A 72,089-nucleotide genomic window follows, 5' to 3' on the forward strand; every position below is an offset into this window, starting at 1 on the left:
CAAGGAAGAACTACATAAGTGGGAGGATATTGCATGTTCATGGATTGGAAGACAATATCATTAAAATGTCAATTCTACTGAAATTGATTTACAGATTCAATGCAATAGCAATAAAAAATATCAGGGCTACTTTGAAGAAAAAGAAAACCAATCATCATATTTATTTGGAAGGAAAAGGAGCCCCAAATGGCCAAAAACATCTTGAAAAAGAAGAACAAAGTTGATGGACTCACACTGCCTGATTTTAAAGCATGATACAAAGCTAGAGTGATAAAAAAAAAAAAAAAAACACAGTTTGTACAGACATAAAGATAGACATTTTGCTCAATGGAATTGAGAGCTCAGAAATAGACCTGCATATTTATGGTCAATTGATTTTCAACAAGGCAACCAAGTCCACTCAACTGGAACAGAACAAAAAGTGGTGCTGGAATTACTGTATATCTGCATCCAAAAGAATGAAAGAAGATCCCTATCTCACACCATATTCAAATAACTTCAAATAGGTCAAATAGGTCCAATCAAACAGGGACCGAAAGAGTGTACACACACACACACACACATGATTGATCTCATTACTATATGAAAATAATACTTTGTAGGAATTAAATTCCCTTCATTAAAATGTGAACCTTTTTATTCATGCTTTTTGTAAAACTAGCACTGTTGACAATTCATGGTTTACATTTAAACAATCAAAGATTTTTGCGAACACTATCTCCTAATTTAAAAATCTCTCCTTTAGGCTAATTAAAGCATGAAATTCTTCAAATTAGTTATTTCTTAAGTAACCACATATTCTTGGCCAGAAAACATTTGCAAGAAAAGACAAAAAAAGAAAATCCTCCTTTGGGCCAACAGTATGTCATTGAGACAGCATCCAATCCTGGGTTAACTCATAGCTCAGATCTCTCAGCGATGTCTTATTCACTTTCCTCCTCATCATATCCTAATATATCAACTCCAAATGTGCAGAAATAAAGGGCAGTTCTAAGCTTCTTTACAGAGCAAAACACTCAATTTTAGGGTAAGATTTGATAAAGCAGGGCCCTTTAACAAACATGATGTGATCCTCTTCTGTGGGCTATTATTAGAGGAATCACTAAGGAAATACCAAGGTGAGCTGCATGCTTGTGAAGAATAGCTTCTTAATGATATGCTGTTGTTATTTGGCATAGAGATCATTATTTCTGTAGGTGAGCATCACTGCCTGACTGTGTGGGATTGGGAGCAAACATTGGCAAAGTTGCCGATTGCTTTTATCCTGGATTAGACAGAGGGGTAAGATCATAAATGTCCAACAGACTCTGTATTGAACCACCTGGAAGCATGTGGTCAATAATAGAAAGAGCCAATCTTGAACAACCTTGAGGTTGTTAAGGATAGATATTCACCAGCACATTCACCAAGTTAAGAGTCTAGTTGAAAAAGATGGTAACAACTCCAGGAGTATGGTTCAAGGTGATTTGCTATAAGGAATGTGCTGTGTCAAAAAGATGGTGCAGCATCTGAGTCTATGAATCCTTACAAACTAGTAGCCCCAGTAAAATAAGGGTTCTCATTGCAGATTCTTGACTACAAAGTCTATCCTTAATCATATTATCTATTCTGATTTATTGTAATTAATTTGGCATCAATTTTAAGGAGGAATTTGTTGATTTTACAAAATCATTTGAATTAAAAATGCAGGAAGAGTTAGTATTTTATTTCCATCAAGAAAACTCTGACTCAAAAATTCAAAGCACCTAATCTGGTTGTAACTCCAAGTCATAGAACTGGGTGATACCTTTGATTTAGCTTTATTTTCATTATAAATAGAACTAGAAAATTTATGCACTGTTCCTAAACTTAATTCATTATATTGTGCTGCTATGTGGAACACATATCTCTTTATTCTGCTAAAGGGCTAGCTTATTATCTAATGTTCAAAATTATGGTATCACATGAAATGTAGTGAAATTAAAATTAAATTGGTAGCTTTTATTTACTAATTTTGGGTATTGACTAATGTCCTTCACAAAAGACATGTCCAATTCTAACCCTTGTTCCTTTGAGCATGAACCCATTTGTGGATAGCGTCTTTGAATATGTTATTAAAGTATTGCCAAGTTGAATGAGGTTGGGCCTTAACCCAATATGACTGACATCTTTATAAGCAAAGGAAACTAGAGGAGAGACACAAGGAGACAGATTGCCGTAAAAAAAAAAAAAAAAAAAAAAAAAATAGGTCAAAGACCTAACTTTAAGAGATAGTACCCTAAAACTCCTAGAAGAGTTATCAAGATCTTGTGGTAGGTAGAGATTTCTTAGACTTGGCACCGAAGAATTAGCAACAAAAGACAAAATAGATAAATGGGACCTCCTCAAAACTGAATCATTTTTTTGTACCAAAGGACTTTCTCACAAAGGAGAAAAGGCGACCTATTCAATAGGAGAAAATATTTGGAAATCATATACCCATTAAGGGTTTAATATCCAGAATATACAAATAAATCTTACAACTCAACCACAAAAAGGCAAACATCCCAATTAACAAAGGTGCAAAAGACTTGAATAAACATTTCTCCAAAAAAGAAATACAAATTGCAAAATAGCATATGAAAAGATGCTCAATATCACTCGCTATGAGAGAAATGCAAGTCAAAACCAGGTGAGAAATCATTTCTCATCTAATAGTTTGGTCATTTTTCTGTAAACAGAAAAACAGTTTTCTGTAAACAGAAAACTACAAATGTGGGAGAGGATATGGAGAAATAAGAACACTCATTCACTTTTGGGGAATGTAGTATAGTACAATCACTGTGGAAGACAGGCTGTTCCTCAGGAAGCTAAGTATAGAACTTCCACACGATCCAGAAATCATGCTAACAGGTGTATACTCAGAAGAACTGAAAGCAGGAGCAGAAAATTGTACAACAATGTTCTTATCAGCATTACTCACAATTGCCAAAAGATGGAAACAGTCTAAGTGCCAATCAACTGATAAATGGTTAAATGAAGTGTGGTATATAGATACGATGGAATACCATTCAGCTATAAGAAGAAATGAAATCCTGATGCATGCAACTACATGGATAAATCTTGAAGATATCATGGTAAGTGAAATAAGCCAGACACAAAAGGACAAATATTGTACAATCTCACTAATATGAATTAATCATAGTACATAGGCTCATAGAATTAAAATCTAGAATACAGATTACCAGGAGATAGAATGAGGGTACAGAATGGGGAGCAGATGCCTAACATGTGCAGAATTTTTAAGTAGGTTGTATTTAAATGCTCAGAAATGGATAGAGGAGATGACAGCACATTACCATGAGCTTATGTAATTAACAGTGCAAAGTTATGCATGTGATTGTGCTTGAAAGGAGAAGTTTAGAGTCATTTATGCCCCTAGAAGGGAAGCTAGAGGCAAAAACATGGGAATGTATAACACAGTAATCCCCCTGGTAGACAACGACTGTGATTAATAGTACAAATATAAAAATGCTCTTTTATGAAGAAGAACAAATATACCTCAATATTGCAAGGAAATCAGTAATAGAATGAGTGGTATATGGGGGAAAATGTACCTATTGCAAGCTGTGGACTATAGTTAAAAGCATTTTAATATTCCTTTATCAATAGTAACAAGTGTACCACAACAATGCTAAAGGTCAATAATAGGGGAACAGTTGAGGGGTAAGGGCTGTTTGGGTTTTTTGGGGGGTAATGAAAATGCTCTAGAATTGATTGGTGATGAATGCAAAAGTATGTAATGATACGGTGAACCACTGATTCTACATTTTGGATGGATTATGAATCTATCTCAATAAAACTACTTTTAAAAAACAAACAGTCATTATTTCACAGATTCCAGGGTTCAGAAGTCTGGATACTGCACAACTGTGTCTTCTGCCCAGGGTCTCATAAGACTGTTGGAAGGGGCTGAAATTTGGGGTTCTTTTACAACTTCCTTCTTTTTGGATGAATTCAGGTGCCTCTAGTTATAGGGCTGGGGGCCTCAGCAACTAGAGGCTGCCCATAGTTCCCTGTCATTTGGCCCTCTGTACAACATAACAATTAGCTTCTTCAAGGCCAATTGTCTAGTATCTGCTGCTGCTGTGAGTATCTTTTAAAGGGCTGTTCTGGGGGTTGACCTGAGATGATAACCGTTTTCATTAAATTCAAGTCAACTGACAGGGGAATTTGGTGACATCTGAAAAATACTTGACCTCTGCCACATAACATAACCCAGTTCATAATTTTTACATATCCTGCCCTCACTCAAGGGCAGGGCATTGAAATGACCTGGTGTCACTTGTCTGCCACAAATCAGCTCTGTGGCTCTAAGGCACTCAGAACATTTCTTAGCCCAAGTACCCAGACTCTGTCAGTGCTCAAGAGCCTTTGATCATTTCAGAGAAGACTTCCTGGTGTGCTGTCTTTCCCAACGTGCTGTGTCTGTGGGTCTTTCTCAGTGGGCTACCCTCAGGCTGCCAAAGAGAGCTCACTTTGGCTGTAGGAACAGTCTGGGTGTTTATGGCTCCTTATGCTGAGACCTGAATCAATGAGCAACAGCTGTGGTGGGTAGAAGATATACCACAATAACTTACTTGTCCCTTAATGGGATAACTATAATGTGCAAGCTTTTCTGCGATATTGACTGTGTGATTGGGTATGATATTGGAACTTTGCTTTGGTCTCCTTTTTTCCCCATCTCATCCACCCCAGACCCATAACTCTTGCTAATAAACTATTTTCACATAAATTCTCATCTTTGGTTTGGTTTCTGGGAAGTTCAACTTAAAACAAAATCTTTTAAGGGCCCTTTAAACTTTAAATTCAGCCATCCTTATACAATGCGTGTGAAAGTATTAGAGACTGGTAATAGGTTATTGCTGTCAGATAAGTTATTTGCACTTTTACAGTGGCATTCTGGAAACTGAACCTTGATACAAAAGAAATTGGTAGTTATTTCAGGGACCCATGGCAAGCAGGCCAATTAGAAAAACTATTTATAATGGTTGGTTTCTTAAAAATATATCTCACAGGACAGAGTTGCCTTTCCTATGTACTTTTCATTATTTGCTCTTAACTCTTCATCAACCCCTTTCTGACTGCCACTGTGTCAGAGAATAGCTGTTTTCACATCATTAAAACAAGTTTCAGATGAATACTAAAGAGCAGTTTCAGCCTAGGTATGGAGTTATAGAGGATGTGGAAGAAATAATAGAATCCTATTACAATGCTTTGTTCTGGTCCTCATGATCTAAAGTGGAATACCAATCTCCTCTCTGGTTTTAATCTTCATTCACTGGATGATGCAAGTTGATTCCAAAGCTTTAAAAAAATACAACTGAAAGTCAATGATTCCCAAATTTATGTTTCTAGCCCTGACTGTCTGCTGAGCTCCAGACTTGACCCAGATGTCTAATAGGTATTTCACATGTAATGTGACAAAATGGAACCCTTGATTATGTCCCCTTATACCTCCCAATCCAGTTTATTTTCTAGTCTTCCCCATCTCAGGAAATATCAAGGCCATATACAGAGATGATGAGACCCAAAAGTCTGGAAGATCCCATGAGCTTTCTATAACTCTCATCACATATTTCTGTTTACTAGTCCAGTTGGCATTACCTCCAAAATACATCCCAAACCATCCAGTTTATGCCATCTCTTTACCTGTCATGCTAAAACAAGCCAGCAGACCTTTTAAATAGCTTCCGAACTGATCTTTATGTTTCATTTATTAAAACTTGCATACTATTTTCTACATAACAACCTGGGCAAACTGTTTAAGGTATAAATCAGATTATATATTTCCCAGCTGAATTCCTGACAGTGGCTTATTATTGTAGTTAGAACTATCCTTTTTAAAATTTTTTTTTAAGCCATGGTCTGCAAAGTTCCACACCAGCCCTTATCAAACTTCAGTGCTAACATGCTCAAAGCAACACCTTCCACCCACACTAAACTACTGCAATTCCCTCATTCCTAACCTAGGTCATTCTCTGCCCAGTGTTCTGTCCTCAGCTCACCACATAGCTGGGCCCCTCATAGTCAATCTATTTCCATTTCCAATGAAGTGAACTCCACTGAGTGGACTTAATACCCAAGATAAAACAGTCCTCCACGTCTAAACCCATTACTTTCTGTCACAACATCTGGTTTTATTGTCTACATAGCACAACTCACTATATGAAATTATCTCATTCATTTAGTTCTTTACTTGTTTACTGCCTGTGAACCCTCCCCACTGACTTAGTTTCCTCGGACTACTGTAATGAAGTACCACAAATTGGATGACTTAAAAAAAAGAAAAAAATGAATTTGTTGTCTCACAGTCCTAGAGGATAGAAGTTCAAAATCAAGGCTTCCTCTTAAACCTATAGGGGAGAATCTATTCCATGTCCCTCTCTTCACTTCTGTTCATGGTTTGTTGGCAAGAAAATCTGTGGTGTTTTCTTCTTCAGTCACATGGCATGTTCTCCTCTACCTTTCTCTGTCTCTGTCCAAATTTTTCCTTCTTCTAAAGCCATCAGTCTTACTGGATTAAAGGGACACTCTATTCCAATATTATCTCATTTTAATTTGCCTACTTCTATCTGTGACAACCCTATTTCTAAATAAAATCACATCTTAATATACTGAGAGAAGACTTTTATATAAGTTCCCACATAAGCACATCATAAAAGACTAAGAATGAGACCAGAGACTTCAGCAAGTTTTGTTCATTGCTGTATACCCTGCCTCTTATCGATACCAAAAAGTCTGCAAGAACTGAAAAATAAGTGGATGAGTGAAGGTAAGAATAAATGAATGGAGTATTATCATGCACTTCCTGAAACTTTTAACTTTCTAACAGTTTGTGTCATGATTTGACCAGGTTAAATCCATACTGAGACATACTTTTCCTTTAAACTGATCAGAAAAGATGAAATGAAGTCCTATTACCAATATACAGGAAGACTGGCAAAAATAGGCACTTGGAGAATAATAATTTGGCTAAGCATACGTGCCCAGTTTGAATCTAGTATGTACACAGAAAAGCCATGTTTTAATCCTGAGGCAATCTTGTGGAGGCAGCCATTTCTTTTAATCCAGACCCTAAAATGAAATCTTTGATGAGATTATCTCCATGGAGATGTGACATGCCCAATTGTGGGTGTGGCCTTTTGATTAGATCAAGATATGAGTCCACCCATTCTGAATGGGTTTTGATTAATTTCCTGGGGTCCTTCAAAAAAGGAAACATGTTGGAGAAAGCTCAGAGCTGACAGGGAGAGCAGAGGCATTGATGTTTGGAGATACTTGGAGCCTAGCAGACATTGCCATATGCCTTCCCATGAGATGTCAAGCAAATTAGAACTTGGAGAGAGCCAAGGGAAGCCAAGAGATGAAAGCCAGCCCCAGAGAAGCAAAGTGAGGAACCCCCACAGGACAGAGGCTGAAAGCAACAGAGCCAAGAATAAGGGACCAGCAGATGCCAGCCACGTGGCTTCTAAGCAGACGGAAGTGTTCTAGTTCCATCAGCCTTTCTTGGATTAAGGTATCTTTCCCTGGATGCCTTACTTAATATTTTCAAAGGCTTAACTCTAAACTGGTAACTTATTAAATTCCCTTTTAAAAGCTGTTCCTTTTCTGATATATTGCATTCTAGCTGTTTTTACAAACTAAAACAGCATATTAAAACAATGATTTTTTAAATAAAAATGACATACCTTGACAAAGAAATTCTCTAAGATAGCCTCATAAAATGTGCCAAATTCCAAAGTTTAGCATTAAAGCACTGAATTAGTATAGAAACAAGCAGAGAGATACTTCATCGATTAAAATAACATGAAAGGTGAATGTTTATTAAGATGAAAGACAGGACTTTCGAATATGATGTTAAAGTCAAGAAGATTACAATAAAGTGAGTAATATTTTTTCAATTTTTATAAAATATATATCTGTGGGCATACATGAACCATACAAAAAAATCTGAAAAATTGTATAGAATACCTTAATAGTGGTTATCTCTAACAGGTCATTTCTGAATTTCCTTCCTTCATTGGTCTCTTAAAAAAAACAATAAAAATGTTTAAATAATTTTAAAATCTGGTCATAAATATTCCGATAATAAATCCTCTGTGTAGTAAACAGAATAATGCTTTCCCCAAAGGTGTCTATGTCCTAATCCCAGGACCTGGGGGCATGTCAGTTAAAGGAACATTGCAGGTGTGGTTAAATTAAGAATTTTGAGATGGAAAGATTATCATTGATGATCTGGGTGGTCCCAATGTGATCACAAGATAATAGGAAAGAGGAAATTAGAGTAGGAAATGTGATAATGGAAGCAGAAGTTAAAGTGATGGAGCTATGAGCCAAGAAATACATGGACCCATTCAAAGTTGCTAAAAGCAAGGAAATAGATTCTTCCCTAGAGCCTCCAGAAAGAACTCAGCCTTGCATACCATTTTAGATTTATGAACTCCAGAAGTGTAAAGATAATACATATGCAGGTTTTTTTTAACCACTAGATTTGTGGTGATTTGTTATAGCAGAATTAGTAAACCAATACCCTCCCATCAAATGAAAATTAAAATTGAAGCAAGAGGCTATTTAGCACTACATACAGTTCATAGAAATCCCCAAAGACAAGACTATTAAACTCAACATTCCATTATGTTTAAGTACAAATTCTTGAGCCTCTTCATTTTTCAGGATTCTGATATTCATTCCAAGATTTATAAAAGATTTTTGGAAACAGTATTGAATAACTCCAACAAAAATATTGCATCACTCATACATTTATATAAACACACCCCCCACCTATTCAAAGCAAGATTTTTCTTCCCTTCTAATCTTTTTCTTTCTAGTTTGCCTTAGTAGCTCATTTTAATCATTATTTTTTAACTTGAACAAAAATAATCAGGGGAGTGAATGAGGGTAATTTACTCCCAAACCTGCCACGTACAAAATGTGGTTTATTACCTATATTTCAAAAAATACAAAGACATGAGTTTGTGATTTGGTAACACTTGTTTCTTCCAAGATAAGTAAATCTACTGGTAAGTAAGTGGAAATATTTTCAGTCTATTTTAGAAATGTAGTTATTTGGAAGCATTCTTCTCCAAAACCTATGATCATAGAAAGCTTACAGCTTTTTTCTTTCCACTGGCTTTGAGCTGACAGAGTGCAGAAACAGCATGTTGGCTTGTTGAAGTGGGAGGAAGTGTATATTTTTTACATTTTTTTTCCAAAAATTGTTCAACTGATTGCACTTCTATGGCATAAAAGAAATACTACCTTTGGGCTGAAGTTCAGCATTTTAAACTTAAGAAGATTAATTTTTTACTAGAAACGTTTTGCATTAAATGCCTTTTAAGAATTAACTACTGTTTGGTTGCTATTATTGTTTGCCTTTGTATGATCATCTGTGCTGTCATTCTTTATTCATAGACAGGATAGCTGATGGGAATGTTGCCAAACCCGCTGAGTCATGCAAAGTAACAAATGACAAAGTCTGAGAGAGAGCCCTGGACCAAATTATGAAGTTGATAAATTTGTTTTGGTTCCTCCTTATGTCTCTTTTATCTGGCTAGCTCTAATCAGTCCATAGACTTGAGCTGTCACATCTCTGCCCCTTGGTTCCAACACCCATGTTATTTGCCCCAAAGGCCTTTCTTTCTGTCCATGAAAGGAATATGCCTTCTTCCCGCTTCACTTTGGAAATTGACATTGGTTTGTCTAAAAACACTGCTGAAATTTCAGTCAAGATGGTTTTGTGAGGTCATACTCTATGATTCCCCTTCCACTCCAAACTAAAGATCTAAAAGTAAAAATCAAATGAATTAGCACTGCTCAGTAGCAAGAAAGCATCTCAGTGGATTTGAGGAATAGAGGTCCAGAGCAGTAAGCTGGGAATGAAGAGATAGTACTTTCAATTAGGTCCAGCATCAGGTAGGGAAGCTGGGAGCTCGATACCAATATTTTGGTGAAATGTAGCCTTGATAGGGTAAAAGAAACTTGAGTAAAGAGACCTTTAGTGTGAGGTTCTGCTTGGTTGGTTGGACGTTAGGCTGTGTTAACCCTTTGCTGTACTGTAAATACCAGAGGCTAGAATTTCTTTTGCGTCCTTATTTTTGTCTCTGTTGTTGTCTTAGGGTTTTCCTAGAGACTCCATCTTAAGTAGTCTGAGCCTTGCAGTTCTTTTAATTCTAATCCACTGTTACTATGCAGAGGCCTGGTTGATGTAGTGGTAAGATGTAGGGAAAGGGCAAGCATTCTATGATCCTATGATTAGTTCTCAGCATTTTAGTGAGCTTCTTTCCTTGGCTTGTGACATTCACTAGTGCTTCTCACATTTTCCCCACCCATAGGTAAAAAGAGAGTCTTACAGGGGACTAGAATTGAGTATTTTCCTTCTCACAAGTCAGTCATTCTCTGGTAAAACTCACGTTGGTTAGACTCTAATAAAACAGTTTCCTTTGAGAGCGGGTCTTTGTTAGGAATAGAGTAACTTGGACATATCTCAATAGTTATTTTTCTCTCCATTCCATGCTGGAAACAGTCTTCTCCCTGAGAATCTAATCGGACTCCTGCAGGTAGAACTCAGAAAAGTGTGGGGGTCTCCTTAACGCTGGGCCCCCAGGAGTTTTATCTCTCAAGCTGGTCCTTGTTCAGTCTCCATCAATTAATCAATGGCCCTTTCAGTGTTCCTACCAGTTTCTGGCCCCTCTGTCAGCTTCTGCTCCAGGCAAGCTGTATACTTCTATATTCATTAATCTCTCTAGTTTTGGGGGTGGCAAGCGGCCTGTAACTGCAATTCTCTGATAGATCTAAGAAAAGTTGTTGATTTTTGGTTTGCTCAGCTTTTTTCTTATTCTAAGGGCAGAAGTGATGATTTCCAAACTCTTTATGTGTTACACCAGAAACAAGAAGTATTACTCCTTAAACTTTTATAAAATTCATCTGTGAGGTCATCTTGGGCTGGAGTTTTCTTTCTGAGAAGGTTTTGTTAGTAATTTCAATTCTATATCAGACTTTTAGATATGTTCAAATTTTCTCTTTCTTCTTGAATCAGATTTAGCAAGTTGTATTATTTAAAGTTTTTTTAAAACATAGCTAAGTGTTAACTCTAAGAAGCTCAGAAAACTACATGCACAGATATACTGAAATTAAGTAATTAAAAATAATATTTCAGGCAAAATATCTCATGAAGTTATATTAATGTCAGAGAGTAAAATAGAATTAAAGCACAAAGTATGAACGAAGATTAGAAGATTCAGTTCAATTTACTAGAAAAAGTTACCAATGTCAAAATTATTTGCTGTAATAATAAAGTTCAAAATATATAAAACAAATATTAACAGAATAACAATGAGAAAATGACACATTTGTCATCATAGTTGATTTTGGACACACCTCTCTCAGAAGCTGAAATATCAATTAAACAAACCAAAAAGTAGAGAGAATTTGAACAAAACTTGAGCACATCTAATAAATATATGAAGAATTTGTTCCCAAAAAAATAGAATGGAAAAAATACCTCCATCGTGTTTTTCATAAATCATCAAAATCTTGCTTCCATATTCAGATCCTAAAATTACAAAATAATGTTCTTTTATATCTTAGCCATAATATGCAGTTTATCAGCAGTCACTATTTTATGCTCTCTACCTCTTTAGAAGCAATAAAACCATCACTGCTGTATAAATTTATATACCATATTTATAAGCATAAATGGAACATTAATGTAAAAAAGAGTACTCAGACCTTAAAATTTCATAGTTCATCAAGATTTTGATAAAGTTATTACCTTCAAAAATATATTTTCCTGAAAAATCACATAAAGCTCTAATGCAGCTCAACATCAATGTGTAAAAATAAACTGGAGCAAAGTGTATGCCATGGTGCCGGAGTTATCCAAATTTAGTTAAGAAAGGAACAATTTTTATTTTATAGTAACATTATGTTTGGACGGAAATAATTTTCAAAGCACTAAAAGGCAGTGCATTCTTTTACTAGACAGTATGTTCCCTTTATTTTAACACAGTTTCAAATGTTGTTAGGAGAGATTGCTTTATATTGATGAAATATCATCCCTATTGCTCTATTAAAAGCAAATCTTCTTTAATGCCCTAAATGATGCACAAGACAGCATATTTATTGGTAGTAAAAGTATGTTTGTGGGATTAACCTTACACATGTAATGAGGCAATAATTTAGAGGTTGCTAAAACCTGAAGAATAATTCATGGTTTGAACAAATTAAAGCAAAAATTGATACTGATATTGAGAGTTACTGAAAGATTTTCCAAGCCTACTGTTTGAAGATCTTGAATGGACTCTACCAATACTTGTTAAAAAAGAATGTGTGTGTGTGTGTGTGTGTTGTGTTTGTGTTATGCTTCATTTTCATTTTGTAATGCCTGTTCATTGAAAAAAAGTGTTTGGAAACATTTTAAGTGTTAAGAGCATATTAGCGGGTGGGCCACGGTGGCTCCGTGGCAGAGTTCTCACCTGCCTTGCCAGAGACCCGGGTTCAATTCCCAGTGCCTGCCCATGTTAAAAGAAAAAAAAGAAAAAAAAAAACATATTAGCCCACAGCTTGAGCTGTAAGATGTAATTACTAAAACATACCATAGCCAAATCCTTATGATTCCGATGTGTTACTCATTTAACGCTAGTTCCTCTACTTACATAGTATGAGATGCTACCTGGCTCTAAAGAGTTTTTGACTATATATTTATTTCTTTATTGACCCATCAGTTTCTCTCAAATTCTCAAGCCTTGTAGAGGTAAACTGATCTAACTCTGAAACAATAAGCTTGAGCTGTTCTGCTATCCTGCCTTTGTTTACTGTCTATTGGACCTGAAGGATAAAGTCATCTTGCATTTGGGTCTCCTGTGTCAAGGCTGTGCTTCATGGCCAGCCCTCACTGGAAGGGAGGAAAGGAAAGGGTTGCTTTTATGTTTTTCTTTCCTTTTTTTTTTCCCATGTGTGCACATGGCCTTCCCAAACAATAGTCAGTTTCTGTCAGTAAAGAGAACAGAAAATGGGCATTGGGTAGGCATCTAGCAGAGTGTGCTTCAATGATCACTATCGATCATCATTAATATTTGATTTATTGTTTTCTTTATGTTTCACAACAAAAGCTCCAAAAGGCAAAAATGGCTGGGGCTCTTTAACATGAGTGGGAGCCATGCTGTGAAGACATATCAAGAAGAGGTAAGTGGAGAGACAACCTTGACATCCTGGGCAGCAATATCAAAGGGCTTCTTCTTTTCACGGACTCAAACAGTTTGCAAAAGCAGTCTTAGAAACCCGTCTGCACATTATATAAATAACTATTTAAAGAAGCTCTATAAAACAGTTTGTGATTTTCTCTGGATTTTTTCAAGCTAGTAAGTAGTTTTATTGTTATTATGCCATTGTAATGTAAAACTCAAATCCGCATCTTTAAAATAGATCTGGCTTCTCTTAAGAAGCATGGCTATATTGGCATTCAAATTCTCTATTTTGTTTGCTTTATTTATGTATTGGTTTTATCATGCTTTTTGTTTAGTTTTTTCTCTTGCTTTCAGATATTTAAGAAATCAAACTTTATAGATAATTTGAAGCTTCTTTTGTACTCTACCCCAGTTCCTTCTGTCTTCCTTATATACACAAATGTCAATTTGGAGAATCTAGTGATAAACTGCTTTGACTGTTGGAACTTTGAGTGTTTGAACACCTTTCACAAGTTTGTAGAAAAATCTTAGGTTATGGCTTCATCACTTTTCCAAGTGAACTGAGAAGAAACTCACTTCCACTGACTTCCTTTTCTCTAGATTCTGTCAATGTGAAACCACTGTGTAAGGCTTGGTTCTGGAAACTTGATGAACTGGGTGCTGTGGGGAATCCATTCTAGCAAGAGTGCTTAGTAAGTCATAAGATTTTAGTGACTACAGCAGGAGAGAGTCTGGCAAGAATTTCAAATTCCCAGCATCCACAGGTCAGAAAGAGTCAACTTTGAAGTGGAAGTAGGGTATTGTTGCATTGTCATGGTTAGTGATATTGGCCCTAGGTCTGGTAGCCAAGTGTGATAAGCTGAACAATCTGAGTATCAAGTGTGCTCCCTCATTGTCCAAACTTGTAAGCTTTTGTGCTTGAATACAGCAGGCATAATTAAACTGTATCCCAGGAAATTTATGTAAATTGATATATGACATCCCTCTATACAGAAAGTAATTGTGAATAAAGTGATGTATCAAAACTGAGAGATTTTTGAGAGTGATTTTCATAATCATGGTAATTGAGGATTAGGAGTAAGTTGAAGAAATAGTTAAAAATAAAATAACTAAAATTAAATGGAAAAAAAATTGATAAGAGTACACAAAGAATTAAATGTGGCTGTGGAATAAAAGTATGACAAAAATGTTTCCGCAAAGGGCTACAGGTAAAAACAGCAGTTAGATTCATTCATAAAATGGACAATTTAGTGATCAAATGAAGCCATTGGAAATGACATGTTGTTTGACAATGATTTCATTGTATAAGTACATGTCCAGGAATTTAATTTAAATTTTGGAAAGTGATTATGTTAACACTATTTGTTATTAAAATTATGGTTATTTATTCTAGTTCTTCACATTGTCTTATGCCACAAAATTGGAGGACAAAAGAAGTAACTAAGATATCAGATAAAAAATCTGATTGTTTTGAAAAAATCAATAGAAAAAAATGTTTCCAGAAATAATACTAGTCATGAGTATAGAGTTAACACTGTCTCATAATGTTATGATTATCATGACATTATCAAAAAAAGCTAACTGTGTAAAGAAATCCATTTCCCTTCTTAGGTTCTCTACAGAAACAGAACCAACAGAGATATCTGTAAACTTAAGATTTTATAAAAATGTTTTCATGCAACTGCAGAGTTCCATGAGTCAAAATTCTGTATGGCAGTTTGCTAGGTGGCAACTCCAATGAAGGCTATCAATGAACTCTCTGGGAAAAGACTGGCAGGCTGAAGAAAAAGTGAAAATTCCTTTTTCTTTAAAAAGTCATCAACTGATTGGATTAAATATTCCTGTTTGGATACTCTCTTTGCCGAAGACACTTCCTTAGTTGATCATAGATGGAATCAACCATAGGTGCTATCAATTGACTGATGATTTAATGAACCAGGCTTCTGATTTATTAACAAGCCATGAAATGTCCTTGCTATAATAGTTGCTTGACTGGACAATTGGGTACCATTGCCTGCCCAAGATGACACATAACCCTAACCATCACAACTTCTAAATAAACTATGGTCATGGAAAGGAAAGAGATGGCTATAAATGATTCCTTAAAAAGTAAAATGTTTGTCAGAGAGTGCCAGTGTGCTGGTTTGAAACTATTATGTGCCCCAGAAAAAGCCATGTTCTTTTAATCCCAATCCAATCTTGTAGGGACAGACCTATTGTAGGGTAGGATCTTTTGACTAGGTTGTTTCCATGGATATATGACCCACCCAGTTGTGGGTGTAACCATTAATTAGATGGAGATGTGACCCAGCCCATTCAAGGTGGGCCTTCATTACTTTCTTGGAGTCCTTAAAAGACCTCATGGAGGAAGAGAGGTAATAACTGACATCAAGAGTATAAAAATGTCCAAATTAAGACAGCAACAAGAGGTTAAGAAAGGCTGATGAAGTTTGAAGTTCATTTCAACTGGAAAAGCACATGGTGAACATGGCAATGTTTGCTAGCTTTCTCTCCAGGCTTCTTGTTTCATGAAGCAAACCTGGGGGAGTTTTCCTTCTTCCTCTCCAAAAGTCTCTGCATGCATGGGCTTTATGGCTCTGAAGCTTTTTCCAAAATGTTTCCTTTTTTAAAGGATTCCAGTAAACTAATCAAGACCCACCTACAATGGATGAAGTCAAATTTCCCTCTAATCAAAGGTTAATACCCACAATTGGGTGTGCCACATCTCTGTGGAGATAATCTAGTCAAGTTTCCACCCTACAGTGCTGAATAGGGATTAAAAGAAATGGCTGCCTCCTCAAGATGGATCAGGATTAAGACACAGCTTTTCTAGGGTGCATAATCCTTTAAAGTGGCACAGCATCTTTCTCAAAATTCCAGAAAACAAAAGTTTGCAGTATCTGAGTAAGGGTTGAATGAAGAAAATACAGCTTCAAAAATAGTAGAAGAAGCTTTTGGTGCCTTTACTGGCAAGTCTCCTATCCTCTCCCTGACAAAGGAAGTAATTAAAATATAAAATGCATTGAGAAAACTTGTGAATCCAGATTTTACTCCTATTTTGGTTACATGGCTCTATAATGGAAGGAGTAGAATATACCAGTATATGCATGTACATACAGGGGAGCCTGTATGTACATTCCAGTCTATTGGGTGGCGGCCTATGACTAATCAGGATACTCATCTCTAGCTTGTTGTGCCAGAATTTATTTTGAAGGTGAATCATCTTATAGATCCTACTACAGTTTAAGAAACAATCAAACTGATTCAGCATAGGGCAAAAATTACCAGCTTCAAGATAGGCAACAGAGACCCCATGAGGGGTATAATCTATTTCAATAAGAGTAGAGGGGGCATTTCTACCCCTGTGATTAGGAAATTCCTTAACTACAGGAGTACATGCCCAGAAAACACAGAAAGGAACCCATGCTTTCTTCTAGGACTGATCTACTTGATAGGAGGGCAAAACTCTGAAAAAAGAGCACTGGTCAAAACAGTCAGTTTTCAAAGACAGTGTAAAGCATTTTTGCTTTGGAGTTTTGTCTTTTTTATTTCATATCACCACTGGATATAAACATAAGGAACAGACAGCACACATACTAAATTAAAAATAACACATTAAAGTATTAAAATGTCAGTATTTAACAAAAGTTTACAAGACAAACACAAGAAATGATGTTCCATAAAAGGCATAAGACTTTTGACATGCCATTAAGACACTTTTAGAAAATGCTCTTTAATATGATTTGTTCTAGTTTGCTAGCTGCCTGAATACAATATGCCAGAAACAGAAAGGCTTTTAAAAAAGGGAATTTAATAAGTTGCTAGTTTATAGTTCTAAGACTGAGAAAATGTCCCAATCAAAACAAATCTATAGAAATGTCCAATTTAAGGCACCCAGGGAAAGATACCTTGGTTCAAAAAGGCCGATGACATTCAACGTTTCTATCTGAGCTGGAAGGGCACATGGCAAGCATGGCAGTATCTGCTGGCTTTCTCGTGGCTCTACCAAAAAAAGGGACTCTCTCCGAAATGTTTCCTCTTTTAAAGGATTCCAGTAAGCAACTCCACCTTCAATGGGTGGAGACACACCTCCATGGAAATTATCTAATCAAAAGTTACCACCCACAATTGGGTGGGTCACATCTCCATGGGAACAATCAAAATGCTCCCACCCAGCAATATTGAATGAGGATTAAAGGGCATGGCTTTTCTGGGGTCCACCACAGATTCAAACCAGCACATGCTCTAACAGCTAAAGGGAAACAGAAATAACTAAAAGATATCAGGAAAATGACAAATGAACAAATACCAATCTCAATAAAGAAATAGGAATTTTAAAATGAAGCAAACAGAAATAACGCTGTTGAAGAACACAATCACTGAAATAAAACATTCCTTAGAAAGTTTCACTGAAAGATCAGAGCTGGTGGAAGAAAGAATCAGTAAACTAAAACTAAGGCATTGAAATTATTCAGGATGAAGAGCAGAAAGAAAAAATAATGTATAAAAGTGAGCAGAGTTTAAAAGACCCTAAGAGACTTTGGGGACTCCGTCAAGTATATGAATATATGCATTATGAGACTCTCAGAAGGAAAAGCTAGTAAGGAAGGGGAAGAAGAGCTATTCAAGTAAATAATGGCAATCTGTCCAAATTTAAATAAACACATAAATATACACATTTAAGAATCCCACTGGATCCCCAAATAGGATACAAAGAGAACCATGCAATACAAATAGGAGTTGTCAAAAGCCAAGGACAAGGACAAGGAAACAGTTTTGAGACCTGTAAGATTAAAGCAATGCCTCATGAACAAGGAAGCCTCAATAAGATTAAGTACTAATTTCTCATCAGAAACCATAAAGGCAAGGAGGTAGTAGGTCAAAATATTTAAAATGCTGAAAGAAAACAGTTGTCAATCAAGAGTTTTGTTTTGTTTTTAGTACATTGATGTACTTTTATTTTATAATCATGCAAATAATAGAAGACAAATATGCAAATAATATACTTCTAAAATGACAAAGCAACCTCACCAATATTTATACAACTTAAGAACAGAGACACATCAATCACTAAGTTGTTGCTGAGACAAATTATCGAGTAAATAATAAGAGCCACAAAAGTATTTGTAGGTTATTTTTCCAGCAAGACCACAATTTTCAAAGTTTTCAGTCTGACAAGACCAAGTTACCCAAATTAAAGACACAGTTTGAAGAGAAACAAGGACAAGTCAAAAACTCTTATGAATACTCACATAAGTCTCTATGTATTTTGTACAAGAAAGTAAGATTAGTAAGCTTCCAAAAGTTCCCAACTGGAAGCAAAAAGCCTGTGAAGCTTAGTATTTCTAATAAGCAAAAACACAGAAGGCAATAGAATTTTACTAAATGTTGGTGATAGAGCACAGTATTAATATTCCACAAAAACAAGATCTCATAAAAACAAGAGAAAAATATACAAAGTTGCATTGTTTGTGTTTCCTTAAAGATCCCCCTCTAGGCAACATATCTGACATTTGAACCCCTTCAGTTCTCCCATCCTAGTCTTGAGAAAAGTATTTCTCCTACCATGAACGCTGACTGAGAAAGTATCCCTTCCTTGCAGACTCTCAATACTGCCTTATTTCTAGACTCCATTTCCGTATAGCTCACTTTGGCCTCTGACCTTCTGTTCAGTTTTATCTGCTTATGGCACCCACCACAGTCTCTCTAGTCTTTCATCCCTCCTGAATTAGAAAACACCTTTCATTCCATCTAGAGCTATCTCCCTTTGAACCTTCTAGGTGTTGCTAGAGCAGGAGGGTAGAAAAGAGTAGGATAAGTATTCTGGTGGTCTTAAATAGACTGACTACCTGTCTTTGGAAATGACAAAGTGAACCAAATTAAACGAAAAAGACTGCTTGTGTAGATGATCCAGAATTAACACTTTATTTTAAAGAGAGATGGGGGCTGGGGAGTGGGCAGTGTGCAGAGAAAAAAGAAAGAAAGTAGGGGGGTGGGGGAGGATGGGAAAGTGGGAAATACCACCTTGGTACTAATCGTGTTCAGGGTGAGGAAGGGAGGCAAAGATACCCAGGGGTTATGTGAATTCTGTGGCAGAGTACCTTTCCTGGTACTTAGAAAGAACATCATTCTTACTATTCCCATGAGGACAGGGTCGCACTTCTTGCCTTAACCACTTGCCTGTTAGTGCAGTTTCTAGGTGTGAAAAAGTAAGGAATTAAAAGGTATTTAGGGGAAGAACTGGAAGGGAGAGTTGGCAGGAAACATAGGTCCACCACCAGTTCTGAAGATCATGTTTACCAGAAACAGAATGTGTAGCTGACAAGTCTCAGAGACGGTGCATCCAAAAGACAACAACTGAGTGGGTGGTGATGCAGAGCAGCAGAAAGAACAGGAGAATTGTGGAGTCCACAGAAACAAATCACCCTATGTATGCTCTCTCTTGATATCATTATTGCCCAGCAATTGTTTACAGTCTATCTGCCTGTACCGCAAAATGGAAACTAGGGCAGGAAAAACAGGCTTCTAGCTAAAGCTAGAAATCCAGGTGGTTGCAGCCATACCAGAGGCCCTGGGAATAAACAGGGTCCAGCATTGAAGAGAAAGGCAATGCAACCTACAACATCAGTTTTCTGGCTTAGAAGTAGCGTGAAGTACAGTCATGCAACAGGTGATGTAATATAGAACAGCATAAAGGTCATATAGAAGGGGAAGAGCATGGACACCAAGGTTTCAATCCTGAGTTTGAGAGGACTGAATGTCCAGAGGAGGGAGGGTTCAGAAAGTTAAGTAAAAAAAAAGTTGCTGTTGATCAAGCACAGGTCCAGCAGGAGATTGTAGGGGACCTTGGGCAGGAGTATTTCTAAGGGCAGAGATAACCAGACTGGAACCCAAACGGCCTGGGGATCTCCACTGGCTCCCGTAATGTGGACAACTGGCTCTTCAGACCCCTTCATGTAATAGTTTGTATTGCAATGGATTTGGCCACAGATCCTCTTGCTGATCTCAGCAATCCGGTCAGACTCTGGAAGGCTGTGGTCTGAAAACCAGGTGAAGAAGCTGCAGATGATGTCTTGGTCCCTGTGAAAGAAGGACTGGCATTCATGGCCCCTGTGCCACATAATCAGAGTGGAAAGAGATACCACTTGGCCGGAGGATCTGACTTCATACTCCTTGACAATCTAATTGCTTCTGAAGTATGGTTTCTTTGAAAAAAGAACTTGAACTTGCAGCTCATCCTCGGGTGTCTAAGCTCCTTCACCTCCAAACTGCATATTCTCCCCAATCTTGGGAGATAGCTGGGGGTGGTTCCAAAAGGCAGTGACCCCGAAGCCCAGGATATTCTGAATGATGAAGTTCCTCTGCTCCACCTAGTGTCCATGAATTCACCCAGACTTGTGTTCCAGCTGGAGCAAGGCCTTGTCAGTTTGAGCATTCACAGTGTCCAGTTCCTGCTGGATGGGGTCCAAGGGGTTCATGTGGAGTCGAGGTTCAGGGGTCAGGGCACCGCCTCTTCTTTCACTTTCTGTGCTGCTCTATTTTCCTCCACAACTTCCATTTCTTCACCTGCTAGTTTCTCCCCCATCTCCTCCTCCTCTGTGCCTCCCTACTCCAACTTCTCTACCACCTCAGCCCTTTGACTTCCTTCATTGCGTCTGAGAAGATAGCCCACTTTTTCTTCCTTAAATTCCTGGGCCATGGCCCCAGTCATCTCCTCAGACCCTGATAACTCTTTGCCATGGGTTTCTAGAGTCTTCTTCCATCAGGACCACACAGCTCTCCATTCTGAAAGCCATGTTTCAGACTGCTGTCAGTTGCCACAGAAGCAGAGGCTGGTTCCAGGCCCGCTGTGGGAAGCGGAGTCTGTTTCGGCTCTGCTTTGGTCTATGAGACCTCAACCTCTGTGTACTCCCATCTGGGGAGCAGAACCACAGCCCATGGGATCCCCAGGTATGCCTCCAAACTACCCTCGCCCCTCTCCTCCATAAGCTGTGTCCTCTCGATTTTCTCTTGGAACTCCTATGAGGAAAGCCAACCAAGAATTGTATATACAGGAAGAGATTAAGACATTCCCAAATAAAGAAAAGCTGAGGAAGTTCACCACCACTAGACCTGTCATTCAGCAATGTACAAAATAGTTCAGAGTGAAAGGAAAGGCAGTAATCAGTGACCCAAAGCAGCACAAAGAAAAATCTCCACTAAGTATAACCAAATGTAGGTACTATTGCATTGTATTTTATATATATATAATTCCATTTCTTTAACAGATTCTAAAATGCAACTGCATAAAAGTAATGATAAATCTATGGATTCAGACATACTATATTTAAACACATAAATTGCAACCAGTACACAAAAATGTGGGGGAATGGAGGGAGGATAAGAATAGTGTTTGTATATATCAAAGTTAAGTTGATATCAAATCACATGCTATTGATATAGATTTGTAAACATGGTAACCACATAGGAAATAAATGAAAAATAAGCACATAAGGAAATTAGAGAGGATTCAAAATGGTACCCTACCAAAAAATCAAATAAATATGAAAGTAGGTATTAATGGAGGAATTGTGGGGACAAAAAAGATATATGAAGACAAAATGGCAAAACTGAAGGAGAAAATCTTTCTTATCAATAATTACCTTAAATGCAAATGGATTAAACTCTCCAGTCAAATGCAAATGAATTCAACTCTCTGCCAGAGGTTGGTAGAATGGATTAAGAAAAAAAAATTGTGTCACTATATTGTACTCAAAAATTTTACATTAAATCCAAAAACACAAGTAGATTGAAAGAGAAAAGATGGAAAATATGCCATACAAATAGTAATCAAATGAATGCTGGAGTAACTAAACTAATATCAGAAAAAAAACTGGGACTTTAAGGTAAAAAATTCTACAAGAGTCAAAAAGAGTCACTATGTGCTGATAAAGGCATCGCTTTGACAGGAAGAACTATTGTAAATATATATGCAACTAACATCCAAGTGCAAAAATATATGAAGCAAATGTTAATAGATTAGAAGGGAGAAACAGATGACACTACATTAAGATAGAAGACTACAATACATTATTGTTGATAATGGATAGAATTTCTAGAGAGAAGAGTAAGAAAGAAAACAGAAGACGAGAATGATACTATTAAGCAACTAGACTAGACAGACGTATATAAACTACTTCACCAAACAGAAGCAAAACGAATTTTTTATTGATGCACATGTGTTGTTTTCCAGAATAGACAATATGTTAGGTCACAAAACAAGTCTCAATATATTTAATTTATGTTCTATGGCCACAAAGAATGAGGCTAGAAATCAATAATGGAGGGAGAAATAGAAAATTCACAAAAATGTGGAAATTAAGCCACATGCTCTTAAACACCTTTAACTCTTAAACAATGGGTCAAAGAAGAATTCACAAGGGAAATTAGGAAATCTCTTAAGGCAAATAAAAATGAAAACACAATGTACCAAAGCTTATGGAATAAAGCAAAAACTGTGCTTTCAATAAAAAAGAAAAAAGGATTCCAAATCAAGAACCTAACTTCGTAATTGGAGGATCTAGAAAAAAGAAGAGCAAACTAAACCTAAACTTAGTAGAAGGAAGGAAATATAATGATTAGAATGGAGATAAATGAAACAGAGAATTAAAAAAAATAGAATCAATAAAACCAAAAGTTGGTTCTTTAAAAAAGGTCAATAAAAGTGGCTAATCTTTAGCTGGACTGACAAATCAAAAAGAGCTATGATGCAATAACTAAAATCAGATATGAGAGGGTGGACATTACTACCAATCACTCAGAAATATTAATGGCTGTAGGAGGACACAATGAACAGTTGTATGTCAACAAATTAAATAACTTAGATGCAAAGGATAAATTCTTAGAAACAAAAACTACAATGTACAATGATTCAAGAAGACAATATCTCAACAGACCAGTAACAAGTAAAGAGATTGAGTCAGTAATTAAAACACTCCTAACAAAGAAAACCACAGGACCAGACAGCTTCACTGGTGAATTTTACCTAACATTCTAAAGAGAAATAACATCAATCATGCTTAAATTCTTCCAAAAACTTGAAGAAAAGGGAACATTGCCTAACTCATTCTGTGAAGCTGACATCACCATAATGTCAAGGCAAGGTAAAGATAACAAGAAAAGAAAATTATAGACTAATATCTCTGTACAAGTTTGAAAGTCTTAAAAGCCATGCTTTAATCCTGATTCAATCAGGTGGGGATAGCCATTCCTTTCAATCCTGATTCAGTATCACAGGATGGAAACTTTTGATTAGATTATACCCATGGAGATAGAGTGTGCCCGATTGTGGGTGTGACCTTTTGATTAAATGAAGATATGACTCCACCTAGTCAAGGTGGATCTTGATTAGTTTGTTGGAGTCCTTTAAAAGGGGAAACATTTTGGTGAGAGTTCAGAGACAACAGAGATGCTTGGAGAATGGTTGCTTCAGAGCCGACAGAGAATGTATGTTTGGAGATGCCTGGAGTGCCAACAGAGAGAGGAGATGCCTAGACACAGGCAGAGAGCCCAGCAGACATTGCCAGGTGCCTTCCTATGAGATGCTAAGCAAGCCAGAACCTGAAAAGAGCCAAGGGAAGTCAAGAGATGAAAGCCAGTCCGGAGAAGCAACGTGAGGAACCCGCAACAGAGTCTAAGAACAAGGGCCCAGCAGACGACAGCCACGTGCCTTCCCAGCTGACAGAGGTGTTTCAGACAACATCAGCCTTTCTTGAGTGAAGGTAGTCTCTTATTGGTGCCTTAGTTTGAACATTTTCTTGGCACTAGAACTATAAACCTGTAACTTATTAAATTCCCTTTTTAAAAGTCAGTCCATTTCTGGTATATTGCTTTCCAGCAACTTCAAAGAATGAATAGGGCAGTGCAGTGGAGACTCAGTGGCAGAATTCTTACCTGTCATGCCAGAGACCTGGGTTCTATTCCTGGAGCCTGTGCATGCAAAAAATAAAGAAAGAAAACAAATACAATCCCTTGCGAATGTAGATGCAAAAATCCTCAACAAAATATTAACAAACAAAATTCAATAGCACATTAAAAGAATTAGACACCATGAATTAGATATTTAGATAAGTGGGATTTATTCCAGTTATGTAAGGATGGGTCAGCATAAGAAAGTCAATCAATGCATTATACAACATCAATAGAAAGTAGAATAAAAGCAACAAGACCAACTCTAATGTGGCAGAAATGAAATGTGATGAAATTCAGCACCCCTTCTTGATAAAAAATACTTAGTAAATTAGCGATAGAAGGAAATTTCCTCAAAATGATAAAGAGCATATATGGTAATCCCTGAGATAACATATTTAATGAAGGAAAATTGAGACTTTTCCTGTAAGATCAAAACAAGACACAGGTAGCCACTATTGCCTCTATTATTCAACTTTGTAATAGAAGTTCTAGCTAGTGCAGTTAGGCAGGGAGAAGAAATAAAAGGAATGCAAATTGGAAAGTAAAGAATTCCCTATTGACAGATGACATGATCCCATATATATGGGAAATTCTGAAAAATCCATAAAAAGCTACTTTAGCTAATAAACAAATACAGCAGATTAGCAGGATACAAGGTCAATACCAAAAATTAGTAGTGTTTTTACATCTTACTAGTGAACAACCTAAAAAGGAAATCAAGAAAAACATTCCATTCACAATAGAAACTACTCAGGAATAAATTTAACACAGGATATAAAGTACTTGTACATGAAAAACTACAAAACATTGCTGAAATAAATCAAAGTCCTAAATAAATGGAGGGATATTCTTGGTTCATGGACTGGAAGTCTAAACATTGTTAAGATATCAGTTCTATCCAAAGCAATTTATATATTCAATGCAATCCCAATCCAAATTTCACCAGCCTTCTTTGCAGAAATGGAAAAGCCAATCATCACATTTATATAGAATTTTAAGGGGCCCTGAATAGCCAAAACTATCTTGAAAAAGAGCAAAGTTGGAGGACACACACTTCCTGATTTTAAAACTTATTATAAAACTACAGTAATCAAAACAGAATGGTACTAACTTAAGGATAGATATATAGACCAATGGAATCTATTGAGAGTCCAGAAATAAATCTTCTTATCTTTAACCAATTTATTTTTTACAAGAGTCCCAATTTCATTCAATGGGGAAATAGTAATCTCTTCCACAAATAGTACTGGGAAACTATGTCCATATGAAAAGGAATAAAAATGCACTCCTATCTTCTACCACACACAAAAATGAACTCAAAATGAAAAAAAAAAAAAAAAAGCCTACATATAAGAACACAAGCTATAAACCTCCTAGAAGAAAACTTTGGAAACTTTGGAAAGTATGTTCAGGACCTTGTTTTAAACAATGGTGTTTTAGCTTTATACCCAAAGCATGAATAATAAAAGAAAAAGATAGAGACAATTAAAATTAAAAAACAATAACATTTTTCACATCAAAGCATGTTCTCATGAAAGTAAAATGATAATTTACAGAATGGGTGAAGATATTTGGAATCCACCTATCAATAAGGGTTTAATATCCAGCATATATAAAGAACTGCTACAACACAACAACAAAGAGACAGATAATTTAAATTTAAAAAGCAAATTTAAATTTGCCAATTTAAAAATGGGCAAATAACTTGAATAAACACTTCTCTAAAGAAGACATACAATTGGCCAATAAGCACATGGGAAGATGCTCAGCATAATTAGCCATTAGAGAAATGTAATTCAAAACCACAGTGTGATACCATTTCATATCCACATGAGTGTCTAGTATTTAAGAAGCAGAAAACAGATGTTGGAGAGGATGTGGAAAATTCACTGTCAGTAAGAATGTCCAATGTTGCAGCCACTATTGAAAACACTTTGTTGTTGTTTCAAAAAGTTGTGAAGAAATACCATATTATCTGGCACTCCCACTTCTAGGGACTTTTACAGATATCTGCACTCCGGTGTTCATAAGGCATTATTCATAATTGCTGAAAGATAGGAGCAACCTAAGTGTCCATTAACAATTAACTAGATAAATGTGGCTATACATACGATGGAACATTATTCATATTTAAATAGAAATGAAGTACTGAAACATGTGACAACAAAGCTGGGTCTTGATGGCGTAATGTTCAGGACATAAGCCAGACACAAAAGGACAAATGTTATGTGATTTCACTGATATGAAACAATTAGAATAAGCAAATTCATAGAGTGAGATACTTGAACACAGGTTACCAGAGGCCAGGTGGGGGTCATGAATGGGAGCTAATGTTTAATTGATATTAATAAGTAAAATGGTATGAGATATATGGGAACTTACTGAGTTTCTGATTGGGAAGATGGAAAAGTTTGGTAATGGCTGGTCATAGTTGTAGCACAAAATTGTGACTGTAATTAACACACTGAATTATACATTTCAATGTGGTTAAAAGAGGGAAATTTTATGTTTAAATATGCTACTAGAACAAAAAAACAGAGGACTCTACAACACAGTCAACTGTAAACTATGGGCTATAATTAATATTATAATTTTTCTGCAGTTTTTCTGCAATAATACACCTTCTCTAATAAAAATAAATTAATTTTAAAAAGGCAGTGGGACTGGCACAGGATGTATACAAGTGAGCCTAGAGCTTTTCTCAATGTCAGGAATTAAGGAAGCACTCAAGAAAAAAACCTATATTGATGTAGATATGTCAGAGGAACCTATTGTTCTAAAGCTGGAACAATCTGAGCAGAAAAATAAATGAGATAGTGTTGAATTATAGCCCAGAGTATAAAACATACTCCATATGTTTTATGGAGTTCATACTGATATAAACAAATGATTGAATAAAATAATAAATGGGAGAGAATAGACACAGTTCCTATATTGAAAAATTCCAAATAATGTATGTAGATACTCTCTGCTTCCAAGGAGATGGAACATAACTGTCCACTTCTTAAGTGTGTGCTGCACATAGTGACTTCCAAAGAAAAGGGTATAGGAATGAAGACATAGGATAACTACATACTGGAAAACCCCGATAAACATTGTTAGCCGGGTGATCAAAGTCAACATCAACAGTCATATATCAGGTTGCTAGTGATGTAATGAAAATCGCACTTTATCTCCGTGTTCTTCTTCCAAAATCCCATGACCCCAATTTAATCATAAAAGTAAATAGATATTTTCTAATTAAGGGCATCCTGCAATATACCTGACCAATACTCCTCAAAATTGTCAAAGTCATCAAAAACAAAGTAACACCTGAGAAACTGTCACAGCCAAGAATTGCTTAAGAAGATGTCACAATAAAATGTAATGTGGTCACCTGAATGGGATCATGGACAGAAAAGGTACATCAAGAATGAAGTATTAACTTTGTAAGTTAATAATAGATCAATATTGGATTTTTTAAATTATAACAAATATCCCACACTAACATGATATTAATAAGTAAAATTGTGGGAGATATATGGGAACTTGCAGTATTAGCTTTGAAACTTTTTGAAATCCAAAACTGTTCTGAGATTAAGAGTATTTTTTTTTTTTAAAGACAGTGGGAATGAGAAGTTCTGCACCCACAAAAAGTGACTGAAGGACTGAAGATACAGGACCCTCACTGGGTCAAAGTATAGATTTGAAAAAAAAAAAAAAAAACTGCCTCCCAGCCATGAGGAACTGTATGGAAATATATTCATTTCAACCACAGCTCTGGATGAGGGAGAAAATGTTCTTTTATGTTTCAAATCCCATTTAAGGCCAACTGTTAAAAGTTAACTAATAACAATGGGTATATACCCAAAAGAATTGAGAGCAGGAACTCAAATGAATATTTGTGTACCAGCGTTCATAGCAATATTATTTACAATAGCCAAAAGGTGGAAGCAATCCAAGTGTCCATCAACATATGAATGGATAAATAAAGTATGTTATATCCATACCATGGAATATTCAGTCATAAAAATAATGAAATTCTGATATATAGTACTACACGGATGAACTTTTTTTGGGGGGGGGCACATTTGACTCTTTATTTACAGTCAGTCCATCAGGCATGAAAGAGTAGTACTAGTGAAAAGGGAAAAATACAAGTCTTCATCCTTAAGTTCTGCCAATATCAGAAGAACAGCATACTCCTGCGTCCATAAATGACCTGCGTTAACACCTCTCAAAGACGTTATATAGATCAGGTAGGTTAGCAAGTTGCAGGATATTTCCATCTTCTGTGAAATGTTTAGGAGGCAGAAGGTGTGAGCGGAAGGCTTTGTAGACAACGTGTTCCACGGTCCACTTCCAGGGGTTTGGTGCAGAACTAGGCACATCACTCTGCTGGCCTGAGAGGGTAGACTCCTCACATATATACTGCTTTCAGATGGAGTAGAACATCGCACATTCTTTACTGAGACTTTCAAAGCACTCTTTTTCTTCATCCCAGTTCACCTCAGTGGCTAGTCGAAGTATGAAGATAGGCAGTCCCTCCAAAGGTGGCACAGAGTTGTCAATCAGAAGGCGTAATCCAATCAAATTTCCTCCCTCATCAATTTCCAAAGAGAAATAGTCAGCAAGCATCTCAGCCTTCTTCTTCAGAAACTCAACAATGTATTCAGCAAGACCCTCTTTGGGACCATCTTCCTCTGTCCAGCCACTCTCAGGACTTTCTAAGGCGAGCATTGCAAGGTCGAAGAGTGGTGCAGGCTCCGATAGCCTCAGAACCCCAAAACTGGCAAAATCGTAAATGAGTATCTGATAGAATAGTTCTTCACTGAGTTTGGTGGTATTAAGAAGGTATAACTTGGTCTGATACTGTGCCAAAACCCACTGAGGATTTACACAGCCCACAAAGGAGTGGTTATACAGCATCTCCCGGAGAGTCTCATATCCCCGCTCATTAATTTCTTCCTGGAGATTCAAAACACTGGTGAGGTTAATAATCCTTCTCCGGGGAGTACAAGCTGCTGTCATGTCCTTTTGGGAGTCATCTTCCACCATTTCTACATCAGAATCTTCCCGATGTCTCTTTCTGGGGTTGCCTGGACTGGAACTGAGCCCTCTCTCTTCTGACATTTCTGAAGTCCTCTTTATTACATCTCCTTCTAAGTCCTGATTCTTTGCAGACACTTCAACAGGAGCTGGGAATTCGGGCATCTCCTCATCTTGCTGTCTGGCCTTGTCACTAGAATCATCTATCTTATCTTCCAGGACCACAGCTTTGGACCCACTGGACAGGTGCTTGCTCACAGGCTGCAAAAAGGCATCAAGTTTCTGTTCCCGGGAATCTGTACGGACCATCTGGTGGGCATAAACCTTGTTGCTACCTCCAGAAGTGGATGAAGTTGTAACACCTGTTGTGTTAACCACTTCCCCAGAGGGACCAGCAAGTCCTGGTTGCAAAGTCTGGGTGAAATACATCCTGGAGGAGTTGGAGCCCAGGAGCTTGCTCTCAATGTGCTGCTGTACCCGCTCCAGGATGCTGTCCTCATGCAGGAAGTGAACCTCATGCTTTGTAGGGTGCACATTGACATCCACGTTCTGGGGACTGATTTCCAAACTGAGGTACAGGAATGGGTGTGTATTTTTGGGCAAATATGCTGCATACACCGTTTCTATTGCTTTTCTCAAGGAAGTCGATTCTACCAGACGATGATTGATGAAGAGTAAGAAGATGCACTTCTTCACTGAATAATTTGCATTGGATATGTAGCCATTCATTTTGAAGGCTAGGGTTTTATCCTCACACCCAACTTCAATTAATTCTCGACTAACAGCATTTCCAAAGATGGAGCGAATATTGTCTACAGTTGTGGCATTAGGCAATGTTCTAACATCAGCCACTGTCTCACCTTGTTTTTTAACTGAGAAACTAATGCCTGAATTGTGTATCGAATACCTGCTGACAACTTCCAAAATTTTCCCATACTCTTCACCTGGATTTTTTAAAGCTTTTCTCCTCGTGGCTATGTTGTAAAAAAGGTCCTCCACCGTGATCTGGGTCCCCTGATTGCCAGCACATGGCTTAGGAGGAGCTTTTGGCTTTCCATCTGTGTAATTTGCTCTGTATGCGCACTTTCCATCAGCTGTTTTGGTTGCAATAGTAACATGAGCTACATGGTTTATGCCGGCCAAAGCCTCACCCCGAAAGCCATATGTAGAAATTCTGGCTAAATCCTCAAAGGACTGCAGTTTACTTGTAGTGAACCTCTCACACACAATGTCCAGATCTTCTTTCCTGATCCCAGTGCCATTGTCTTGGATTTGAATCAACTTCAGGCCTCCCTCTTTAACAACCACTTGAATACTTGTGGATTTTGCATCAGTTCTCAATCATTTCCTTGATAGCATTAGCCGGCCGCTGAATAACTTCTCCCGCCGCGATGCGGTTCACTACCGTCTCGTCTAACCAGCGGATCACTCCCGCCACGAGAGACATTTTGGCACTCGGATGAACTTTTGAAGACATAATCTTGAGTGAAATAAATGAGCATAAAAAGACAGATGTTGTATGATTTCACATACATGAAATAACTAGAATATGCAAACTTATAGAGACAAAAAGTTGATCATATGCTGCCAGGGGTAGGAGGTGGTGGTGGGGATCGGAGTGTTTTATCATAATGGGTGCAGGGTTACTGTTTGGGTGATAGAGAAGTTTGGTAATGGATGGTGAGCACAGCATCGTGAATGTAATTTATATGACTGAATTGTACACTTGAAAGTTCAAATGAGAAATTTTGTGTTTTATATATGGTACCACAATTATTTTTAATTGAATGACAGAAACTGCCATTTTTTTTCATATTGCAAGAGGGAAAACCAAGGGTCCTAAAGAATGAAGTTAAGACAAAATCCACAAGATGACATCTCCTTACGGTTTGTCACGTCACCCTTCCTAGGTGAGAGAAAGTCAAGTGGGGGAAAGAGCAGCTGTTATTTTTTACAGCTTTAAAAGATCTGATAAACACTTCTCACTGCCATTCTCTTTTCAAATAATAAATGTTTCACCTTTGTGAACTACAATGCATGTTTGAGGAATTAGATGTCCAGGAAAAACCATCTACATGACAGGATGAAATTCTAGTGCATGGCCAATGAATGTATAACATGTAATTTAGCGTTATTGTACTGCACCCATCAAAATTAAGCACTTTCATAAGATTTTGATTTTTTTTTAATTTTTCAATCTCAAATTACTGGAGGCAGGGAGGAGAGGAATTTATAACCTCACATGTGAACTAACAGTCAAGCTATAAGGGAATTTTGGAAGACTGGGCTAATATTTGAAATCAAAGCAGGCAAATAAAGCAGATATAGAATCTGTCAACCTCCAGGTAACTTGAAATTGACAGTAATCTATGGGAGAATGCAAAATTTGGGAACCATGCCAAAGTTCAAGATCACTTGCATCTATGCTAGAGCAAATGTAGGACACTCAGTGTCTTCTCATGTCTGTTTACTGAACTTATTTATTATCGGTCTTCTGAAGACTTATTTCTCCTTGTTCATTATACTGACTTCTCAGTTTCTTGAATGACTATTCTTCTTCCTGCTCTAGGAACTTCATACATTTTTCCTCAGTTTGGAATATTCTCCCCATCTCTTACCCCACCATCCTCAGTCTCAAATTCCTTCACCTACCTGATGTCTAACCAATCTCTAGGTTTTAATATGAAATTAATTTAGTCCTCCTATTGCATTTCTCATAGCAAACTGTATATATCCTCCACACCACTTGCAATAAGTGTAATTAATGTTTGTGTGTGACTTTATTGAAAGCCCGATTTCAGTGACTATATCTAAACTCAGATTATAGGAAATGGTTCACCACTATCTTCTGTGCTTAAAGTGTCAGGGTAATAGTAGGCGTGGAACAGAAATTCTTAAAAGTACAAATGTTATGATGCATAATAAGTAAACATCTCTAAAATGATACAAGAAAAGTGGAGGGGGGAGAATTTGATCGATTTGAAATTTCATGATGTTCTTAAGCCTTGCTAAATTTCTTGCTATCAAAGCCAGCATTGAGTGAAAACATTATTAACTAAAGCCCTCTATTTAAGATTGGGTAATGACCAAGCTAATTAGGTCAAACTTAATTAGAAGACTTAAGTTTTAGCTTTACCATTCAAGGGTCTCATAGTCTAGAGCAAATCATATAACTTCTATTAATCTCACAACTCCTATCTGCAAACTGGAGATATCTTCTCTACAAACCAATTATTCTGAAGGCCAGTCATTGTGAATGTCTAGCATTCTTTAATGCTAGACATTATATCAACATGAAAAACTATTACCACAATAGGTTAGATACAAAATTAATACACATATATAGAAGGAAACTATATGTACTTCTGAACTATTTCTAATTTTGTCATATATGTTGCATGCAATATAAAGATATTGCCTATTAAAATGTTGTTATAATTTTATGTTTATGTTCATATAAAACCATAGTTGTTCTTGCACTGTAAGGGAACATTCACACTGTCCTGAAGAGAAGCCACACTCCAGATTAATACCTGTCTCTCTGACAAGAGTTTGTGACTAACTAGCTGTATAAATTTCACTACATTTGAAGTTTTCAAGCATAATAAGTATATATGCATATATGATTCAGACATACTGCATTAATCAAGTCAATTAGAGGTGAAGTAAACTTCTGCTGATTGAGAAAAAATTGCTGTCAAAGGTCTTACTAGTGCCATTTTGCAAGTTTTTAAAGTTTATTACAGTGGCAATGTGCTTATTTGTTTTCTGAAGTGAAACCTATTGCTGGCTGCAAAAGCCTGCCAATTGAATTTTATTGGTTCATTAACTGAAAAGAAAATAAATTTGAATATCTTATATAAGAGTAATGAAATGCACTGATAATATGGAAATACATTTTGTTGAGTAAAATCGGAATAATTCAACATGAACATTCATTTTATATTTTATTTTATAATTACTGCCCCTTTGCAATGATAAATTTGATTCTTCCTCATTACAGAATTTCAATAAGAATATGAAAGGCTATATTTAAAAGTCCATACATATTTGTCATTTTTGTAAACAAAAATCAATATTTCTCTTTCTATGAATTATCCCTGTGCTATGACTACTTTTCTATTGGGGTTGCTACAGTTTTCTTGTTGGCATGTAAATACATTTTATTTATTGAGAGTTTTAGTCCTTGGTTTGGCTTATGTCTGCAGATATTTTTCTTGCTGTGGTGTTTGACTTTCTATCTTATTTTTATGATGACTATTGAACTTTTTATAGTTTAAGTCATACCTACCTTTTTGTTGTGATTGAAGTTCTGTGTGCTTTCTTTCATTGCTTTCATGTTTGGAAAGGCTTTGCATAGACCCAGACGATAAAAAGATGATAAAAATTTTAACCTAGAACTTCTATGTTTCCAAATTATACATTTAAATTTTAAAGTTTCTGCAGTTTACATCTGCAAGTGGACTGAGCTATGACTCTCATTTGATTTTTTTCAATATTTAGCACAATTCCAAGTATCAGTTACTTACTAATCCTTCTGTCTTAGTTTGCTGCTATGACAAATACCACAAAACTTGTTGACTTAAACAACAGGAATTTATTGTCTCATGGTTTTGGAGTTCAAAAGTCCAACATTAAGGTACTGACAGGCCTTGCTTTCTCCTAGGGTCTGTAGCATTCTGCAGTCCTCTATCATGTGGCAAGGCTATTTTCTTCGTGACTACTCCTCTGATTTCCACTGAATTCTGGTTTCTACTTCTGAGTCCATTTTTCAGATCCATCAGCCATATGGATTTAAGTCCACCTTGATTTAAATTGGCCTCATTTAAATAGGATCTTTAAAGATCTTATTTAAAGATGAACCCACACATTAACTAATAATATATTGAAAGGTTATATTTACAAATGTGTCCACACCCATAGGAATGCTGAGTAATATGTGAATATGTCTTTTATGGAGTACATGATTCAATCCACTGCATTCTCTATGCCCACCTTCAACATGTACTCAATGAAAAGGCACACATGGACATATGCAGATGTGTATGCATGTGTGTGATATGGCATTTATTTCATTGAACTTTTGATCAATTCTTGTTCTTTGTTATATTCTTGAGACTATTGTAACTTCATAAATAAATTTGGTCTTTAGTATAAGTACCCTAAATACATTTAAAGTTTACCTTGACTACCCAAGTCTATTTATATTTTCAAGTTAATTAATGAATTACTTTATTAAAATTTGTGCCAAATCTCCTGGGGCTTACGATTTGAACTTAGTTAAATTTCTAAATCAACCCAAGAAGATTTGAAATATTTGTAATATTCCATATTTCCATTTATGAAAGTCTATTTCTCTATCAATTCATCATTTAAATAATTAAATTAAATAAATGAGTTGTCCTCTCCTTGTAGATCTCACATATTTATTCTTGTTAAACATCTTTCATAGATTTTTTTTCATTTGGAAGCAATAAACAATTGGATTTTCACTCATATAATCCATAATGTCCAGATTGCTATTGATTAAAATCATGAATATTTGTTTAGTGCCTGGCCTCTGTGTTGAACAATTTATAGTAGATAAAATATTTATATTTATTTCCTCAGACTCCTTTGGTAAAATTAATTTTCATATATTGCCTCTGAATTTAGTATTGTCCTCCCATCTTTATGAAACTCAAGTCTAATTTTCTGTACAGTTTTAAAATTCTCATTTGAGATATTTCCTCTTAAAAAAAAACTTCTGCCAAATGAAATACAAATAAAGAGTTTGGAAAAATAAACTGTTTAACTGATTAATCTATTCTTGTTATGTAGTCTGTGTCTTATAAAACTGTCTATTACTATATTAATGCCTAATATTATGTCCTCCTCAAAGAAGTTATATTGACTAGATTAGTTTCCTAGTAGTAGTAAAGAATTTAAGTTCTTCCAACATAATCTTTTACTCAGATATAAAGAGTTAGATCAATATATGCGTCCAAACCCTCAGATCTTAGATCTTGGTTTCATTAGTCTTTCTTCTAATCAACAGAGTTTGTGAGTAAGTTAAATGTTGTTAGAACAAGAGTCAGACCTAATAGCCCTCTAATTGTAGGAATAGTCTTCTTAATCCCAACCTCTACTTCCAGCTTTCCAACAAACAGAATTCCTGCCACAGTAAGTGAATAGTTGGAATATATATCTTTAGTTAAATGTTTTTGGGTGGGAATTGGACTCCCATTTCCTTTGCCTTTGCCTCTGTTCCTCAAGTTGCAGACTTCACTGGGATTTTGAAAAGAAATGTGAAGACTCTTTTCCTTTATTTTTCATGTCAGTGCTTCATAGCATTCTGATTATACTCAGCATCAACCATTAAACTAGCAAAAAACCTGTAAGAACAATCACCAAAATGTTTAATGAGTTGAAAATGGAAATCCCAACATTTCAATCCTTTTCAGGTGCTTTGAGGGGTTGGTATTATGCAAATAAAAAGTGCAATTTAAACACATCAAGTCAAAAGTTTTTTTTTTTAAGGAAGTTTCTCTTTCAAATCTTTATCTTATCTTTTTCAACTCACCATGATATTCTTAAGTAATAAATGATAAAAAATGATACCTTTGTGGAAGTTAAAACACTTTCTAAAGAATTTAAACTCTATCCAGGAAACATTTTGTCATTAACTCTGATGCATTGCTGCTTAAATGTGTAAGAGCAGAGTGTACTAGAGCTATTAAAGAATTGTATCAGATGATTCTTTATTGGAGTCATTACAAGTTTAACAATAATATTTTTAAAATACCATATACATGGTATTGAAATTGTGAGATATTATTCATTTGAGAAGTGTATACTGAGGATTAATCTGCCAATGTTCGGAATCAGGTCCTGAAATCCACCACAAACATATCAGAGTTCTTACCCAGTAACAAGTTTTATTAGTAATTTCAAGGATTCAAGCAATCAAAGAGCAAAGATGAATCAGGGAGATATCAACAAAGGGAATGTAATAGAGGAGGAATCCACAGAGGCTTATGGGACAACTCAAACATTGTGGAGAGTCTAAGTTATCAAATATCTCCAATTCATAGCCCTAAATTGCTTTTTCCTTATATGGCACTTTTCAAGGAAGCCATGCTTTGTGAATGCTTCCAAACCAATTTGTTTATGATTAACTTATAAAAACCAGGAACATTCTGCTGAAGCATTCCATAGATAAATGCTAACCTCCTAGCAAGCATCATTTACTTACTGGGAGGCTCATTAACAACAGGTTTACAAGAAAATAAGCTAGATTACCTGCTTTCTTTCTTTTCCTAAGAGTGATCTCAAGTCACCTTCTTTCATTACTTTTCCCCTAGCTAATAACATTGTATATAACTAAACAAAATTCTTATTAAAAACTATTATAGCTTTTACATTGATCCCTGTGCTTAAAACTTTCAGAAAGGCAAACCCTTTCTGACTGAAGAACAACTAGACATAATCAGTGGCGTAATTAATTTGTTGATCTGCTTGAATGAAGAATGCATAGGTTTGTATGTATATCTTTACTTCCCAATACTAAATTTATTGGGAAGATCAGTGGGATGATGTCTATGTTAATTGACAAAATATGTAAATGAAAATTCTAGTTAATAAACTATTAAATTAGTTGGAGACTCCTATTTATTTGAACAAATTCCTGTGAGTTAGGAAAGCAACAAATATATAGGGTTCTGCAATTCTTGAATATTTTTTCTAAATACACATGTAATGTTTATTTTCTTGGACTGTGGTTGTATGTGGGTATGTGCCAATAGAGAGATATATTTAATCATGACATTTTACTAATCACTAAACTTTGTTCTAAATAGAATCCTTAAATAAATGATAAATTATATATGGAAAAATGAATTATATCTCCCATATCCCTAAATCCCAGAACCTAAATATCATCTATATACTGGATTCAAGTGTCCTGGGAAGTTTTAAAGATTTACTATTTAAAATTACAAACATAAAAAAATAATTTTGTCGAAATTAATAACATATCCATAAAATGTCACAGCTCTTGTAATATGAGATTGGAATTAATAAAACAAGTTTAATATCTATTCTAAATTTGTGTGTCTTCTGCTGGTTTGAAAAGATTATGTACTCGAGAAAAACCATGTTTTAATCCTGATCCATCTCTTGGAGACAACCATTTATTTTAATCCCTTTTCAACAATATAGGTTGAATCATTGATTAGATTATCTTTATGGAGATGTGACACATCTAATTGTGGGTACTAACATTTGATTAGAGGGAGATGTGACTCCACCCATTCCAGGTAGGTCTTGATTAGTTTACTGGAAAGCTTTAAAAGAGGAAGCATTTTGGAAAATTCTTGAGATTCCAAGACAGCAGAGCCACTATAGAGCTCATGCAGCCAGAGATCTTTGGAGATGAAGAAGAAAAATGCTCCTGGGGTATCTTCATGAAACAAGAAGCCTTGAAAGAAAGTTACCAGTTGTTGCCATGCCCACCATGTGCCTTTCCAATTGAGAGAGAAACTCCAAACTTCATTTGCCTTTCTTGAGTGAAGGTAACCTCTGGTTGGTGCCTTAATTTGGACATTTTTTAGACTGCTTTAACTGTGACATTTTCTTGGTCTTAGAACTATAAACTTGCAACTTAAATTCCCCTTTAAAAAAAGTCATTCCATTTTTGGTGTGTTATATTCTATTCTGGCAGCTAGCAAACTAGAACACGTCTCAAGAAGAAATGTCATCCGTCCAGGTCCTCAACATTGGTCTGCACAGGCACATAGGTTTAGATTATGGATAAATAATTAAATTTGATATAAGGGACTTCTCAATCACCCTGTTATAATGAACTTTCATAAATAGTTCCTATGAGGGTTTGAAGCTGTATGTACCCACAGAAAGTCATGTTCTTAAAGCTGCTCTATTTCCACATGTGTGGACCCATTGCAAGTAGAATTATTTGGTATATAGGATCCTAAGATGTGAACCATCTCATTCATTGGCTCTTAATGCAGTCCTTTATAAGAAGATGAAAGCCAGAGAAAAGCTGAGAGAGGAAGCCACTGAAACCAAAAGCTGGATGAATGAAACCCAGGAGATAAGGAGAGGCCAGCAGATGTCACAATGTGACAGAGGAGCTAGAGTTTCCTGGTAACCAGTCTTTGGGGAGAAAGCATCACCTGTTTGTGCCTAGATGTGGACATTTTCCTGGCCTGAGAAATTTAAACTTGTAAATTAATAAATCCCCATTGTGAAAGCCAGCCCATTTCTGATATATTGCATTTCATCAGCTTTAGAAAACTAAAACACTTCCATTATGATAATTGTGTCAATCTAACCTATACTTCCTAAGCAAATATTCTCCAAATTTACATGGGTCAATTCTCCATGTTCTTCATGAAGAAATTAGTCCATAATTTCTCCTTTATTTTTGAAGCTCATAATTCGCATATATCATCTTGTAAAAATGATTTTTTTTTTACTAGGGGCTGAAGAATGTAAACCTTTAAATTAAATGATGGTGGAATATAGTTTACTCAATCTTTCTTATGACTTTACTACTGGAATCTCCAAATGTTTTTTTACATATAGTATTGTATAAGATAAATGCTATATTTTTCTACCTAAGAATTTTGAATCTTGTAGACATAATCCAAATATAGTTTGCTAATGGAATATGAAACTGAATCAGAGCACATGTTCTTAAAAGGTATGACTATAGCATTTATGGGAAAGGAAATTCTTTATTTCAGAAAGTAAGACCATAACGGTATACGGAAACGAAAATCATTTATTTCAAAAAGTCAGAAAAGCTTCAAGTAACAGCAGCACAAGTATTTAAAAAAAGAAAGAGCAACTAAATAAATAAGGTGAAGTTAATGAATCCTCTTTAAGGTAAATGTCACAATGATTTCTGGGCCACCTACATAAAAACCCTATTGTGAAGAAAGCTCCAGATCTATTATCAAGCAGCACATTGTCACTTTTGTGAGTCCAGCCAAAGCCCTGAGGAAATTGGTGCATTCAGTACGTTCTTCTGTGAAATATTCAATTACCTAGTTCTGAAGTGCCATTCTTGAGTTGCAAAGCTATTTCCTAGAAGCATTTCTCAATGTGTCACAGATTGCTTTAAAAAAGAAATTGATGACAATAGAAAAAAACAACAAAAGTATCACTTGTAGCTTTAACAATTCCAGACTAACAAATTCAGAGCTAAGTGAGCAGTAGCTGCTTTAGCACATGCAATGCCATTCAGCTACATATAAGAGTACACATGTGTATGATGAAAGAAAGAAACTTCCTGCCTACTCCATGAGAGTTTATAAACGTGGCAATATCACAGAATGCTTCAAGTGGAATTTCAAGACCTGGTGTTGACTTTGAGCTCTATCATGGTACAAGCTGCATCTGCCTGATCAATTTACATAATCTTGCAAAACCTTGTTTTCTTTATTTTTTAGATACCAATAAAATGAAGGGAGTATCAAATTAAATTACGTAAAAGTATCCTTAGGCACCTAGAATAACTCTATAAACAATAGTGATAGTGATTATTATTTATTAGTTTGCTAAAGCTGTCAGAATGCAATATACCAGAACTGAAATGGCTTTTAAAAGATAAATTTATTAAATAGCAAGTTCACAGTTCTAAGGCTATGAAAATGCACAAATTAAGGCACCAACAAGAGGTTACCTTCACTCAAGAAAGGCTGATGCCCTCCAGACACCTCAGTCAGCTGGGAAGCAATATAGCTGACGTCTGCTGGCCTTTGTTCCTGATTCCATTCCTTCCAGCTTCTGATGTCAGTGATTTTTCTCTTTAAGCATCTATGGGACTTCACTTAGTTTCTCTGAGACACAACTCTGGGTTCTAGTTTACTTAAAACCAGAAAATAGCTGCTTTGAAGAAGCTATTCTCCAATCATCTTCATCTGAGGTTTTGCCAAAATGTTTTCCTTTTTAAAGGACTCTGGTAAACTAATCAAGATTCACCTTGAATGGATGGAGTCACATTTCCATCTAATCCAAGGGCCACACCCACAAGTGGGTGCATCACATGTCCATGGATGTAACCTAATTATAAGGTCACATCCACAACCGGGAATATCACATCTCTGTGAAGATGATCTAATCAAAAAAGTTTTGACACTATAATATTGAATGAGGATTAAAGAATATGACTTTTCTTGGGTACACTACAGCTTCAAACTGTCACAATTATCATGATGATTTTTTTTTCTATAATCTTATTCTTAAGTAGATTTAAATTGAGCAAATAACAATATCCTGGGTGTATACTGTGAAACCACTACTAAACTATTTTACCATTTAATCATTTACTTATTCATCCATTCAACAAGTAGGGAAATGAGCAGCTATTATGTGCAAGAGTAATCCAAGTACTTGAGGTATATCAGTAAATAAAAATGCCATAAATTTCTATTCTTAAGGAGATTAACTTTTACCACACAATAGTAAAAAAAACACCATAAATAAATCAATGTTATAGTCTATTGGAAGGATAGAGATGATATGGGAAAATAAGAAGAGATCAGAGTAAAGGAGATCCAGAGTGGGGAATGAGGCAATTTAAATAAAGTATAGGCATTTTTAAGAAGGTAAATTTTGATGAAAATTTTTATCAATATTTCACGTTAGGAACAGTTGGTTCAAAGACTCTAAGGCAACAAAGAAATGGATACAACCTGAGCAGAGTCATCAAAACAGAGGGTAGTATGAGATCAGAACAGTGAGGTAAGGAGCCCAGATCAGCAACAACTTTGTCACCCACTGCAAAAGCTTTTTCTCTCAGTAAAATGGAGAAGAATTTGAGGTTTCTGAGCTGGGTTTTCATTCTTTTTGTTTTTAAGTGATCGTTCTAGCTGCTGTGTTGAACACAGATTAAGGTAGAAGAGGGTAGATGTGAGATAACAGGAAGCCACTGAAATAATCTAGCAGAAAGTGTTTTAGCAGGGAAGAGAAAATCAGGATCAGAGTCAAGATATATTTTGAATGTAAATTCAGCAGAATTGCCTTAGTATATGGTTTTTGAGAGAAACTGAGGAGTTACAAATGACTCAAAGTTTTTTAACTTGAGCAACTCTAAGCAGTTGCCATAAAATAAGACAGGGTGACTGCAGCTAGAGGATAATTTTTTGTGCAAGGAGGAGGAATTAGAAAAATGGCAATCTGGAGATTCAGAAATTATTGTTTAAGATGGTCAACAGATACACAAGTGAAAATAACAAATAGACTGTTGGTAAAAGAAGTCTAAAAGTCAAGAGAGAAGTCTTAGTTAGATATTTACATTTGGAAGCCATGGACATATAGTTGATATTTAAATCCATGAGACTAGAATATATCACCATGTGACATCATGGGTAAATTGATAGAGTAAGATATAGTCTATGTGGTATTATTCCAAGAATATTGTAACGATTTTATGACTCTAATACCTCATCCTCTACACAATTTCTCACACTGGATAATCCAAGAAGATGCATTCCAACCACAAGAATATTGATAGGGCGGTAGTATTTGAAAATGAAATTGTGGTTATCAGCCAAATAAATTAAGCTGAATTTCAGATTATTTCTAATTAATAGAATCTGATGGAAAGATCGTTTCTATGTAATTGCTTAGTAGAAATGACTTTCAGATTATTCTTTTTAGACAGATATGATTTTAAGAATTCCAAAAGTAATCTGAAGTAACAATGAAATCAAGTATGAGATCACAAAAAATAAATGTGTCTAATTCATAATGTACCCACTCAATGTCAGCTTCAATATTTATACTGGTCTTTTAACTACCTAAATTGTCCTGTTATCCAGTTAGAAGTAAAATTTGTACTGGCCATGCACTGATATCTCCTCTCCTTCAGGTAATCATGGACATGCAGGACTGAAATGTGTGGTGTTTGGTTGCATCAGTTGTCTTAGGGAAAATAAGGAATCAGGGTTAAAATCTATCCACTGCTTTGCTCACCTAACTATACATCCTGGTGCAGTACTATACAAGCCCCAAAGAAGAGGTTGCACATAAATCCTGTTGGATTGTATCTTATACCCCACAAAAATCATATTTAGGTCCAAACCACTAGTCGTGTGGGTATGGGTAAATTGTAAATAAGATTCCTTGAAGATGTTATTCCATTAAGATGTGGCCTAACTAAATCTGGTTGGGCTCTAATCCAGATTACTGGAGTCTTAAATTAAGACAGAAAGAGATAAACCATGAGGAACAGCCATAAACTAGGAGCGAGAAGAACTCAGAAGAGAAAGAAGATACCACTGTATGAATTGCCATGTGATGGAAATGTCAAAGATGGCCTACCAACATGAAGATTCTGACCCTGGAAAAAGTAAGCCTACTAGCGTCTGAAACCATGAACTGCTTTTTGTTAATCCAACCCATGGTATTTGTTTTAGCAACCCAGAAACTAAAAGTACCATCTACGTTAGTATGATTTCTTAGGTTTACTTCTGTGTTAATGAGATTAGAGTGCATTCATTTATTGAACAAATATTTATTGTGCCTACAGTTTCTTAGGAAGATTTCGGTGTTGGGATTCTGACCATGAAGAATACGAAGAGTGCTTGCTTTATAACAGTTTACAGAGTTGTGGGGAAAAAAGGAATAAAAAAATACATTTCCTGGTGTTGTAATAATTACTATTACAGTGATTAGAACAAGGTTCTAGAGGCCTATTTAGAGTATGTAAGAAGTTCAACAAGAGCCAATCTGGTTTTCAAGAGGATAACTTTTTAAGTTAAGAGCTCAGAAATGACTAGAGGCTGAATTTCCAAGGAAGATGGTGGAGAAGAAAGTTCCAAAACTCACTCCTCCTCCAAAACAGCTAGTGAATGGGTAAAGACTTCTGAAGCAACTGCTCTGAGGCTTTGGAAGTCAGAGGAACACTGTACAGGATACAGGGAAGTAAGAGAGGGAAAGTCTAGAAAATTGCAATAAAGAACGTAAGTAGCTCACTCTGTGGTGGCTGCTGGTATCTATACCCCACTCTTGAAATGGACTGCCTCAGAGACCAGTCACTGGCTGGTGACTAAAAAGAGAGGGATATGGAAGTCCTCTTTCCTAAGAGAGGGGGTAGGGGGCCAGGAGGAATGACCAAGCAATGATCATGGCTATTGACTGGTGAATTTGGATCACTGGGTTCCTGCTCTGAACTGCTGCTTTATCTCTCACTGGAAAGGGATGGCCCATGGCCATTGTTACGACACTGCCCCCCCAAAAGACATAGGTGGTGGACATTTAAAATCCTTCCTAGGACTGTGAGGAACAGTTGCTGAAAGGCACCACCAACTGGGCAGATGAGGAAAGTACATCTTTGGGGACATCCTGACCGTTCCTTCCAGGTTCTTTGGAACTGGTCTGTGCCCCTTCATGAGTCACTTGCCCAGTTTTGGCTGGGAAATACGAACTTTGGAAAGTCCTATCAGGGGTGGCCCACATCCCAGAATTACCCACCCAGGCAAGAAAACTAAAGACAATAAAAGGAATATTAATATATGTGTGTGTGTGTGTGTGTGTGTGTGTATACATATATATTATATTAATATTATATATATATATATATGCAAGCAAAACTGGGCAGGCAACAGTGGCTCAGTGGCAGAGTTCTTGCCTGCTGTGCTGGAGACCCAAGTTTGATTCCCAGAGCCTACCCATGCAAAAAAAAAAGCAAAATCAAAACAAAGAGGAGATAGAAATTCCACGAGAAGGAATAGAGAAAGGAAGCTTTGTCCTGGGGGTGAAACAATTGCATAAACAGAGAAATATTAAAAATTGTACTGCATATCCAGGGCAAAAAATAGATGAAAAAGAGCTGAAAAATCTGATTAGTTGGACATGGGCTAAAGGTTTAGAATAGGTAAAACCAAGGAACAGAGAAGAGCCTTAACACAAAGTCAATCAACAATAAAGCCCTAGACAAAAGAGAGAAACTGACTTTCAGAGTAAATTAGTTAAGACAATCAGATGCCTACACACCAAAATTTATATATAAGCCATACTAAGAAACAAAAAGATAAGGATCAGTCAAAAAGAAGACAAATTAAAACTTCAGAGGAGACATAGAATTTGGAGCAACTAATCAAAAATGTTGAAACAAATCTCCTAAATCAACTCAGGGAGAGGAAGGAAAATAGGGCTAAAGAGAAAAAGGATATTAAGACAATGGGTAAGCATTGTGGCATATTTCTCAGGGACTGGAGCCTAGCCAAACTTAAATTTTTTTAATGTTTCTCTCCCTCTCTAGGTTCACTCTCTGCCCCCCATATCTGTAACCTAGCTCACTGTTCCCCCCTTCCCCCTCTTGTCGTAGACCGCCCATTTCCGTAGCCCACCATAAAACAACAGGCCTTCCTGTTATTCTCTATACTTCCCTATCCCCGAAACATACCCTTCTGCCTAGCAACTGCCGCTAAGCTTGTGTGAGTGGCTGCCTCCTCTTGACGTGTGAGCCCTTAACCCCGCCTCTCCCCCCGAGTATACTTAAGCCCAGCGCTCCCTCAGCCCCGGGTCTTCGCGGGGTCGTCGTGCAGCCTGCACGTTGTCCCATGTCCCACCTCTCGGGTTCTGGGTGACCCATCCCGGCTGTAACAATAAATGCTTGAACCCACATTCGGCCTGTGTGAAGACATCATTCGCGTGACCGCCGGCAGGGGATAGGCGCCGGCTTCGGCTTCCCAGGTTAATTTCCGCGAGCTCGCTCCCCAACCCCACCCGGTGTGCCAGCTGGCCTGACCGACTGGAGCTCTCCGACGGCAGAGCATAATGAAAAATTTCAAAGTGTATAAAGAAACATAACAGAAATTATGAGAATGAAAGATGATAGAAGCATTTTTAAATAGACAAGATGCATACAATGACAGATTTGAACAGGCAGAAGAAAGAATCAGTGAAGTTGAAATCTTACAGATAGGAGAATGAATAGAGAAAAAATGAAAAAAAAAATTCAGGGTCTCAGGGATTTGAATAAGAGCATGAAGCATGTAAACATATGCATTATGGATGTCCCAGAAGGAGAAGAAAAATGAAAAAAGGAAGAAACTGCATTTGCCAGAATAATGGTAAAAAATGTCCCAACTCTTATGAAAGACATGAGTAGACATGTCCAATAAGTGCAACATACTGCAAACAAAATAAATCCTAATAGACTACTCTGAGACATATACTGGTCAGAATGTCCAAAGCCAAAAATAAAGAGTAAATCCTGAAAGCAGCAAGAGAAAAACAATTTATTGCATACAAGGGAATCACAATGAAACTAAGTTCCAGTTTCTCATCAGAAACCAAGGCAAAAAGGCAGTTGTATGTTATATTTAAGGTAGGGAAAAAGACAAATTGCCAGCCAAGAATACTTTATACAGCCAAACTACACCTCAAAAAACTGAGAGAGTGTTTAAAATATTCATTGATGAACAGTAACTGAGAGAACTTGTCCAGAAGAGATCAATCCTACAAGAAATACTAAAAGGGAGTTCTACAGGCTGAAAGAAAATACAGGAGAGGGAGGTTTAGAGTAGAGGGCAGAAATTAAGATTGTCAATAAGCATTAATTAAACAGCACTGAAACAAAATATTATATGACATATAAAAACAAAGTATGCAATGGTTGAATTAAGTGCTGCACTTACAGTAGCAACATTGAATGTTAGATTAAATTCACCAATCAAAAAATGCAGACAAGGGAGTGCGAGGGTAGTTCAGTGGTAGAATTCTCATCTGTCATGTGAGAGACTTGGGTTTGATTCCCTGCTCACTCACTTCTCAAACAAAGAAATCAACAAAAACAAACAAACAAAAATTTCCCAAATGGTGCTGCAATAACGGGATACTCACATGGAAAAAGAATGAAACATGACCCACCATAAAGCATACAAAAAAAAAAAAAGATGCAGACTGGTAAAATGGATAAAACAATATGGCCCATCTATATTGTATCTGAAAGATACTCACCAGAGAACAAAAGATGACACAAATAGGTTGAAAGTGACAGGTTGGAAAAGATAACCCATACAAACAGAAAACAAAAAGCAGCTAGAATAGCTATAGTAATTGTGATGGTTACATTTAGGTGACAACTTGTACAGGCAATGTTGCCCAGTTGTCTGGTCAGGCAAGCACTGGCCTAACAGTTCCTGCTAGGATATTTCATAACTTCTGGTTTATCAAATCACCAGTGAGTTGATTGCATCTATGACTGATTACATCTACAATCAAATAAGGGAATGTCTTCTGCAATGAGATAATCCATTCAGCTTGGATTTAATGCAGTCAGTTGAAGACTTTTATGGGAGAAGAGAGAATTTTCAATTCTTCTTCAGTCAGCCAGCCTCTCCTGTGGAGTTCATCAAGTACCTTCATTAGAGTTCTCGGCCTCATTGTCTGCCCTACAATTTTGGACTCTTGCATCCCTACCCTTGTGTGAGACACTTTTATAAATCACATACTTACAGATATTTCTTGTTTGGCCCTGTTTCCCCTCTAGAGACCCCTGACAATTACAGCTTGGTACTAGGAGTGGTTCTTGACAAACAGAATATTAAAAATAGTTTTTTTACTCTTACTAGAATACAAGGCACTAATGACTTTGTTTCCAATAATCAAAATGGCACTGACAGTACATGGAATGGGTTGACCATAGAGATACACACAATATCACCCTCTGATTCTGCTACCAGGAAAGGCTCTTTGTTGGACAATATTTTTGACACCTTAACAGAGTTTTTGAAGTTAAGAGGAATAATGATGTTGGATGATTGTTCTTAGATATGTTGGATACAATTATGAGAGAAAGGGATAAACTGAGAGCTTCAAATTGCAAACTTAAATGTCATATGAAAGAGTACCTTATTTCCTGTGGTTGCAGCTTTGAGATGTTTGAAAACTAGACCAAGAGTATCATTATATAAGTACCAGAGTTACAATGTAAACTAAATTCTTAACCTTACAGGGTGTCTGCTGTTAAAGTAAGGCTTTGATTGGAAAATACTGGGATCCTGAAATTTGTGATGGGGACATATGGGTTGATAATAACGGCAGTGGGAATATGGAAACACTGGATTCTGCTGAGTCTTTCCTAGATAGACCTGTAGTGGTCTTTCATCTTCCCTACCTCTAGGGAAGGAAACATATCCCCATCCTTCAGTCTGCCCTGAGGAGTCTGCCTTCCAATTTCTACCTAAAGAGATCAGCCTTTCAGTGCCTGCTAAACCTGTAACCACCTGTCCTGTGGAAACAGTTTTCCCGATTTTCTCTGAGCAATTAATCCTGTTTCACAAGATGAAACTGATTTGAAAGACATTTCTAATTATTTCAATGTCCCAGCCCACCATCTCTCTTTTCTTCAAGACCTATACATAGATTAAATGTGACCCATGGGGAGATACACTATACTCCAAAAGAACTGCCTGAGTTCTCCAATTTACACAGAAATCAGGGGACTATGTGTGGGAATGGATATTAAGTGTATGAGTAATGGTGGAAGGAATATAAAGTTGGATCAGACTAAATTTATTGATATGGGCCCACTAAACAGAGATTTTGCATTGTGTTGTAGCTTGGGTGGTTGGCTGAAACATGGATCAAGAGGTGGCCTCCATTACCTATAGTTGAAATGCCAGAACTGCCCTTGTATAATGTACATGACGGGATCTAAAGGCTTGAAGAAACTGGAATGTTAGAGTGGATTGATTGTGGAAAATCCTCTCACATAACCCAGGAACATCCATGGCTTTGAGAAATAAGTTCACAAGACTAGCTGCATTGTCCATAAAGAACCCTGTAGTCACCCTTCTCTGTAGGTCACATATTACTATGGGAACTGCTTTCCTGGGCTAGAATCCTTAAACACAATGGAGATGATCAGATCCCAAGGTGCAGAAGTCAAGTGGCAACAGTTAATTACCATAGACTGCCATAATGGACAGCAGACTCAAAGCAGCAGTCAAAAATAATCTGACTTGCAGAGACTTATGCAATGACTAGTAGATCATTGGGTATCTAGAAGTAAAATAGATGGGCAGTCTACTAAATTCTTTTTTGAGCTGTATAAGGTGAAGAATTCTAAGTCAAGTGAACAGAAGTCTAACTTGAATTACAAAAACAGAGATTCATGGCCTTTTAAACAACTCCCAGATTTGAGATCGTTTACAGACCCAGAGCCCCTTGAATAAGTGGAAGGCCAGGTACTCTTAGGGAAGGAACCTGCTACACTGCTGAAAATTTACTCTGTTATTGTTCCTCCCAGCCTTTCCCCAAGGAGACCTGTGGCCTTTTACCAGGGTAACTGTGCACTGGGAAAAAGGAAATGATCAGATATTTAGTGGATTACTAGACACTGGCTTTTTAGAAGCTGTGTTAGACAGTGGCTCTATTAGAAGTGAAACTAATTCCAGGAGACCCAAATGTCACTCTGATGTACCAGTAAGAGTAGAGGCTTATGGAGGTCAGGTGATTAATGGAGTTTTAGCTCAGGTCCATCGCAGAGTAGGTACAGTGGGTTCCCAGACCCATTCTGTTGTTATTTTCCAAGTTCTGAAATACATATTTAGAATCAACATGCTCAGTGTTTTAGTTTGTTAAAACTGCCAGAATGCAATATGCCAGAAATGGAATGACTTTTAAAAAGGGGACTTTCTTGAGTTGTTGGTTTACAGTTCTAGGGCTGTGAAAATGTTCAAACTATAGCTTCCAGGGAAAGACACCTTGATTTAAGAAAGGCCAATGGGTCCAGGAAACCTCTGTCAGCTGGGAAGGCACATGTGAATGTCTGCTAGTTTTCTCTTCTCATTTTATATGGCTTCCCCAGGGCCATTTCCTTCTGCATCTCCAAAGGTCTCTGGCTCTGTGGGCACTGTCAGCATTTCCAACGGTTCCTTGCTCTATTGGCAATCTCATCTTAAATGGGAGGAGATACATCCCCCTGGAAGCCATTTAATCAAAAGTTACCTGGCATCATGGGGTTGAGAAAACCTTCTTGACCAAAAGGGGGAAGACAGAAATGAGACAAAATAAAGCTTAAGTGGCTGAGATTTCAGAGAGTTGAGAGGTTATCCTGGAAGTTACTCTTATGCATTATATAGATATCCCTTTTTAGGTTGTGGCATATTGGAATGGCTGGAGGAAAGTACCTGAAACTATTGAGCTCTTTTCAAGTAGCCTTGATTCTTGAAGATGACTGTATAAAAATATATACTGTGTGATTGTGAAAACCTTGTGTCTGATGACCCTTCCATCCAGGGTGTGGAAAGATGAGTTAAAAAAAATGTAGCTATAAATAAATAAACAAAGAATCCCACCCAGAAATATTGAATGAGGATTTAAAAACAGGGCTTTTCTGGGATATAGGAGAGTTGCAATGTAGCACACTCAGCGATAAGCAGAACTCCCATATTGATTCCCTAACTCATGGAATGAGTGTTATTAAAGTAGGAAACACCAAAGTGAAAGCCACTAGAACTGCCTCTACCTAGCAAAATAGTAAATCAGAAGCAGTACTGGATTCTTAGAAAGGTTGCAGAGATTAGCGCCACTCTTAAGGATTTGAAGAATGCAGGGGTGGTGATTCCCACCACATCCCCATTCAACTTCCCCATTTGGCTTGTGCAGAAAAGAGACATGTCTTGGACATGTTTGAAAGGATGTATTTACCCTAGAAAAGCCATATTTTAATCCTAATCCCATTTATAAAGGCAGCCATTTCTTCTAATCCCTATTCAGTACTGTATGTTGGAAACTTTAATTAGATCATCTCCCTGGAGATGTGATTCAATTAAGAGTGGTTATTAAACTGGATTATGTGGAGACATGTCTCCACCCATTCCAGGTGGGTCTTTATTAGTTTACTGGACTCCTATAAAAGAGGAAACATTTTGGAGAAAGTGGGAAAATCTGAGAAAGCAGAGAAAGACACAGAACTACGAAGCAGAGAGTCCACCAGCCAGTGACTTTGGAGATGATGAAAGAAAACATCTCCCAGAGAGCTTCATGAAACAGGAAGCCAGAAGAGAAAACTAGCAGATGACACTGTGTTTGCCATGTGCCCTTCCAGATGAGAGAGAAACCCTGACTGTGTTTGCCATGTGCCTTCTTGCTTAAGAGAGAAACCTTGAATTTCATCGACCTTCTTGAACCAAGGTATCTTTCTCTGGATGCCTTAGATTGGACATTTCTATGGACTTGTTTTAATTGGAACATTTTCTTGGTCTTAAAACTGTAAACTTACAACTTTTCAAATTCTCCTTTTTAAAAGACATCCTGGGAACAGCCAAAATGTCCATCAACAGACAAATGGCTAAATAACCTGTGGTATGTACATACTATGGGATATTATGCAGCTGTAAGACAGAATAAAGTTATGAAGTACATAACGACATGGGTGGGTCTTAAGGACATTATGCTGAGTGAGATTAGCCAGAAACAAAAGAAAAAATACTGTATGGTCTCACTGATATGAACTAATATTAGTGAATGCACTTGGAGAATTTCAGTTAACAACAAAGATCATCAGGAGATAGAAATAGGGTAGATATTGGGTAATTGGAGCTGAAGGGATACAGATTATGCAACAGGACCGATTGCAAAAATTCAGAAATGTATAACACAGTACTACCTAACTGTAATACAATAATGTTAGAACACTGAATGAAGCTAAATGTGAGAATGATAGAGGGAGGAGGCCTGGGACACAAATGAAATCAGAAGGAAAGATAGACAATAAAGACTGAGATGGTATAATCAAGGAATATATGTACATTTGACTAAATGTACAAATTAAAAAATGTTTTTGCATGAGGAAGAACAAAGGAATGTTAATACTATAGGGTGATGAAAATAGATGGTAATTCATATTTTAAAACTTTAACTTATATGTGAAACTAAAGCAAAAAAAAAAAAAAAAAAAAGCCATTCCATTTCTGTTATATTGCATTCTGGCAGCTAGCAAACCAGAACAAAGGGAGACAATAGACTAACACAAACTTAAGCAGGTGATGACTCCAATTACAGCTGTTGTCCCAGATGTGGTATCGTCACTTAAGCAAATCAACACATCCCCTGGTACCTGATATGTAGCTATTGATCTGGCAAATGCTTTTTTGCTTTTTTTTTTACAATAGCTGTTAATAGGACCACCAGAAAGAGTTTGTTTTCAGTTAGCAAGGTCAGCAGTAGACATTCACTACCCTACTTCAGGGGTATATGAACTCTCCAGCCTGATGACATAATCTTATCCAAAGGGAACTTGATTATTTCTCCTTCCCACAAGATATAACACTCATACATTATATTGATGATATCCAGTTGATTGGACCTATCGACAAGAAGTACAGATTATTCTAGACTTATTAGTAAGACATGAGTGTGTCAGGAGATTGGAGATCTATGCAATAAAAATACAGGAGACTTCACCTCAGTGAAATTTCTTGGTGTCCATTGGTGCAGGGCATATCAAAATATCCCTTCTAAGGTGAAGGATAAGCTATGCATCTGGCCCCTCCTATTATCAAAAAAAGCACAGTGCCTAGTTAGCCTCTTTGGATTTTGGAGACAGCATATTCATCATTTGGGTGTGCTATTTCAGCCTCATTTTACCAAGTGACCAGAAATGTTGCTAGTTTTGAGCCAAGACCAGAACAAGAGGAGGCTCTGTGACAGTTCCAGGATGCTGTGTGAGCTGCCCTGCACTTAAGCCATACAATTCAGCTGATCCAATGGTGCTGGAAGTGTAATTGGCAAATCAGGATGCTGTCTTGAGCTTTTGGCAGGCCTGTATAGGAGAATCACAATACAAGCCCTTAGGATTTTGGAGTAAATCCTTGCCATCCTTTGCAGATAACTACTCTCCTTTTAAGGACAGCTTTTGGCCTGCTACTGGACCTTATTAGAGACCGAATACTTAACCATGGGCCAAGTTACCATGAGACCGGAGTTTCCTATTTTGAGCTGGGCATCGTCTGATGCACCAAGCCATAAAATTTGTTGTGTACAGCAACACTTCATCATAAAATGGAAATGGTATATAGGAGCTAGGACTAGAGCTAAGAGTAAGTTACATGAGGAAGTACCCCAAATACCCATGGCCCCATTCCTGCCACATTACTCTCTCTTTCAGAGACCAGACTATGGCATCTTGGGGAATTCCTTACAAGCAATTGACTGAGAAGGAAAACTCGGGCCTGGACTATAGATGGTTCTGTATGATATGGAGGTACCACCCAAAAGTATACAGCTGCAGAACTACAGCCCCTTTCACTGTCCTTCACTGTTCTTGAAGGACAGTGGTGAGGTCAAATACTCCCATTGGGCAAAACTTCAAGCAGTGCACCTAGTTGTTAATTTTGCTTGGAAAGGGAACTGGCCAGATGTGCATTTATATACTGCATCATGTGTTGCTGCTAATTGTTGACTTGCTGGTCACAGACTTGGAAGGAGCATTATTAGAAAATTGGTGACAAAGAAAACTGAAGAAATGGTATCTGGATAGACCTTTCTGAGTGGGCAGAAAATATGAAGACATTTGTGTTCCATGTGAATGCTCACCAGAGGGTGACTTCATTAGAGGAAGTTTTAAAAGTGAATAAGATGATCTGTTCTAGAGACACAATAATCCTCTTTCCTAGGCCGCTCCTTCCATTGTCCATGGGCTCAGGAACAAAGTAGGCTTGGTGGTAGGGATGGAAGTTATGGATGGGCTCAACAACATGGATTTCCACTCACCAGGCCTACCTAGCTTTGGCCACTGCTGAATGCCCAATCTGCCAGCAGCACAGACCCATTCTCAGTCCCAGATATTGCACCAATCCCCAAACAGATGAACATACCACCTGGTGGCAGGTTGATTATATTGGACCACTTCCATTATGGAAGGGTCTGTGATTTGTTCTAACTGGAATAGACATATAATCCAGATAAGGTTTGTCTTCTCTACATTCAATACTTCTGCCAAAATTACCACCCATGGACTTACAGAACACCTTATCCACATCATGGTATTCCATACAGCATTGCTTCTGATCAAGGAATCCATTACACTGCAAAAGAAGTGCAGGAATGGGCACATGCTCATGTAATTCTCTGGTCTTATCATGATCCCCATTGTATTAGTTTGCAAGCTACCAGAATGTGATATACCAGACTGGTGTAGTTTTTTTAAAAGGGGAATTTAATCTGTTAAAAGTTTACAGTTCTAAGGAAGTGAAAGTGTCCAAATTAAGGCACCAACAAGAGGTTATCTTCACTCAAGAAAGGCCAATGGGCCAGGAACACCTCTTTCAGCTGGGTAGTTCCTTCCTCCTGGGTTCCATTACTTTCAGCCTCTGCTCCTCTGTGGGTGCCTTAACTTGGTTCTCTGGGGCTGGCTCTCATCTTTTGGCTTCTCTTGGCTCTCTCCACATTCTGGCTTGTTACCATCTCATGGTGATGTCTGCTGGGCTCCAAGAATCTCCAAACATCTGTGTCTCTGTCTCTGAATAAACTGTTCTCCAAGTATCTATATCTGATGTCTGTGTTGGTTCTGTGGCTTCCGTTGTTTCTGGTTCTCTCTACAATGTTTCCTCTTTTAAAGGATTCCAATAAACTGATCAATACCTACCTTGAATGGGCAGAGTCACATCTCCATCTAATCAAAAGGTCACACCCACAATTGAATGTGTCATATCTCCGTGGAGATAATCTAACCAAAAGTTCCCAACCTACAGTACTGAATCAGGATTTAAAGAAATGGCTGCTTCCACAAGATTGGATCAGAATTAAAACATGGCTTTTCTAGGGCACATAATATTTTCAAACCAACACACCCGTTATCCAGAGGTAGAGTTGACAGGACAGTGGAATGGCCTTTGAAGGTCCAATTTCTGGGCCACTTAGGTGGCAATACCTTGCAGGGCAGTAGCATTGTTCTTCAGGAGGCAGCATATGCTCTGAATCATTGTTCACTCTATGGTGCTGTTTCTTCCATAGCCGGGATTCCCAAGTCCAGAAATCAGGGGGTGGAAATGGGAGTGGTATCACTCACTATCACCCCTAGTATTCCACCAGAAAATGTTTTCTTCCTGTCCCTACTACCATAAATTCTGTTGGTCTACATGTCTGCATTCCAAAAAGAGGAATACTCCTACCAGGAGACACAAAAATGTTTCCACTGAGCTAGAAGTTAAGACTGCACTTGCTCACTTTAGGCTCTCATACCTCTGAATCAACAAGCAAGGAAGGGGATTTCTTTACCTGCTAGGATGATTAATCCTGACTATCAAGGGGAAATAGGACTGCAATTACACACTGGAAGTAATGAAGAGTTTTCTGTAGTACAACAGATTGCTTTGGGTGTCTATTAGTACTATCATGCACTGTGATTAAAGTCAGTGGAAAACTGCAACAACCCAATCCAGGCAGGACTACTAACTCCAGAAACTTCAGGAATGGAGGTTTGGGTCACCCCATCAGGAAAAGAATTACAGCCAGCTAAAGTGCCTACTGAGGATAAAGGGAATATGGAACGGGAAGTATAAGTATGTCATGATAAATATGAACTACAACCACTTAAGTACTTATAGAAACAAGGACTGTGATGGTATGAACATTTCTTCCTTGTTTTGTTATGAGTATGTTTACATTTGTACACAAAGCAAACATCTTTGTTTTCTTCTTATAGTATGACATAAGTCGCATTGTTCATGTCACAGTACATAAGCTATAGGATATCAAGTTTAAGAGTGAATGTTCTCCAAGGACTTGTACCTTATTCTGGAGAAATTTAGCGTTTCTGTTGTAGGCAGGGCAGTGGAGTATTGTTAGGTGAAACATGTGTCTGTTATTGTGTTCTATTTAGAGATAAAGTATGGTTTAAGGTGATGTGTATAGCTGCCAAGTTGACAAGAGGTGGGCTGTGATGTTTAGGTCCATGTGTCAAATTGGGCAGATGATGGTGCCCAGTTGTCTGGTCAGGCAAGCAGTGGCCTAACAGTTACTGCAAGGATATTTCATGGCTGGTCATTAAACCAGAAGGCTGGTTTATTAAGTCATCAGTCAGTTGATTGCGTCTATGGCTGATTACACTACTGTCAAATAAGAGTGTGTCTTCTGCAATGAGAGAATCCAATCAGCTGGATATAATCCAATCAGTTAAAGACTTTTAACGGAGCAGAGAATTTTCACTTCTTCTTCAGCCAGCCAGCATCTACTGTGGAGTTCATCAAGGTCCTTCATTGGAATTGCCAGCCTCATGACCTGCCCTATAGTTTGAACTCTCACATCCCTATGGTTACATGAGACATTTTTGTAAATCTCATATTTACAGATATCTTCTTTTGGTTCTGCTTCTCTAAAGAACACTGACTGATACTCTAATATTGGACAAAATAGACTTTAAATACAAAATTGCAATAGGAGGCAAAGAAGAAGGCTATGTATTAATATAAGGGGCACTCTATCAAGGAGAAATAACAACCATAAATATTTATACACCTAACCTTGGTACCCTAATTCATGAGGCAAACACTGTCAAAATTGAAGGGAGAAATAGATATCTCTATAGTAATGGTTGGGAACTTCTATACACCTTTCTCATCAATATATCCTCTAGACAGAGGATCAGAAAGGAAACAGAGAAATTGAGTACCACCGGACAACACAAACATGCAGACTATTGCATCCCCAAACAACAGTATATACATACTCTCAAGTGTTCTTGGATCATTCTTTATATAGACCACATGTTGGGTCACAAAAAATATTACTGTTCTAGCTTGCTAGCTGCTGGAATGCAACACACCAAAGAAAGATTGGCTTTTAATAAAAGGGGATTTATTTTGTTAGTGCTTCAGAGGAAACGCAGCTAACTTTCCACTGAGGTTCTTTCTCATGTGGGAAGGCACAGGATGGTCTCTGGCGGCCTTCTCTCCAGGTCCCTGGGTTCCAACAACTTTTCCCGGGATGATTCCTTTCTGCACCTCCAAAGGCCTGGGCTGAGCTGCAAGTGCTGAAATGAGGAATGCGGAACTGCTTACGTTGTGCTACGTTGAGTCTCTCATTTAAGCACCAGCCAATTAAGTCAAACCTCATTCACTGCAGCAGGCTCGCCTCCTAGACAACTGTAGATGTAATTAGCAACAGATGAGGTTCATGTACCATTGGCTCATGTCCACAGCAACAAAACTAGGTGCATTCACCTGGCCAAGCTGACAACTGAATCTAACTACCACAATTACCAATAAATTTAAAAAGATTGAAATTACAAAAAGCACGTTCTCTGACCATAATGGAATGAAACTGAAAATCAATAACACATGGAGAACTGCAATATCTACAAGCAGCACACTATTTAACAATCAGTGAGTCAAAGAAGAAACTACAACAGAAATCAGTAAATTTCTTGAGAGGAATGAAAATGACAAACAACATATCAAAATTTATGGTATTCAGTTTAAGCAATTTCAAGAGGGAAATTAATAGCCCAATGTGCCTACCTGAAAAAAAAAAGGAGAAAGAGCTAAAATCAAAGACCTAACTTCATACTTAGAGGAACTAGAAAAAAGAACAACAAACTAACTCCAAAGCAAGCAGAAAGAAAGTAATAAAAAAAATGGAGACATAACATTCAGAGTGAAAAAAAAATCCAAGACAATTAACAAAACTAAAAGTTGGTTCTTTGCAAATATCAATAAAATTTATGAACTCTTAGCTAGACTGATAAAGAAAAATAGAGAAGATGCAAATAAATAATATCAGAAATAGAGTGTGAATATTACAACTGACCCCACAGAAATAAAAAGGATATTGTGAACATGATATGTAAACAAACTAGACTACTTAAATTATATAGACAAATTCTGAAAAACACATAACCAAAATACACTGACATTTGAAGAAATAGAGGATTGCAATAGATCGATTATAAGTAAAGCAATTGAGTCAGTCGTCAGAAACCTTCAAAAAAAATAAAAGCCCAGGATCAGAGAGCTTCACAGCTGAATTCTACCAATTATTCCAAGAAGAATTAATATGAATCCTGATCACATGCTTCCAAAAAAATTGAAGAGGAAGCAACATGATATAAATAAATCTATGAGTTGTTATCACTGTAATTGACCAAAGCCAGAAAAGATACCACAAGAAAAGAAAAATTGCAGACCAATTTTCTTAATGAACATGGAGGTAAAACTCTCAACATATTCTTGCAAATTGAATCCAACAACACATAGAGAGAGTTATATGATCAGTGGGTTCTATTCCATGTGTGCAATGGTGGTTCAGCACAAGAAAATCAATTAATGTAATACACCACATTAACAAATTGAAAGGGAAAACTATGGTCATCTCAATTGATGCAGAAAAAGTATTTGACAAAATCCAGCATCATTTCTTGATAAAAATATGTAAAATGATTGGTATAGAAGGAAGCTTCTGCAACATGATTAAGGGCATATATGGAAAACTTCATAGCTAACTTCACACTAAATATTGAAAGACTGAATGTTTTCCCTCTAAGATATGAAACAAAACAAGGATGTCCACTGCCACCACTGTTATTCAGTAGTGTGTTAGAAGTTATATGTAAAGCAGTTCAGCAAGAAAAAGAAATCAAAGGCATTCAAATGGGAAAGGAAGAATACAACTTGCATTATTTGAACATAACATGATCCAATATATAGAAATTCCCCCAAAAAATCTACAACAAAGTTACTAGGACTAAAAAAAGGAGTTCAGCAAAGTGATGGGATTCAAGATCAACACCTAAAAGTCAGTGGTGTTTCTAGGGAGTCAAACAATTTGCAAATATATATGCATGTACATATGTATATATGTATGTATATATGAATGTATTTGAGTTAGTGAAATCAAACAAAAACAAATATCACTCTATTGAACCAAAAAGCTTTCCGAGGACTGTCTCCTATGAGAAAAATTTGAATTTTTTTTTTCAGCCATGCTAGCTTTGATTGCTTCTTCAGATACTTGGTTGTATAATGCTTTCAAAGCTTCATCTTTCTTCATATTTTCCTTTTCTATTCTTGAAAACATACAGATTGGTAGTAAAAATATAAATGCTAAACATTTTAGCATTAGCAATGGGCTATTAAAAATTAATGATTTGATTAGAATTAAAGGAATGCAACAAAAACATAAACTTTAAAAATTAGTCAGCTTTTAAGTAGCACTTTTATAAATATGATTTTATCACTTTGCATTCCATCAAGAAGTTTATCTAGCGATTCAAGATGGTGCTGTTTACATATGATATTTTGTTGCATTATGGACATAGTTTTTTCTTATTCTTTAAACTGTTGGCCATTTTTCTCCAGCTGAGCTTCAAGCTAACAGGGCTTGATTTTTCATATTAATCTTTTAAAACTTTGCAACAGTTTAAAAATACAGAAAAGAATAAAATACTCACATGTGGCCATACCACTGAAATTACATAGATTGTTTGTTTTTCCAAATTTTCTTCAGTTTCCCATCTTTCTTCCCTTCCTCCCTCATCTAACTACTAGGCTGAAATTTGTCTGTATCATTGTCTGGTGATTGTTTCATTCTTTTATTCTTTTTGTATGCTGTATGGCAGGGGTCACATTTCATTCTTTTTCCATTTGAGTATCTCCTTATTGCAGCACCATTTGCTGAATTTTTGTTTGTTTTGTTTTATATTTGTTTGTCTTGTTTGTTTGGGAAGTGCATGGGCTGGGAATCAAATCCAGGACTTTCACACGGCAGGCGAAAATTCTACCATTGAATTACGCTTGTATTCCCTTGTTTCTTGTTTCATTCTTGTACATGTTTCTGTGTGTGTGTGTGTGTATGGTTTTACTACACATGTATATCCATGAGTAATATGTAATGTAATGTATTGAAAAATTTATATAAATGATATCTGCGGAAGATGGTTTGGTGGTTCTTCGGGAAGCTATGTATAAGATTGGCATGTGTTCTGGTAATTCTGCTACAAGGTAAATAGACAGAAGAACTGAAAGCAGGGACTCAAACAGACACACCAATGTTCATAGTGGCATTATTCACAATTGTCAAAAGATGAAAACAGCCAAAATGTTCACCAACCAGTGAATGGATAAACAAAATGTGGTCTATATACATACACATGAAGGAATATTATTTAGGAGTAAGAAGGAATGAAGTCTTGATGCATATGAAAACATGGGTAAGTCTTGAGGACATTATGTTGAATGAGATAAGCCAGACACAGAAAGACAAATATTGTAACATCTCACTGATATGAATTATGTATGATAAGAAAATTCAGAGTTAAAATCTAGAATATAGGAATATAGGTTACCAGGGAGTAGGAGGGGGTAGAAATTGTGGAGCTGTTACTTAATTTGTGCAGAATTTCCATTCATGTTGGTTGTAAATGTTTGGAAATGGATACTGGTAATGACAACACATTACTGGACTTGTAACTGACAGCACTGAATTGTGTGTGCAAATGTGGCTGAAAGGGGGAGTTAGGGGTTGTACATGTTACTAGAAGGGAAGATAGAAGATGAAATATTGGAGAATATAACAATGAGCCCTGTTGTGGACATGGACTGTGATTAATAGTGTAAATATAAGAATGTTCTTTCGTGAGTTATAACAAATGTATTACACTATTAAAAGGTGTAAGTAATAAAGTAGCATATGAGGAAAATTCACCTAATGTAAACCATGGACTATAGCTAACAGTACTATTTTAATAATTTTTCATTAATTGCACAAAGGGATAACCCTAATGCAAAGTGTCAACAATAGTGGGGTATATGGGAATATTATATATTTCATATGATTTTTCTGTAAAACTGCAACCTTAATAATTAAAAAAAAACAATAATTTTTAAAAAGCCATTATGCTGAATGAAAGAAGCCAGACACAAAGTACTACATATTGTTTGATTCCATTTATATAAAATGTAAATATAAATAAATTTCTTGAAATAGAATTAGATTGGTAGTTATGCTGGGTTGGAGAAGGACAGAAAGATTGAGGGGTGATGGCTAAGGGGTGTGGGATTTTTCTTTTTAAGAGTAATGAAAATGTTCTAAACTTGATTGTAGTGATGAATGTACAACTTTGCGATCGTACTAAAAGCTTTGATTTTACATTTTCTATGAATTATATGGTATATTAATACATCCTGTTAAAAACTACTTTTTAAGAAAAGAATGACTAGTATTTATTCATGTGGGAAAAAAATGATGTTTTCATTTGCCAATCTTATGCCACAAAATACCACTGACTAGTTGGCTTAAAGGAGAGAAATTTATTGTCTCACAATTCTTGAGGATAGATGAAAGCAAGATGTCTGCAGGGCCACACTTCTTCTCAAAGGGGAATATCTGTTCCATGCCTTTTTCCTGGTTTCTGGAGGAAGTTGGCAATCCATGACGTTCCTTGGCTTCTGGCAACATAATTAAATCTCTGCCTCCATCCCATGGCTGCTATCGTTTTCTGTCTCTGAAAATTTACTGTCTGTGTCCAAATTTCCTTCCCTATGACACCAGTCTTACTGGATTAGGGATAATCTTCCTGCAATTTGGTCTCATCTCAACTAATGATATTCAAAGATCTTGTTTACAAATAAATTTAAATTCATAGGACCAGGGGTTAGGACTGAAGCATGTATTTTGAGTGGACATGATGGCATTCACAACAAATGAGATACTGAAGTTTTCTGCCAGGAAACAAATCTTATTCAACGTCCAGGAAGCCAGAGAGGGCACACTTGTGCATGGGATTGCAAATTTTCAGTTTATCTGGATCTTAATGTGTGATAAGCAAGGGCAGAAGCTAGCTGTAACTATAAGAATGGGCTAAGACATAAAAGATCTTTAAGACCATGTTACGGATTAAATAGCCAATGACATGTTTAAGGCAAGGGGAATGATAAGATTAAATTTTAGAAACATTTTGCTTAATATTGGGAAAACTGGAAGGGCAAAACTAGAACACATTTAAAAAGTGAATGTGGAAATCCAGGAGATAAAACATGAACAATTTTTTGAAGAGAAGAAGGAAGTAAGGAAAGAGAAAAGTTAACATGTGTTTTATAATTATGTGCTTTAGGTATGATTGCATGTTCTTTGAACAGTGAGACATAACACAAAGACACTGGACTAGACGAAAGGCAGAAGTCTTTATCGCTTACAATTCTAAATAAGAAAAGTCTGCCTCACTGGGCCACACAGTACCCCTAAAAGAATTGCACCCATGAAGAGAATAATGGCAAGGTGGAACCGTAGGAAACAGTTTAGCTAGGTTTTCACAGGCTTCTTGTACATTGGTATTTTGAATAACTTTGGTTACCCAATTAGGAATAAACAGTTATCTCTATATGCTTGGTGTGCGAAGTGATTGAATCTCTGACTTAGCCTACATTTTAATTTTAATTAATATGTTATAATAAAGGACCAGAAATTATGGCCATTCACACACACAAAAAAAATATGCATGAAACAAACTCAGAAACTTTCCGAGAAATCATAAAGATGCATTTTTGTAATACCATTTTAAAGTCATTTTCTAAATATGATGAAATACTCTTAGATTATAGCTACGGGCTTGGAATTCAAAAGATCCTTGTGAATTGCTTTATAGACATACCAAAAGATGGAGTCAGTCTTAGAGTTATAAGAACAATTTTCCAACTTGGAGGTTTACTTGGAAATATTGAGAAGTTGGTATCTGCCCTAAGAAAGTTGGATTCCTGTTAATGTTTGCATTTCTGCTACAGTGGGCCCTCCATGAATGGACAAATAGAAAAATAATGATGTGAATAAGTATGTGGATGAACGAAAGAGTAAATGTATGAAAAATATGATGGGGAAAGATAATGGGATTATCCCGGGTCTTCCTAGGGAGAAATAATTGACTGTTTCATGAAAGATCAATAATTTTATGCTGCAAAAAGACAGTGACAATAGGCAATTTCCCTCTAGTTTGCCTTGTTTTCCCTACTGTTTCTAGCACATACCTCCATTAATAAGACTTACACTGATAAATGCCTCTCATTGCTATGGGTCTCTTGAGATTTGATCCTCAACTGTAACCACAAAACAAATGCCATATTCTCCCCATTTGAGCCAGTCTAAAATAATCTGCATCTTATTGTTGGTTTAATGGGCTATTTACTCAGATGAATTACTCTAAACTGTGATGAATTTGAGATATTACCAATCCTCTTCAGATGATATAAAGGCTAATCAGAAAGAAAAAAGCAATTCACCACATACAAGGTAAGTCAAATAAAACTAAGTGATCATTTCTCATCAGACAGCATCAAAATGAGAAGGCAGTAGTATAATATATTTCAAATAATGGAAGAGAAAAATTGCCAGCCAAGAATTCTCTACCCAACAAAACTGTCCTTCAAACATGAGGGACAGTTTAGAATATTCACAGATGAACAGAAGCTAATAGAGTTCATTAATAGAAGATTGGCCCTGTAAGAACTACTATAGGGAGTCCTACCAGATGAAAAGGGAAAACAGGAGAGAGGTGTCTGAAGGAGAGTACAGAATTGAAAACTATTAGGAAAAGCAACTTAAAGGATAAAAGAGAGAAAGAAAAAGTAGATCTTGCAAATAACGACCAAAGGATAAGATGGTTGAATCAAAAATTATCTTTACAGCAATAACTTCGAAGGTTAATGGATTAAGCTCCCCCAAAAGACACAGATTGGCAAAATAGATTAAAAATATGATCCCTCTATATGCTTAGATACAAAAACGCAATTGGTTGAAAGGAAAAGGATGGAAAAATATAGTCCATGCAAGTAATAATTAAAAGAAAGCTGGAGAAACTATCAGACAAATAGACTTTAAATTAAAAAAAAAAATCACAAGATGAAAAGCACACTATAAATTGATAAAAGGGGCATTACACCGAGAAGAAATAACAATCATAAATATCTATGCTCCTAATCATGTTGCACCAAAGTACATGAGGTAAACACTGTCAAAACTGAAGGGAATAAAGGATGACTCCTCTATAATAGTGGGAAACTTCAAAACACAACTTTCTCCAATACATAGAACATCTAAATAGAGGATAAATGAAGAGTCTAAATAATTTGATGAATGAACTAGACCTAACAGATATATAGAAAATATTTTCCCCCAAACAGCAGGATATACAATCTTCTCAGGTGCTCATGAAACATTCTCTAGTATAGATTATACGCTGGGAGACAAAATAGGTCTGATTAAATTTTAAAAGATTGAAATTGTATGAAGCACTTTCTCTGTTTCTAATACAATGAAGCTGAAAATCAATAACAAATCGAGAACCAGAAAATACACAAATATATGGAGGTTAAATAATATGCCCCTAAACAATCAATGAGTCAAAGGATACATTTCAAGAGAAATCAGTAAGTATCTTGAGGCATATGAAATTGAGAACACAATCTATCAAAATGTATGGGATGCAGTTAAGGAATTGCTGAGAGGAAAATTAATTGCCCTAAACATCTACATTACACAGGAAAAAAGAGCTAAAATCAACAACCTAAATGAACAACTGGAGATAAACATCAAACCGATCCCAAAGCAAGCAGAAAGAAATAACAAAGATTAGAGCAGAAATTAATGAAATTTGGGGAATTAAAAAAAAAGAGAGAGTCAATAAAACTAAAAGTTGGTTCTTTGAAAAAAGATCAATAAAATTGACAAACCCTCAGCCAAGCTGACATAGACAAAAAGAGAGAAACCACAAATAAATAAAATAAGAAATAAGAGAGGGCATTTACCACAGACTCAGAATAAATAAAAGTATCCTAATTGGTTCCTATGAATAGTGTATGCCAAAAAAAGTAGACAACGTAGATGAAATGGATAACTTTCCAGAAATACATGAACAAGCTACACAGTCTAGAGAAGAAATGAGAGACCTCAAAAGATTAATAACAAATAAAGAAATCAAATCAAAAAAGAAAAGCCTGGAACTAGACCACTTCACAGGTGAGTTTATCAAGCATTACAGGAATAATTAATATCATTCCTGCTCAAACTCTTCCAAAAACTTGAAAACTCATTCGATGAAGCCAACATCACCCAAATATCAAAGTCAAATAAAGATGTTATAAGGAAAGAAAATGTCATACAAACCTCTCTAATGAATATAGATACAAAAACAGCAACAACAAAAACACCCTCAAGAAAATATTTGCAGATAGAAATCAACAGCATATTTGAAGAATTACACACCATGACCAAGTGGGTTTTATTCCAGGTATGCAAGGGTGATTCAACAGAATAAAATCCATTAATGTAAGTGCACCACATTAACAAATTAAAAAGGAAAACCACATAATCATCTAGATTGATGGAGAAAAGGCATTGGAAATTTTTCAGCATCCTTTCAGTACAAAAATACTTCGAAATATAGGGAATAAAGGAAATTTTCCCCAACACGAAAAAGGGAATATATGAAAAACCCAGAAGTAACCTACACAATGGTAAGAGACTGAAAAGTTTTCCTCTAAGAGACTGAAAATGTTTACTCTAATACAAGGATGCCCATTGTCACCATTGCTAGTCAACATTGTGCTCGAAGTTCCAGCTAGAGCAAATTAGGCAAGAAAAAGAAAAAACAAGGCACCCAAATTGGAAAATAAGAAGTAAAACTCACTATTTTGAGATGACATGATCTTATATTTAGAAAATCCAGAAAAAAATGACAGCAAAGCTACTTGAGCTAATAAGCAAAGGGGCAGGATACTAGATGCAAAACTCAATGGTGTTTCTATATGGTAATAATGAGCTATCTTAGGAAGTATTCTCTTTTGAAAGCTGTTGGAATATGATATACCAAAATCAGAGTGGCTTTTAAAAACAGGAATTTATTAAGTTACAAGTTTACAGTTCTAAGGCCATGAAAATGTCCAAATTAAGGCAAGGCTATGAAAATGTCCAAATTAAGACACCAACAAGAGGTTACCTTCACTCAAGAAAGGCCAATGAAGTTTGGGGTTTCTGTGTTCATGGATTGGAAGGAGGAATATTAATAAGTCAATCCTCCCCAAATTGATCTACAAATCCAATGCAATACCGATCAAACCTCCTACCAACTACTTTGTTGAAATGGAAAAGCTAATTATCAATTTTAGTTGGAAATGTAAGGTGCCTTGAACAGTCAAAAACATCTTGAAAAAGAAGAATGCATTGGAATGCATCATGCTTCCCGACTTTAAAACATATTATACAGCCAAAATGTACAAACATGATGGTATTGGCATAGCGATAGGTATACTGATGAATGGAATCAAATTGAGAGGTTACAAATAGGTCCTTAGATCTATAATCAATTGATTTTTAATAAGGCCCCCACGTTCATTCAACTTGGAGAGAACAGTTTCTTCAATAAATGGTGTTATGAGAACTGGACATCCATACCAAAAGAATGAAAGAAGAACCCTATCTCACAGCCTATTCAAAAATTAACTTAAAATGAATCAAAGTCCTAAATATAAGAACCAGTACCATAAAACTCCCAGAAGAAAATGTAGGGAAACATCTTCAAGATCTAGTGTTGGGCAGTACTTTCTTAGAATTTACACCTAAAGCACAAGCAACAAAAGAAAAACTAGATAAATGTGAACTCCTCAAAATAGAATACTTCAGTGCTTCTTGAAAAGGCAACTAATTAGAGAAAATATTTGGGAACCACGTCTGATAAGGTTTTATATCCAGTATATGTTTAAAAAATCCTTCAACAACAATAAAAAACAAACAAAAATAAAACAATTTAAAAAATGGGCAAAAAACATGACTAGACTTTTCTCCAAAGAGGAAGGAAATACAGATGGCACAAAAGCACATGAAGAGATGCTCAACTTCACTAGCTATTAGGGAACACAAATCAAAACCACAATGAGATATAATTTCACCCTACTAGAATAGCTGCTATTAAATGAACAGGAAGCTAGAAGTGATTGAGATGATATGAAGAAATTTGAACACTTATTCACTGTTCATGGGAATTTAAAATAATACAGCCACTGGGAAAGACAATTTGGCCCTTCCTCTGGAAGCTAAGTATAGAGTTTCCTTATGACCCAGTAATGCCACTACTCAAGATATACCCTGAAGATCTGAAAGCAGAGAAATGAACAGACATTTACACACTGGGGTACACAGTGGAATCATTCACAATTGCCAAAGGATGGAAACAATCCAGTGTCCATTAATAGGTGAATGAATAAACAAAATGAAGTACATACTTATGATGAAATAGTATTTCGCTATAAGAAGGAATGAAATCCAGAAGCACAAAACAATACAGACAAATCTTGAAGAGATCATGTTAAGTGAAATAAGACAGACACCAAAGGGCAAATATCGTATGAAATCACTGATATGAATTATAATATGTAAACTCATAAACAAAATACAGTATATTTGTTACCAGGATATAGAATGAGGCTAAAGAATGAAGAGTTGTTGCTTAATATGTGCAGAATGTAATCTTGTGTGGACAATGTTCACGATTAACTGTACAAATATTTAAAAAGTTCTTTCTTGAACAAGAGCAAATTACAACAATATTACAAGGAGTTAATAATAGAGAGGTATACAAGATAAATGTACTCATTGCAATCTATGGGCTATAGCCAACAGTAATATTGAATACTCTTTCATCAACAGAAACAAACATACCACACCAATACTACGGGTCAATATAGGGTGGGAATATGTGGTAGGGGAGGACTTGGGCTTTTTACTTTGTATTTATTTTCTGGGATAATGTCAATGACCTAAGTTTGGTCATGGGGATGTATGCAAAACTATGTGCTGAAACTCTGAGCCAATGATTATATGCTTCGTATGGTTCCTGTGGTATTGAATATAGCTCAATAAAATGACATTTAAAAAAAAATCCTATATATAATGTGTGTACACCCACTGGAATGGATTAGACTTAAAAGCATGTTTTTCTAGGGTGCATAGAGTTTCTAACCACCACACTCCATCCTCTTGACCCCCAAAAAGATGTGTTCTTTTTTCAAGTACATACATTCGATTACATTATCCCAAAAACTTAAGTCATTTGAGTACAAATACTAAGTAGAAAGTCTCATCAAAATAGGTAATAGGCTCATCTGTCTTGGGGAACTTATCCCCTCCAGCTGTGGAATCGTGAATTCTAGAGAATGAGTTACCTGTCACCAATATACAAAGGAAAGGCAGGCATCGGATAAACATTTCCAATTCCATAGAGATAAATTAGAAGTAAAAGAGATGTCATGGGTCCAAACAATTCCAAAACCCTGTATGATAAATTTCATTAGATTTTTAAGATTTTAGAGTCATCTATGGGGTGATGTTTCATCCTCCAGGCCTGATCTGGTTATAGCCCCACTTCTTCCAAGTACTTGCACAGTGGCCATGCTCTCCCTCACACTGGGGTGAAGTTTCCACCCTCTTCAAGCAGACTCTCCACAATCCCTCACACATGAGAAAACTGGGGTGGTAGCACTTTCCTGAACAATGGGGCGAAGGCGCTACCCACTCCAAGCACTGGGGTGATGGCTAGACACACAGTCCCTGGGGTATAGGTTCTAACCTCTGAGAATAATGGGGTGATATCACTCTTCTTTAACCATGAACGGCAAGGCTCACCTTCTCCAAGTACCAGGCATACTCACTATTTCCACACACATAGGTGGATACCCTCTCTTTGCCTGAGATGTGTTCAGTTCGTACCTCAGCTTTCAAGACTTTGAAATAATTTTTCCTTCAATCTGTCCTTTTTGTGTTCCTAAGGTTGGCTGTAGTTCTCTTCATATAGATCTCACAAAAAATGGTGAGTTCAGCATGTTGTACACAGGTGTCCAAGCCATCAGACAAAAAAACTTTCAACAAATCTTTTCTGGATAACTGCACTTCTAATCCTGACTTGCATTGGAATGGCTGACTGGTTCCACATTCAGTTAAACCCTCACATGCAGCACTATTTTCTGTGTACTTCCCTAAGGCTGAGAATTTTTCCAAACCATCAACTTCTGGCTTCTTTGCCCAGGAGTTCATTTCTCAGTACATCTCTATCCTCCCACATTTTACTATAAGCTGTAAGGAGACACAAGGCCGCACATTCCACACATGGCTTCAAAATTTCAATTAAGCATTCAACTTCATCACTCTCAAATTATTCCTTCCATCCAACATTAGAACTCAATTTTGCCAAGTTCTCTGTCTGTTTAAAACAAGGATTATCTTTCTTCCAGTTTCTAGTAATACGTTCATCTTTTCTATCTCACACTTTGTCTGAAATTTAGTTTCCATATTTCTACCGCTGTTTCCTGATTTTTCATGAGGAATAGCAGCACTCCACTCTCCTGGTACCAAAATCTCTTTGGTTTCCTAGGCTGCTCAAAGTAGATACCATAAAGTGGTCTGGCTTTAAACAATGGGAATATGCTAACTTACAGTTTGAGGTCTTGAAAATGTCCAAATCATCGTGGCATCGCTTTCTTCACAAAGCCTGGCTGCCAGTAATCCTTGGTTATTTACCACATAAAGGCACGTGGTGACATCTGTTCAAAATTATTGCCTTATGTTATATTTTCCAGAGCCTTTGACTTTTAAATATAACATTCTGATTGTCCTTAAGAGATTCCTTTTCCAGAGCCCTTGAAGTTCTCCTGACTAGAGCTCAAAAATTAATCTTACTTACTAAGTAACTCTGGATCCTTTATTTATTTATTTTTGAGTTATCTAGCACAAAATTTTAACATACATATTGTACTGACTTGTACCATGAAAATTGATATAATTTAATAAATATCTCTCAGATCTGGGTCCAAACATAATCATGTCATATTTTAGTCTAAATTTGACCTCATAGTCTTTCATTAACTTTTAAGATGTCATTATTTCTGATTTTTTTCAATCCACACCAACCATCATATGCAATAAGTAAGATTCTGTGAAAATAACGCAATGGCTTTTTCTATGCAGGGAAAATATTTGCTTTTAACCTTCAGAGATGGACAGCAACAATACATATTTGAATTTCCATATCATTCCACCAAAAGAGATGTTTTCAATCTTGAAAATTCTCTAGTTCCCAAATTACCCTACAAAATGTGCTGGTTTGACAGTGTTGTGTATCTCAGAAAAACCACGTCCTTTAATTCTGACTCAATATTGTAGGGTAGAAACCTTTGATTAGTTTGTTTCCATGGGGATTGACCCACCCAGTTGTGGGTGTGACCTTTTGATCAGATTACTCCATGAAGACATGATACGCTCCATTGTGAACGTGGCCTTCTGAAGATGGAGATGGGCCTCTGTCAATTCGGTCTTGCTTAGTTTATTGAAGTCCTTTAAAAGATGAGACATTTTTGGCTCCTTTAGAGCCAACACAGAGACATTTGGAATTCCAGGAAAGAAAAAAAAATCCACTGGGGAAGGCACTTGAAACCAAAAGCCAAAGGACCAGCAGATGCCAGTCAGGTGACAGAAGTGTTCAGCCAGGTGACAGAAGTGTTCCAGGTACCAGCCTTTCTTGAGTCAAGGTATCTTTCTCTGCATACATTATTTGGGCATTTTTATAGCATTAGAAGTGTAAAGTTGTAAGTTAGCAAATTCCCTTTTTAAAAAGATTATATTTCTAGGATACTGCATTGTGGCAGCATTTAACAAACTAAAGCAATAAGTAATGGACTATCACATCCTGCCTAAGGCTAGCCTTATCTTTTAGACAGATCATGAAAGAGACAATATGAAACTTTGAACTATGTTCACCTGGTACTCTTGGCTCTGTATCATCAGAATCATTAATATCTAGCACATAATGTTTTCAAGTTCATATCAGTGATATGATCTGAAATGTCTTAGTAATTTTTGAACACTTACAACAAATTCAACCCTTGTAACCTCCAAAAAGATAATCTTAAATAGCTTCAAAACAAGAAAATGGAATAAAACTCTATTTTGAAGATTTTTATCTAGTCTATACTCAATGTTTTATAGTCCATATACAAAGTCATATATTTTAAATGATATCGTTAACGGCTAAAACAAAACAAAGGCCCTAATCTCATCTTTTGGCAATTGTGAATAATGCCACTATGAACATCAGTGTGCAAGTATCTATTAAAGTTCTTGCTTTCAATTTTGGGGGTTATATACCTAGAAGTTGAATGGAAGATAGAGATGAAGGCAACTCGAGTGTCAATCAACTGATGAATGGGTAAACAAAGTATGATATATATGTACAATGGAGGATTATTCAGCCTTAAAAAGGAATAAAGTTCAGATACATGTGACAACATGGGATAACCTTGAAGACATCATTTTGAGTGAAATAAACCAAACACATAAGAACAAGTATTGCATAATCTTAATGGTATGAAATAATTAGAACAAACAAATTTATAGATTCTGAACCTATATCACAGTTTACCTGGGGCTGGGGTGGATTTAGGGAATGGGAAGTTAATGCTCAATTGGTACAGAGTTTCTGTTTGGAATGATAGAAAAATTTTCATAATGGATGTTAGTGATGGTAGCACAACATTGTAAAAGAATTATATATTTGAACATGACTAAAGGAGGAAATTTTATGATGTATATATGTTACTAGAAGAAATTTTTTAAAAAACCATAAAATGGTACAATACAAACAATGGATCCTAGTGTAAACTATGAACTATAGTTAATAGTATAATTATAATAATAATTGTGCCAGTTTGAATCTGTTGTGTATCCCAAAAAAGCCAAGTTCTTTAATCTTCATTCAATATTTCTGAGTGGGAGCTTTTTATTTTTTTCCATGGAGATGTGACCCATCCAATTTTGGGTAGTAACTTTTGATTAGATGGGTTCCATGGAGATGTGTCTCCACCCATTCAAGGTAGGGTTGCTTATTGGAGTCCTTTAAGAGGGAAGTATTTTGGAAAGATCCAGGAGAGCCTTCACAGCCAGAGAGCTATGGAGATGAAGAAGGAAAACACCCCTGGGGAAGTTTCATGAAACAAGAAGCCTGGAAAGAAATATAGCAGATGTCACCATTTTGCCATGTGCCTTTTCAGTTGAGAGAGAAACCCTGAACATCATCGGCCTTCTTGAACCAAGGTATCTTTCTCTGGTTGCCTTAGTTGGAACATTATTGCTTTAATTTGGACATTTTCACTGCCTTAGAACTGTTAAATTGTAATTTAAGAAATTTCCCTTTATAAAAACCATTCCATTTCTGATATATTGCATTCCAGCAGCTTGCAAACTAGAACAATAATCTATTTTCAATTGTAACAAAGTTACCACACTCATGCATGATGTTAGTAATGGGTGGGGGAGTGTATGGGAAATCTATTTTCTGCATGACTTTTCTGTAAACTTACTAATCTGTTGAGAAAAACTTTTATATTAAAAAAACACAATCCCTATAATTACTTTCAAAAATATATAATTTTTATAGGTATTTGTTTTTAAAAATAAATTTAATATTTAAGTACAGAATTCTATGGAAGCATCTTGAAAGCTGTCCAGTGACCAGAGAAGAAAATCCAAACCCCATTAAATGTCTTTTTTTTTTTCCTGAAACACTATTTCCTCCAGGACTTAGATCTGTTCATTCTTCAGATTACACTTGAGATGTAACTCCAGGAAGTACTCTATCCCTTCCCCATTCCCTTTACTTCCCCATCACATGTTAAATGTATAATTATATAATATATAATAATATATAATTATATAATATATAATAATATATAATTATATAATATATAATAATATATAATTATATAATATATAATAATATATAATTATATAATATATAATAATATATAATTATATAATATATAATAATATATAATTATATAATATATAATAATATATAATTATATAATATATAATTTCCCTTTTATAAAGGGAAATTTATTAAATTACAATTTAACA

General features: G+C 36.3%; 2 pseudogenes; both read right to left on the reverse strand.

Annotated features, from left to right (window-relative positions):
* Positions 1-20,067: 20,067 nt before the first annotated feature.
* On the reverse strand, positions 20,068-27,288 carry LOC143663362 (testis-specific Y-encoded-like protein 1; annotated as a pseudogene).
* Positions 27,289-28,237: 949 nt separating this feature from the next.
* On the reverse strand, positions 28,238-30,520 carry LOC143663548 (DNA mismatch repair protein Mlh1 pseudogene; annotated as a pseudogene).
* Positions 30,521-72,089: the final 41,569 nt, after the last annotated feature.

Source organism: Tamandua tetradactyla, chromosome 19 (assembly GCF_023851605.1).
Source record: "Tamandua tetradactyla isolate mTamTet1 chromosome 19, mTamTet1.pri, whole genome shotgun sequence".
In the NCBI taxonomy this organism is placed as follows: Eukaryota; Metazoa; Chordata; class Mammalia; order Pilosa; family Myrmecophagidae; genus Tamandua; species Tamandua tetradactyla.